This window comes from Erythranthe guttata, chromosome 11, assembly GCF_056151865.1.
Source record: "Erythranthe guttata isolate IM_541 chromosome 11, IM_541, whole genome shotgun sequence".
Lineage (NCBI taxonomy): Eukaryota > Viridiplantae > Streptophyta > Magnoliopsida > Lamiales > Phrymaceae > Erythranthe > Erythranthe guttata.
This window is the reverse complement of record NC_142543.1, coordinates 2186343-2245081: the sequence shown is the minus strand read 5'-3', so window position 1 is coordinate 2245081 and position 58739 is coordinate 2186343. Positions and strand designations below refer to the sequence as shown.

The following is a 58739-nucleotide window of genomic DNA, read 5'->3' as shown; positions in this document are numbered from 1 at the left end:
TTTCTCAGTGCAATACGACAAACATAAAAATTATAAAATAAATAGATAATGACATTAATACTCTTCATAAAATCAATACCACACAAATTTTGTGTGAGGTATTGATTTTCATTAAGGGTAATAATGTCATTACCTATTTATTATCTATTTATTTCTTTATCTTTTATGTGGTATTGAAGTGAGAAAGAAACGATATCGTACCCTTTCTAAAGCCCTACAATTATTACATTATTAATATTCCCTTTAACCTTGGAATTTGAGCCCTCCTAACACAGATTATTGTGAAAGGTTATGTACTTGCATTAAAAAATACACTATAATACTACACAAGTGGGAGTCATTATTAATCAAAAAGGGGTTGACTGTTGACTTTAACTTAATTAAATCCAAATGGGGTGTATTGTTAATTGTGGAGTAACTATGTGGGAATGTCTACTTAATTTTGTATTGATTTCGCAAGAATCATCCATGTGTAATCTCAAACTGTCAAAAAAATCATGGAGTTCAAAAAAATTAGCAGAAATCATCCTATGAAAATTAGTTAAAGACAATAAAACCCCTGACACCAAGCCCTTGTACAAACTAACCATTTATATGGGAAAATGTATATAAATCGATATAAAATATGTAAGAAATAGACAATCAAGTATAACCAAAGAGAAACTTATATTCGAAATAAAAAATAAAAAATGTAAGAAATAGAAAGAACGAACAAATTAACCAAGTGGCAATGGGCCGGGCCATCCAATGCAGCCCAAATCCACTAATTGAATATGGAATCTTGACTCGGCCCAAAATATATAAAGGCTTTAAATGGGCTTTTTAATTTTCAAGACCTCAATGTGTAACCCAATAGGGCTAGCTCACAAATTTATTTATTTATTTTTATTATTTATTATTAGTATTTTTCTTTTTGTGATGCACGGGTCGACATTCCAAAAGTGAGGAAAATAGTGATTTAAAAATACGACATCGAAAATTGATATATGTTAAGAAAATAGTGATATAGTCGGGCTTGAGCCTTCCAAAACAGCCGAACTCGACTCGTTCGCAACCCTAGTTGTGATATTAGTCGACGCACGATTCCGAATGAGAAAAATGCTCTAGTGGTAGGAGAAACTTCGCTTTCAACGGAGAAGGATTAAAGAAATTGGCAGCTTTAAGTACATGTTAATTAGTGATAATTGTTGGGAACCAACCAACCATTATACACTTTGACAGCTCTATAAAAAGTACTTTGTGGTCCCTAATTACACTTAACTTTTGCACTAATCATGTCATTTTCAACCAGATTTTTTATGATTTCAAAAAAAAAAAGGCAGATTTTTTTTTTAAGTTTTTGCACTATTAAACTTATTTTTAATTTAATACATATTTATATTTATATTTAATTTTGAAATAAAAATTATATTTAATTTGGGTTGAATTGATTTTTTATGCATTTTTTTTTATTTCTCATATTAATTTATTTGTTTGACATTTTTGCTTTTTTAAATCATGGTTTTTTTTGTTATTTTAGTTAAGTTTATAAATCATGTAATTAATATTGTTCTCGGTGTTATTATTATTATTATTATTATTATTATTATTATTATTATTGAAAGGATAATTGCTACTATTTGTATTGTACCTATTGATTTATTTGGTGTCAAATCGTATGAAATTTGTGGTGTTAAATAGGCCTGACCCTGAAATGACGGATCTGCCCTCATTCCAGAAGAATGTACGACAAGACAAACCATCCTTTATTTGGTCTTTTCATGCACGAATCGAGTTCTTTGTCGCCCTTAAGATCACGTCTGTCTAATTTTTAGTTACCAATGAATAAATTATTAAATAATTAAATAAATAAAATACTTGTAAATTGAATTGCTGGGTTTTTTAGATGAAGTATTTAAAAGGGCGGCGGCGAGGGGTAAATAGGTAAATAGTAGACGCAGCGGTGCACGTGAAATGCGGTGGTCACGAATATCCTGAACTGTGTTTTTCAGTTACAAAAGCTACCCATCAAAGCCGGCATGTCACGTGACCTTTTTTAACGCCGTTTAACTCATTAACGGTAATATGACAGCAACATGGATGGGAAGTGGAACGTCCGTCTATTTCAATTTGAATATTTTTGTGTTCAAATGATCGTATTTTTCATTTTGAATTCTAAAAGTTCCGATTTTTCTGATTTTATTTTTGAAATTAAATTGGGATACATATTAAATTTTGATTTTTTTTAAATCATTCTTTTTTTTATGAAAATTACACTTATAATACCAATATTATTACTATTTGTCGATTTAACTCGAACAAACGTGGACTAGTTGATATGTTTTATTATTTAATTTAATTAGAATTAGTCAAATTATATGTTAGTGGGTAGTTTTTTATTAGTGGGCATGAATTAAATTAGTGGGTTAGTGTGGTTAAGGGATTAGTGGGGTGGTAGTTTAATTATTATTTATGAGTATTATAAATAGGGTAATTAGAATGTTACGTATTATAAAGTTTAAGAATCAATTAATCTTCTTCTCTTAATTCCGTCTCTAATTCTTCTTCTAATTCTCCTCCTAATTCATATCTCTCAATTTCTTCCTAATTCTTGAAACTATGTTTTCTTGCTCAAATTACCACGTAACAATGGTATCAGAGCCGTTACGTTCCATGGAGGCACGTAACCAATCAGATGATGAGTTTCGTGTTGAGGTTATTGAAACCCTAGCTCGGCACGAATCAAATTTCGACAAAATACACAATACCCTCCAAGTTGTTCTCACCGAACTTCGAGCTCTAAGAGCCTCCTCCAAACCCAAAAATGATGTCAACCCCTTTGTTGTGGGAGAAACACCACTACCGGTCAAGCAAAAAATAAATATCCCTACAACACACTCAACTCCAAACCCTCCAAACCCTGCCCCAAATACGAACCTCAAACAACAAATCCCAAAAGTCGCCGCATATAACGCAACGGAATGGATTTTCCAAGCCAAGCAATATTTTGAATTTCAAAGTATTGCCCAAAATCAGCAGGTGCACCTCGATTCATTTCGTTTGGAAGGACTCACTTTGGAACGGAATCGCCGGTTAATTGGGTTCAAGGGCTCGTCGGCCGGGGAATATTTTACTAAGGCGTTGCTCTACCGTTTTAGCCCTACCGAATTTGACGATTCTTCCGAAGCCCTCACTCGTTTCATGAAACAAACACTCATTGATGCCATTTACCATGAAGAGTTTGAACAACTCTCTCAAATATGTGATGGGTCACCCGATCAACTGAATTCGCAAAATGATCCCATACACGTATCAAGACTATATCCTTGAGGACAAGGATATTTTGAGTGGGCGGGAATGATATGTTTTATTATTTAATTTAATTAGAATTAGTCAAATTATATGTTAGTGGGTAGTTTTTTATTAGTGGGCATGAATTAAATTAGTGGGTTAGTGTGGTTAAGGGATTAGTGGGGTGGTAGTTTAATTATTATTTATGAGTATTATAAATAGGGTAATTAGAATGTTACGTATTATAAAGTTTAAGAATCAATTAATCTCCTTCTGTCTTCTCTTAATTCCGTCTCTAATTCTTCTTCTAATTCTCCTCCTAATTCATATCTCTCAATTTCTTCCTAATTCTTGAAACTATGTTTTCTTGCTCAAATTACCACGTAACACTAGTATACCGTGTGCATGTGGCGGTTTTTAGTACATAATTTTGGCAGTGAATCACTCCTAGGAATTATAAGTTAAGAACAAAAAACACACACATACACACATGTTTGTGTGTGTGTGTGTATATATATGTATATAATGAGTATTGTTTACGTAATTGGTCTCTCTTTGTACAGCAATTTTCTGATATTCCGACCTATGTAGTTGACTTGTCTATCTTTTAACTCCGTGATTGAGAAGTAATCCCAATTTCCCATTTGCTAAGTTTAATTAGATCACTACTATTTTTTTTTTTTTTGAACTCATAACAAACAAATAATTGAGATATAATATATATATAGATGTATGTCTACACAGTCAAGAAACCCTACTTCAATGACATATTCTCTGTTTCACATCCCCACGCACGTGTAGTAACAGATTTCAAATAATTCAGAAAGATATATATATATATATATATATATATAAATATTTTTTTTTAAATATATTTATACACATATACATATTGACAGATAATTCTAGAAAAAAGATAATATAAATATTAAAATAAAATATATAGTTTGTGGTGATGCAGAAAAAAACACTAAAATTGGGGATCCATAAATCAACCCCATACTTGAAATTGGTGGTAGATCATCCCCACATGGTATTATAGATCATGCCCACATGGTTTTTCATTTTTCCTTTCATTTTTTTTAAACTTTTCTTTTAATTACTTCTAAATTTTATTTTATATATATATATATACACACACACACACACACATTTAGATATGTAAATATTGATTATTATTATGGCTTAAACAACCAAATTTTAAACATTAAGTTGATATTCTTAGCAATCAATATAAAATACTAATTTGTCAACAATAATGTATAATAATTGGTAACGATAAAAAATAAATTGTTTTATTAATTATTATGGATATTTAAAAAAAATGAAAAATTAATTAAGATATGGTAAAACATATCTAATCTTGATTATGTTAAAATGGTTACCCCACACAGCACTTGCAAGTAAAGCAGAAAACATGTGGGCAAAATTGGCTTTGTTTCAGAATTGTGAACCCTACTCTCTCTCTCTCTCTCTCTCTCTCTCTCTCTCTCTCTCTCTCTCTCTCTCTCTCTCTCTCTCTCTCTCTCTCTCTCTCTCTCTCTATAAAGCTGCTTTCTTCACACACACTAGAACACACACACACACACACACACACTAAAACACACACATAGTGTGAGAGTGGTCCATCAGCACTTTGTATGGGCATGCAAAATTCATCAATGTTCATTCCCCCTCCTCTTTATTTTTCACTAGTCTCAAAATACAAACCTTTGCAACAACTTATAAGTCATTTCCATGCTTTTCCACAGCTTTCTTGAACTTCAGCTTCTCCCCTTTTTTCGATCGATCCCATTTTCATATATATCGAACAATGCGGAATTTCAAGTTCAAGAAAGCTGTGGGAAACCATGGTAATTCTCGACTTTTCGCTGCAATTTAAAAACCCGAATATATATATCTATCTTCACGAGGGATCTCCATTCAACGGTAAATTCTTGAATCTTTTCTAATTAATTACTTTTGAGACCCCAAATGTTTGGCTTCATGTATAATTCAACCCTTGGAACCCTTGTTTTGTTATTAAAATTACTGTACTGCTTATATTTCAAGATTCAATTTTTATTATTTTTTATTTATTTATTTGATATATATATTAATTCAAAGAATTTTTAGGTCTGCAGAGCGGTGAAAACTAAGAGGTTTTTTTTTTTTGCAGAAGATTCCCTGCATTTTGTTTTTCCTCTTTGTCATCAATAATTGATAGTAGTTCATCTCCTTTGCCTTTTTTTTTTCTTTTTACCTATCTCATACATTTCTGTGAAAAATAAACAAGCTTAAATTGTCACCTACTTCCAACTTCCAAATATTACAACAATTAAATAAATATATAAAATAATAATAATACTGGTTTATTTTCACTGAAACTTGTGTGTAGGTATGACAAAGCTGTTAATGCATATATATATATATATATATATATATATATATATATATATATATATATATATATATATATATATATATATATATATATATATATATATATATATATATTGCCTTCTTAACTGTGCAACTACATTGCAACTACCTATAATTTATGACCCCCTGTTTCTCCAAATTTAAACTTACTAATTCCCAAATTTCAAAAAATCAAGAAAATTTGTTATCAAGATTCAAGAAATGTTGTCACCGATTTTTTTTTAAAATTTAATAATTACAAACTCTAATGTTTATATAATTACATTAATATTGTATATACTAATTTTGGGTTCATTTCATCTTAGCCATTGTTGTACATCACTAGCAGAAATAAGGTGTGTTTTTTTTTTCAAAATTTAATTAGAGTTGCATATTTTTGTGAATTTATTTTGTGCTTGGTGAGCATTAAATAGTATTGATATGAAGTCATTAAGAGCTATATAAGTTCTTGTCTGTTGGTCCTTGATGAATATCCAGTTGCAAAGAGCAACACACACACACACACACACACATATATATTGGCAAATTACGGTCACCCTCTGAGGTATGGTAAATTTACGAAAAAACTCATGTTGTTATGGTAATTACAACCATCCCTTCCTTTTAATTTTTTTACAAAAAAATTATGTAATTCGGTTATTTACCGAACCAAATCTTATATTCAATTTGGTAAACTGTGTAAAATATTGGCGTACTAAACTTTCGGTTCAATTTTACCTATTTAACATTCTTAAATTTACCTCTTGAGGAATTTTTTCGTAAGGTAGTACATAGTTGAGGGGTTGACTGTAAATACCTAATCAAAAGGGAGGTTTCGTAATATGACCATAAATTAGGGGTGGCCGAAGTTTCCTGATTTTCATGACGAGTAAAAAAATCTAAAGAAAATTAGATAATGCCCTAAAAAGGATCAATTGATTGTTATCATTCGACCAGAAATAAGTTGACCAGGCAATAAAGGTCAACTACATTTACAAGTCCCAAAAATATTATAGAAACTAATGATGCATAAAATTAATCTTCAATTTTCAATATCACCAATAGTTATGTTATGTACATCTAAAATTAACATCTTAGCTTATTATAGTGGACTATCACAATAGTTGAATAATATTTTTTTTTTTTCAAACAAACAATATTATGAAAAAGGTGAAATCTAATAATCTGTTTGTAATATTTTTGATCTTCTAACATCGTAACAAAAGAAATGAACATAATTAAGGATGTGTTGCGTCTAAAGCTAAAAGTCGGATAGATCGGATCGAAATCAACACTTTCAAACAAATTTAAAAAAAAAAAATGGTCTGTGAATGGATGAAAATATTCCATAAAAATCCAAAATTTGAAATTTCAGATCAAAATTGACGAAAATTGGGAAATTTGATAAAATGTATTATTGTAATTTTGGGAGACAAAATGTAACTTGAAAGATATTTTGGAAATTTTGGAGCTTTTGTATTTTGATTATTCACATCTTGGGACGTAAAATTCACCTCGGGAAAAGAAACATCAAATGTGAGTTGCAAATTTAACCACATCAATATCGACATTGATAACGGCGTGTAGCAATTAAAGATATAACAACTAGTTGATATCAACGGTTGGAGCAAACAAATTTATAATATAAGTATTAAAAAAAACACAATATTAAGCATCAAATTAAAATTTGATGAAATTTAAAAATTGAAATTGGTTAATAATGCCATTTTAAGGGCACACCATCCCCGTAGTAGTGAAAAATGCCAATTGAAAGGGAATAATTCCGTCCCAACGTGTTTGGAACGGTACGTGCAGTCATCATCAAACACCCTCTCTCTCTCTCTCTCTCTCTCTCTCTCTCTCTCTCTCTCTCTCTCTCTCTCTCTCTCTCTCTCTCTCTCTCTCTCTCTCTCTAAATATGTATGTAAAAAAACTTGTAATGAAGAAATAAATGATGAAAATTTAGAAGGGGGAATCTTTAACAGATATTTGATGGTGATGGGAGTGGACCATTAGTGGTTGTTTGTTGCTATGAAATTTTTTGAACATGCAAATGAATGGACATTAATAATTTTATTAATAATTCAGCCTCCATTGTCCAAAATTAATTAATTATATTATTACACCAATTATTTCCATACCAGAAAAATCAAATTTTAAAAAAAAAAAAACCTAATTTAACCTAAAAGACAGCCAAATCAAGATCAATCAAAACTCCATTGATGTTTCTTGCTTTCTGCTTTCAATGGGGCCTTTTGATATACATATATACATACATATATATAAAATTCAATAATTGCATTTTGACACAACAAAAGCAAGGTGATATAAACATTTATCACCTGAGAGTGGTATCTAATTAATTTCAGTATTTACATTTGAACACATTGAAATATTCATCTTTGCTTCGAAAAAAAATGGAGAAAAAATTCGAAGTACGAAATCGAATATATAACAAATTAAAGAAATATTAGTGGTCTAAGAAAAGAGCATAAATTATGCAAAAGTAAAACTTAAACTGTGCATGAGTGCTTCAATTCACCATTAAAGATGGTATTTTGAACTCAATAATGTGGTTAAGAAGTAATGGGGTGAAATAATTAATAATCAGATTTATGAGCTGAGTAAATGTCAAAAATAATAATTAAAATTCAAGATTTAATTCATTAATATAGACTCCCTCCACACTGGCTTAGATTTGAATATGAGCAGCCAATCAATTTGTTTATAATTTACATATTTTTAATTAAATTAAAAGCTACGTAGCACGAAAACTTCAATTTCTTAAAGTTCCTGCATTTCGGACATGTTTCATGTCGGTCGGGCACTCGAGGACACCTGCCGACCCCTTATAGGTCATTTTGCAATTTCTAAAAAGTTGCGAACATGTTTGGATAGCAAATTTTTAAATATTTTTGTTATTTTCCTGATGATTTAATTACACAATTTAATGATTCACTGCAAATTGACCGTATAATTTATTTTGAATATGATTGTATGAAAATATATAAAAATAATTTATATTATAAACAAAAACTTATGCATATTTTATAAATACGCCCCTACAATTTTGATATTTACACATTTCCCCAACCTCCGGTATCCCCAATTTTGGGATATGCCATTTCCCCATGTCCGATATATCATTTTCCCGTATCACCATTTCCGTGCTACACATATTAAAAGTTGATTATTTCTGATCCAAAAAATTGAAGAAACCCTAGTTTTCGTAAAATTTATTCGAATTTCCCCAGTAAAAAAATTGGATTTTTATTTTTTCTGAAGAAAATAAGTTGCTTTTAAGGCAATGCAATTTGTGTGGTCCAACAAACAAACATACATCTCTTGCCAGAAATTATTGAAAAATAAATAAATCACTGGACTACATATTAATATTATTGTACTCATCAGCATTATAATATAAACAGCTTGCAAGAACCAGCAATATTCATGCTCTAGATAAGAATACAGCCTGTACAAAATTAAAATGATAATTGTATGTAGTAACTATTCACCAATAAACTATTTACATTCTCAATTAATGATAATAAATAATGCCAATTAATTTAATTAAATAAAAACGGTTTTAAATTACCAAGAAATTGACACATTTTATATGTCACATGTAAATAAAATTAAGATCTGGAAATAAATAAAAATAAATAAATAAAATATATTCTCTTATCCCATCCTTTTATGTGTGGTTGAGGATTTTGCCATTCAAATTCAGGATTGAGAAAATTAAATATAAATATAAATCCAAATAAAAGAAATCTAACCAAAAAATAATAAATTAAAGTAATAATTATAGAAAATGAAACCAATTTAATTAAAGTTTTACCAGATCTACACCAGCAATTAATCATTTAATCAAATCTGATGCAGAAAAATAATAAGAGGAAGGAATTTGAGAGAGAGAGGGAGAATCGAACCGTAGAGAAAAAAGAGAGGCTGAATTCTGTTTGACCCTCACCGTATCTTCCCACAACTTTATTGAACCACAAAGAGATCACATGATCCCCTCCGGTTACAGAGCGTACAGTGATCTGCAGTTCGCAGTTCAAGAAAGCTGTGGAAGAATAAGAAGAGGGCCACTATTATTTCATAGCAATAGCTTCTTCATTTGCTGCAACCCTAAATAGGGTTTCTTTGCTATACATACAAACATACATATATGAATATATATATATTTATATATATATTTAGAGAGAGAAAGAGAGGGGTAGAGAGAGAGAATAGAAAGTGTAGGTTAAGAAGGAGAGGAGAGGGCAGTATTTATAGGAGAATTGGAAGTCTTTTCCGCCAATCCCGAGAAGAATATTGGCCTATTCAAAAGCTGACTACTTTTCATCCCATTATTGCATAAATAAATATTAATATTAATATATATTATTTATTATCTAAATATATTTTATTTTATTCATGAAAAAATGCTGGAGGTGAATATGGAAGGGATTAATTAATTATCGAAAAAAAATGAATATCGGATCGATTGGGTAAGTATTTGCACTTTCTGATAGAAAAATGTTCACCATGTGTGAAAATTTAATTTCATTTTTATTTTTTATTCTTAAAAAATGGAATATATCGATATATCGAAGTTTTGGAATTTCGAATGCAAGAATCTTATTATTATTAAAAAAAAAAATCGGATAGAAAATGTGTGAAATCGGCAATTTAATTTTTAGTTCACCTATAGTATAAATATTAATAGTATAAGAGTGATTTTTGAATAAGAAATGGAATATTAATAATTAATTATTTTTTAAACTGAAATTGGATTGAAAATCGAAAACTCATATGTATTTCAATTTTGTTACAAAATCGGGATGAACGGAATTCGAAAATATCTCTTCCAATTTTCACCATCGATTATGCCACATACATTCGGAGTAATTCTAGCATTCAAGCTCTCTTCATACTGAAAGAAGATGTTCTAGGCAGAGCCTTTTACATGCAAAGTAAGCCTAAAAATAACATCTATCTAAAATTAAAATGGTTATTTATAATTTAATTATTAGAATCATTATTAGAGGATTAGCTTAATTATTCGCAAATGATTTGTTTTTTGGACTTTATTTATCGATTTGATTGAAGAATAATTGACCAGCCTATTCGGCTGCCCAAATCGGTATATCAATGTGATTGATCCATTAACAAATTCACTTAAATGGTAAATTACAACCATCTCCCTAATGTAAATTATAGTTACAAACAAAACACCATTTTTTTAGAAATTACATCCAGCCACATATGGTTTGTAAAATTCTTACATTCACCCCTACAAAAGGGTGTTAATGTCAGAAATCTACAAATTATAAGGGGTGGATGTAATTATGGAAAAATAAGGGAATTTTCATAAATAGACTATGTAGTCTAAACTTTGTACACATGACCTCCTTGTATTTTCAATATAGCATATGACCCCTTGTATTTTATATAAACACATAACCTTATTGTACTTTCAAAAATTTCATCTTCCTAATGAGCATGATTATTTGCAAAGTGGAATATCATGGGGGCTTTATGTGCTTATATTAAAATTACAAGGGGCTTATATGCATAAAGTTCAAACAACAGGGGGTTAATGTGCACAAAGCTCAAACCACAGGGGGTTAAGTGCTATTTACCCATTCTGGTACACATGTCATGATTATACGTGTGGCCAGGATGCAGCGTTCCGGATCGAACGGCGGTGTATGCCCTAGTGGGGGTACATAGACGTGGGGCCCACACTAGGTCTGTCCATTCGTGGGGATGTACGTATAATTACAGAGTTTCATATCTATGTAGTATGTAGTATGTAGTATGTACCACCCTATAATTATTAATTATTTCCCCATTATGAATGAGGGCCACGTCACATTTTTTATTTATTTTGGAAATAAATACAATTTATGTATATGAATTATATTTGAATAATTAATAAATTTAATGTAAATGACAAATTAAATCAAATTTCTGAATTAACTTATTTTACCAATTGAAATAGTGTATACAATGTACATACAATTAAATATAATTAATAAATTTAGGACCAGCAACATTTTATTAATTCAGCGAAATATCAAATTATCGATAAATAAATAATTATTAATTTATGCAGTTATTATAACTTATTAGTACTTCATGAAATTATTATTCTGGTTTTTTTTTTAGTATTATTATTTTGATCTTATTTAAGGCTTGCGGGAAGTGGACTCAATAAAAATAAAATCAATAATGATAATAATAATAATTTAACAAAGTATGATTAAAGAAAAAAAAAAGTTAATTAATTAATTAAAAGAAAAAAGAAAAAATAGGTTGGATTTCCACATGGGTGGCATGTGATGTGGGCCCACAGAAAGAAAGATGACATGCAACCCGTATTTCCCGGACTAAGGTCTGTTTGTCGGGTATTGTTGTGGTGGTCGACATCTTCTATCTGTACGATGCACCTTCCTTCCTTTCCTACGTACATTCCAATACTTATATTTTTTGGTTTTTTCCTACGTTTTTTTTTTATTTACTAAAATAATTAGTTTATGTTATAACGGGGATCTGTGATATTTGATAATATTTAAATAATAATTATCGTAGTTGGTACCGTAACATTAATATTCATTTTGTAATTGTACACTTTGGTGGTGTTTGTCTAAAGTTATTCCATCCCTTTCTCGTTTATTTTTAAGTGTCGTCTTAGCCATTTTTTTTATTAAGTGTCACTTTAGAGTTTTAGTGCAGGAAATAAATAATTTTCTTCAACTTTACTCTTACATTAACGATCGATTACTGAAATAATCAAGAGAAGCTGAAAAATACATAAGGGTATTTTCGTCAAATTTCCTTCTAAAATTGAAAAATTATTTAGTAATTTCATTAATCAGTATGTATTAACCTTAAACGACATTTAAAAAGAAACGAAGGGAGTATAAATTAAACAATATTAGAAGTTAATTATAGGGGTGTAAATGAGCTGAGCCGGCTCATGAGCTCGATGAGTTGACTCGACATCGAGCTTTCCGACGAGCTCGAGCTTGAGGTCATCTTCAGTTGTTCTTGAGCTCATGAGTCGGCTCACGAGCTTTATACTCGACAAAAAGCTCGAGCTCGAGCTTGAGTTCATCTTCAGTTGTTCATGAGCTCATAAGCCGGCTCACGAGCTTTATATATAGAGTTGGTTGACCGATAAAATCGATCCATGTCCAACCCTAATATAGAGTTGGTACGAATCTACGATTATTCGTAATTTAGACTTTTTTTTTATAATATTGTAATTTCAGTTACTTATACTTTATAAGTTGGTCGTGTCCATATACAAACATGTATTTATATATATGTGCAAATTAAATGTGTGAGAGTAAAGGGACAGACGACAAAGATAGGTCATTTGATTTGGCATTGCACGTTAAGACATAATAAAAAAGCTAAAAAAAAACTTATTGTAATAAAGCTGTGGATGCTATTGTTTTAAGTTTAGCTGTCAAACACTAATTATTTTAGGTCATCTTTCATATTAATTAGAGAAAAGCTGTAAGCTTATTAAATAAATCACTTTTGATTTGATTACATTTCGCTGGACTATTCTCATACAGCACATTTCCATTACTCCTTAATTATTATAGCTTTTTTAATTTTTTTTAATTCTTTATTTTTTATTTCTTGGTCAAGAAATTAAAAGGGATTATAAATCAACTTAATTGTCATGATTATGTTTTAGTTGATAGTGAAATTTAGTGGGTACTAATTTTTGACCAAGTCACGATCAACATTTTTGCTTAGGAAATTCAATATGACAATGATCTTTGGTAGGGATGGAAGTTGAAACGGAATTTTTAATTACGGTCGGTTTCAATTCGAAAAGTTTCGAGTTTGGAACCACTGTTTTCATTATGGCATTCGAAATTTCTAATGTTCGAATTGGATTGGAATTGGATTTTCGAAATTCCGATTTAATTCCAATTGAATTTTGAATTGTACTTCCGAATTTTTATGAAAATTATCTGAAAATGCTAATTACGATCGTATCCATCCAACTTTCACCATAATCTTTGGTTTATAGTTTATACTATGCTACTTCTTACAGATCTTTGCCATTCATAAGGACAAACACACACGCGCGCGCGCACACACACACACACACATATTGGTGTGTGCAGATCAACGTTAAAATTTTACCTAGTGTAACATAGAAATAACCTTGATTTAATAACAAAAAGCCAAAAGGCTGATATGACTGAAGACGACATATTATAGATCGCCAGTTTGATAGTTTCCGATTGTTTTTTAATAATATTTTGAAGGGTAAATTACAAACACCCCCCTGAGGTATGGTCAAATTACAAAAACACCCCTCTTGTTTGGATAATTACAACCACCCCCTCAACTCATCAAATTTAGTGGAATCTTCGAGATTATATGGAATATTATCACTTTTGTACCCGTTTTATCCCATTCAAACTCTACATTATGAAGCAAGATGATCATAATATGTGATTTTTAGCTTGTATATATCAGTTTGTGGTGCATCGGAAACTGTATTTTTTACACAAAAAGAGTACAAACTAGAGCACATTTCACGGAATCTAGATGACTATGTTGAATTTGGCACCATAAAGGTGGAGGTCTTAGAAAAAATCATAGTGAGGGGGATAGATGTAATTATCCAAACAAGAGGGGGGTTTTTGTAATTTGACCATACCTCAGGGGGTGTTTGTAATTTACCCTATTTTGAAAAACGACCTTGAAACTATTTTTGTTAGATCTACAAATGCTCCATTTAATAAACGTTTGATCAGGTAAATCGAAAAACCAAAAAAAAAAAAAAAAAAAAAATTCAAAAGCCAAAAATTTGTAAAATATATAAATAAATAAATAAGATAAGATAAGATAATGGGTCGATGGTGCTCCTTTCTAGGCCCAATATGTCAAGATGCTTGTAAAGGCCCAAGTCCAAAAGTACTATATTTATTTCTTACGTTAAAAAATGCCTTAAATTCCAAGGCAAATGACCAAAATGCCCTGATGGTGTGTAAATGCGGCGAGTACACCCCTATTCGAAGAGCAAAGACTGCAAAGTGGTGTTGATCTTGTCATCTTGGGAATGTCTAAATTACCCCTAGACTAATATAAGACGGGAAATGAAACCGCCCAAGTTGGGCGTGGATCGTACTTGTGCACGTCCAATCTGAGCGTATAAACTGTTTGTGAGCGCCTGTTTGGTCGTGAGCCCCCGTTTCGAAACCAATGGAACGAAAGGAAACAAATTTTATCTCATTGTAATGTGTACCCCGAATCCCGATCTCTCATTTTCTTTTGTATGAGTTTCTGGACGATATATAATATAAAAATTTGAGAGATTTTTTTTCCTTAAAGAGATGGAGAATGGGTAGAGTGTAAATTATTACGAACCGTGTTTGTAAATATGGAACGATAATGATCAAGTCCCTTTCTTTATCGATACAACGTTGGCTGGACCGGGTACTTCACATAGGCAATAAACCCGAGCAAGTTGAATCAAAAATTCAAAATCGGGACTTATAAACTATTATACGAGTGTGTAAGTTTACCTAGTGCACCTACATTGTTGGCTGCGGATTCCTTCATTAAAAAAAAAAATCAGGACTTATGTTGAATCAAGTTTAATTATTTCAATTGCACCAAACGGTCAAAATAGTTACCATAGACTTCAACACGTTTTTTTTTTCAAGTACAACAAATAAATTCACAATAATTGAATTAGCTAAGATAAAATAATACAAAGACAACCAAATCAAAACACCCTATTCAACATAGGCCATGGACCAATTCATAAGATGTATGTTAAAAAAAAAAAAAAAATAGCATATTGTCCACATCATGTGGGCTAACAAAAAATTCAAAATTTTCTTTACCAAATACAAAATTGTAGGCCACCACTAAATAAATTTATTTATTTATTTTTTATTTTTTTCCTTTCTTTGCAGTGGGCTACACACACTAAAGGTGGGCTGCGTGGCCACGAAATTAAAACCCAAACCCAAATATTCGCTTGTGCGCGTGCGCGTGTGTGTGTGTGTGAGAGAAGAAGAAGTGGTAAAAAGGAAAACACGCAGTAACACACCGCGAAACACACGCACACTAAAACACCCACCCATAAATTGGACCTCAAAGTCCATTATCCAATTCGGTTTAATTTAATTTTGGTACGCCCCTCTTTTATTTCTTTTGTTTTTCTTAACCCCAACAATAATAATAAACCAAACCCCAAAACATAGGTCCAATTTCAAAAGCCCAATTCTATCTTTCTCTCTCCTCGCCTCCGAACCCTCTCTCTCTCTCTCTCTCCTCGAAACCCTAGATCTGGGAGCTGCAAATCGCCGGTGATCGCCGGGAATCGCCTGCGCCGCCTCGGATTCGAACGAAGAACCGGTTTTTATCATCTGTTTCTCTCCGGAACTGTCGCTTTTGCCGGTACGAAAATTTTGAGATTTGGTTACGAGTATTTTTTTTTTTGAATTTCTTCTCTTTGGTTCTTCTTATTTATCAATGATCTATTTCTCTTGCTGGTTAATTTATATTTGATTGAAATTTTCTACTTAGTTCGTGAATTCAGCGTGTAAATTTTGATTTGGTTATCCCTTGGTTTATCATAAGTATGGGGTCTGCAGATCTACGTCGGATCTCATGTTTTGGTTGATCAAGTTTGCTTCTTTTAAACTTTACAATACTCTGTGCTTGTTTTTGGTTTTATTTGGTAAATTAGAGTCCAATTATGATTTAAAATTAAAATTTTACTTTTTTATAGCTTATGCCTGTTCAATTTAGTAGATCTGCTTAATATTAATGTTCGTGGATCTTCGTTCTGTTCAAATTTCTGGAGGAGCGTTTGATTTAAAATATGGGCTGGGAATATATAATTTTTGAAGCCCATGGTTGGAAGAAAAAAGCTAAATCTGTGTTGACTCGTTTTTGTGGTGTCTTTCTTGTTTTTCGGTACCTGGTAGATTGAATATATGTCTAATATGGTCTTTTTACTCATTTGTGTATATGTGATAGTATGAGGGACTTATGTGTGTGTATTTGATGGTATGGTGGGGATTTTTATATGATGTGTCTATGTGATGGTGATATTTTATATTTTATAACATCGTGTTACTTTGGTTGGCTTAGTGACCTGTGAGCCCAGGTGGGACCGGGTTGTCTGAATTAATTATTGTAGTGAAAATTTGTTTTCTCAAAATCATAAATGGGTATACGAGTGCTGGGTAGAGATGAAGTCCAGATTTGATGGGTTGGACCCATATCTACTGGCCCATTATGTGGTTTAGGTTTAATTCATCGCCAACAGAACTTCAGTTCTGCTTTTACTTTGTCACTATAAATAGTTAAATACCATGAATGTGGAATGGAAAATATTGACTGCTGTTCCAGACGAGCAACTAGTTTGATTTTAGCTAAATCTGAAGGCTTTCTGAAAGTTTAATGCATGGAATTTTTGGTTACTGCTTGGGTTGTTCACTAGTTGCTAATATTTGTTTTCATAATGGAGCATCAGTTGGCCAAATTTGTTGAAAAGTTCATGATAAGACTATGATTAGTTATCCCATAATCATTCATCTTGCTGTATTCTCTTTTTCATTATAGTTTAATCTTTCGTTAAAAGAATTCATTGTGATTGATCCGTTGCATCTTTATTGAATTTCACATCCTTCTTTGTTGTGTTTTCATATTCGCAATCTCAGGTTACACATTGTCAAGGCATGTATATTTATCCTTTCGACCGCACTTGCTGCCAGTCTGCTTCTGATGGATTTTTTTTTCTTCCTTTATGTGATGCTGTTTTTTATTAGAAATGTGATGGTTAAGTAAAAAGAATCCTGATTCCGATTATCAGCAGTCAACATTGGTTCATGTTAAAGTAACTATATATATATATATATATATATATATATATATATATATATATATATATATATATATATATATATATATATATATATATAATTCTTTTGGACTTGTTGGTAAAGTCTGATGTGATGTGACTTTATTTTATTCCAGGCATGTTGAGCTTGGTGATATCTGTGTTCGTATCACTACCTTCCTTGTCGATGATTATTATTACTATCTATTGTTTTGATTTGATTGTTCGATCTCTGTAATTAAACTGTACCTGTTGATGTCTTGTATATTACAGAAACGATTAAACAAATCTAGTACCTATCTCTGGAGATGGAGTTGGAAAACCCTAATGAGATCATGAACAACGAACTTGTACCGATGGAGGAGACACAGCCGATCGAGTCAGACTTGCAACTCGACATTATAGACACTGAGCCCAACCACTACGAGATGGCCCCACCAGACATCACCGAGCAGCCGCCCACCAAGCGCCGCAAGAAGAAGTCCATCGTGTGGGAACACTTCACCATCGAAACAGTCGGTGCAGGGTGCAGGAGAGCCTGCTGCAAGCAATGCAAGCAGTCATTCGCCTACAGCACAGGTTCCAAAGTAGCTGGAACGAGCCATCTCAAGCGCCACATTGCGAAGGGTACTTGCCCGGTGGTCCTGCGCAACCAGGAAAAGAATCAACAGCTGGCCAACAGCCCTTATAGCGCACCCTCAAAGTTGAGCATCTTCTCCGAGACGCCAAAGAGGCGGTACAGAACAGCCAGCGTGCCTCTAGTCTCGTTCGATGCTGACCGCTGCAGGCGAGAGATTTCCAGGATGATTATCATGCACGATTACCCGCTCCACATGGTGGAGCACCCTGGCTTTCTGGCGTTTGTCCAGAATCTGCAGCCTCGTTTCGATATGGTGAGCTTCAACACTGTGCAGGGGGATATTGTGGCCACTTACCTCAGGGAGAAACAGAGCATCCTGAAGGTGGTTGAAGGGATGCCTGGGCGAATATGCCTTACGCTGGATTTATGGTCCTCGTCTCAGAGTACTGGCTATGTGTTTGTGAGTGGGCAGTTCATCGACAGTGACTGGAAAATGCACCGGAAGCTCCTGAACGTGATCAGGCAGCCTTATCCTGAATCCGACACTGCTTTTAGCCACTCTGTTTCTGCTTGCCTCTCCGATTGGGGTATGGACGGCAAGTTAATCTCTGTAACAATCAATCAACCGCTGAGCGAAGCTTCAGTTGACAATCTGAGGGCTTTGCTCTCTGTCAAGAACCCACTTTTGCTCGACGGGCAGTTGTTGGTTGGGGGTTGCCTTGCTCATTCTTTAAGCACCATTGTCCAAGACGGGTTGGCTTTTGCGCAGGGGGCAGTCAAGAAAGTCAGAGACAGCGTCAAGTATGTGAAAACTTCGGAATCGCTCGAGGAGAAGTTTAATGAGATCAAACAGACGCACCAAGTGCCTAGCTCTAAGAAGCTTGAAATTGATGACCAAACTCGGTGGAACACAACCTATGAAATGCTGTCGTCTGCATTGGAACTGAAGAAAGTCTTCACCAAATTGGGCGAGTCTGACCCAGATTACAAAGACCCCCCTTCAGAACAGGATTGGAGTCAGATACAGACTCTGTGTCAAACCTTGAAGCAACTCTTCGACATTGCCAATATTTTGACTGTACCACCTACAACGAAAACAATAGCGGTTTTCCACGAAGTGTGGAAGGTCCAGCTGGACCTTGCCCGTTCTGCGAATAATAAGGAAAATGATTTTCTCAGCGGGATGACAAAGTCCATGTACGAAAATTTCGACAAGTACTGGAAGAGCACGTGCTACATTCTTGCTATTGCTGTTGTAATGGACCCACGGTTCAAAATGAAGCTCGTTCAATTCACTTTCGTGAAAATCTACGGTGAAGAACGTGCAGCCTCGTTCATTAAAATAGTGGATGAAGGGATACATGAGCTTTTCCACGAGTATCTTTCTTTTCCGATGCATTCTACGCATGATTCTTCTTACGGTGAGGATGAGAATGGGCAGTCGGTCAAGATTGAAGATTCTGAAGGGATGGATAGCAATGGAGGTCTTTCGGATTTCGATGCTTATATAATGGAGACGACCAGCCAGCTGTCGAAGACTGAGCTGGACCAGTATTTGGAGGAGTCGCTCTTGCCACGCGTGCATGATTTCGATGTGGTGGGGTGGTGGAAGCTGAATAGGATCAAGTACCCTACTCTTTCGAAGATGGCTCGAGATGTTTTGTCTGTGCCGGTTTGTACCGTGCCTGGGAATATGGTGTTCGATACTGTACGGAGGGAGATGGATAGTTACAGGTCCTCTTTGAGGTCGGAGACCGTCGAGGCTCTTATATGTGCTAAGGACTGGCTTCAGCCGGAGAAGCTGGAAGGTCCGGCGCCCGTTATCAAAATGGAAATTCCGATTTAGTTTTTTTTTTTTTTTTTTTTTTTTTTAAATATGGTGTTTTGTTTAGAACTATTTGGTAGGATAGTAGAGATGTACTATTTTCTTTTTAGATTGGCTGGGACTGTGTTTGCATCATATGATTCTATCTCCGAGAACTCTATTGTACAATACTATTGAACATTTACTAGATTTAATTCACAATGAAATTTATATTCTTGGTATTTAAATTACCAAAAGAACCCCTTGTGTTAAGGTTAAATTACAAAAAGAACCCCTCATTTTCCCGTTATTACATCTACTCCCCTTTTATAATGGTGGATTTAATCAATTTACAAACTGCATGGGGGTTGGATGTAATTTCTCAAACATGAGGGTTTGTTAAGTAAATAGATTTTCCCTGAGGGAGGTGGTTGTAATTTACTCTAAATTAAACTATGACAAAATAATACGGCAAAAGTCCCTCCAATTTCAAAATATATCTTATACCTTCCCCTAAAGCCCAAAATCCTCTATCAAAAGCCCAATCGACTGCAAATTCTGTTTTCCCAATTGACTGCAGATTCTCTCCACCAATCTTCGTTGCTTTCCGATGAAGCCGGCGCAGTTTCTCCCCTCCGGCGCCGGTCCCATTGCCTAGGTAATTTACCCTTAAAGTTTATGTGTGAAGTGTTCGTTCTGATTCTATGCGCATATATGGAATAGTGTATTCAATCGAAGTTTTTGTATCAGATTTTTTTTCTTTTTAATTTGTTTTTGCTGTTATCCAATTCATAGTTACTTCGATTTTATCCAATTCATAATGAATTTTGGTTCGGTTAGGTTAGGTTAGGTTATACAGAATGTCGATTCTTAAATTCTTCCGCACTTTAACTTAGGGATGATGCTTTGGCAGCCTGATTGAGAAGAGAATTTATTTTTTTAGTTTACGTAGAAACGAAGAACTGTTAGAAGGTGATGGATCTCAAGGCGTTCAAGTTAGACATTGATGAGCTCATCATTCAGTTTGCTGAGGTATTATTATTCACATATAATTTTTTTTTTTTTTCTCTCTCTTTTTTTTTGAATTTTGATGTAGATTCTGGTAATCGTTTTCAGTCTTGGTAATTCATGTTTATTGCATGTAGTTTGATTCGACTGCTTTTGGTGAATTCAAGAGAGTGTGGCTATCGAGGAAGTTCTCGTATATTTTCGAGGCCAGCCCTTCCACTAACCAAGGTTTTTTTATGCAGTCATTGTATGCGCATTCCATTGGTAAGTTATGTAAGTCGTTAGTTCGTTAATCGTCGTTTATGTATTTTATAAGTCATGTGGTGATGTCTCCAAGCTTGTTGATGTATTTAATAGTGCAGTTTACATTCTTTTCGAGCACTTTTTTCACATTTAAATTTGAAGTTAATCTCAATTATATTTACCGTTGCGTGGATAATTTTGCACATTCGAAAAGACTTCCATTATTTCGATGTGTTAAGATGCACCGTAATCCTTTTTTTACAGTTTCATTTCCTCTTAGTTTTAACTTATATGAGGTATTTTTCTGATTGTAGGATACATGGTTTCAGCCGGTTCTCTCTCAAGTAGATTGGGTGGGCTGTATTGTTTGTACTCTCTGTACGAAACTCAATCCTTCAAGCCACCTTTCAAAATATATTTGTCTCTCGGTGAGTATTCCACTGATTTATTTTCTTGTATGCTCGATCTTGAATTTGATGTCAGGTCCTACTCGATCTAGTATCTATACTTGGTCTCTGCATTCACATGGTAGCTGTTAATGCTCAGATTTTATCATGCTTCTAGGGGGACTCAATTTGGCCTGTCCTAATTTTTTATCAAAGTAATAACTTCTCTATTTTGGCAGAACAATATCGAATATAATGGTATGGTTTGAAAGATGGGACTTCGCTTACTTCATTCAAGGTGGGTTTCCTGAAACTAAATAAAAAAATGTCAGGGAGATATACATGTACAGTTCTCTTTATAAGTGAAATGATCTATAAAAACAGTATACATTTTGCATATAACCTGTAATGGCTGACTTCCGGAGTTTCTTTACGGTCTAGACAAAAGTCAAAACAATTCACTAGTGCTAATGGCTATACTAACAGAGTAGGTAAACATATATATATATACACTTGACAAAATACTCTCTGCAATAAAAAATAAAATAAAAAAGAATTCAATACATTTGACTGAAAAATGATCATGATTTGACGAAATTAAATTAACTCATGGTATTGCTAGACTTCCTTAACACGAGACGACATGGTACATGAAGGCAACGTACTTAAAGCCTCTTACGAATCTGTTAGTAGATAACAATTCCAGCGTAATAATAGTGAAAAAAGATGACATTGGAAAAGATCGCTAGATTACCGCCATCTAACTTTGTTGTAAGTTTCTCAAATGTTGTCAATTTGTGTTTGTATGCTCTTTTCACTGCCATGCAACCAACTGTTTGTCAACCGTTTGCAAAGTAATGATTGGGTGTGAAATGTTTGTAATTGAGATACAGGAATCTTTTATTTATACGTCCAGTTCATCAGCACTTATATGATTGAAATCGGAGTTGCAACTTATATGTGGAAAATGAAATTATCGCTTTGTCTTCTAAAACACTTATGTTTCTTGTCCTTTTGCAGGAGAGCTGAGACAGCTTAAGAAGCTTGCAATTGATGCAAAGACAACGGGTGTGAAAGTAGTTTCTGCTTTACTGAAGACTATGCTTGAAAAGAACATGTTTCTTTTTGGTTGTGTGGGTGTAAACGAAGGCTCTGCAACTGAGAGAGTAAACGAACTCACAGATATACAGAATGCGCGAATCCATACAGCATATAATAAGTAAGTCCCAATCTCTTCAAACTTGTCCATTTTCATCACTTGGATGTATCTCACGATACCATTTTGACTCAACAGGTTGTTTGCTAATTCTCGGTTGGAGCACTTCATCCACATGGACATGGTGAGTTTCACGATTTTATCGATGAGGACCTTTTGCTGGAAGTTTCAATCGGCAATTTTGAATGAAAAAACTAATTTTTCTTTTCTTTTTTTCCTCTCTTCTGCCATAAGGGTGTGGAGCTTGGTGTTGATTTGGTCAAAAAAATGTCATCTGATTATGCAGCTGCCAAAGAGCTCGCCATCAAAGGTATCTTGATGAAAAACCTTCTGTTACTAACAAACTACTCGTACCGTTCTAATTGTTGACCTTCGGTAACTTTCACTAGTATCGTTGTTCGGTAAAAGATGCCAAGAGGATATAATGCATGCAGATAGATAAATGTTAATCCTGGATTCTTGTCCAGTTTTATCTTTACAATAACAACTTATCAAATTAATTGAATTTATATGTGTTCCCCAAAAACCTCCGATTCATTTCACTTAGTTAAAATGTTTACCGAATTCTCGTGCTATTGAAGATGCGGGACAAGTTATAGACGTCGAAAATATAAAGCATATAGCAGAAAATAGGAGACTGATTGGAGATACGATGGAGAAGACTGCTGCGGATTGGAATTCACAGAAGGAATTGTTCTACGAACAAACGGGATTTAGCCATCTTCGTGGTGTTGCACCTCCAAACCAGGAACCGAACGATTCTGAGCAACCGCAAACTGAGGAATCTGAAGAGCATGAAAACGATGACATCTTTGGTAAGGAGTTAGAATCTTTGCTATTTCAACGATAGATCAATTTGATTGATTAGAAGCTGCCTATCTTCGGGAAGAAGATGCATAGTTTAAAATCTTTTAGTTGTGAGAACACTTATTAAATTCACATATCTGCTGTTTGTTTGTTTCTTGCTAGGAATTCTTTTTCCCCTTTCAACCGAGCTTTTACATAGATATCATAATTGTCATAGGGAATTTCTTTTTGTTAAATTGCAATTTGCCCCCTTGACTATAGGGCCATGTCATGAGTAGCCCTGCTAAAGTGCTAACACCACCAACTATGTATTTTAGCCCCTAATATTAAGGGTCCGCAAGTAATTAGAAAAGTAGTCCAGATTATAGTTACACATGGTGAAATACACGGGTTAGATCTTTAGTCTTTACCATTCATATAGACACAAATACACACACACACAAACACACACATTGGTGTGTGTAAATAAATAGTAAAAATCTACCTGGTGTAACCTTACAGAAGGTGTACTAAGAAATAGCCGAGGGTGCTTCTTTATTACTTAAAACATAACATTAGCTAATTCAAACAACATAAAACGACACTCATAATTCCACAAATGTTGTGGTATACATCTAACATTATTTTTGTATTACACGAGGGTCCAAGCGATTTTGGGTTTTCGATTTCTGAGCACATATGGGACTAATAGTCTACCGTCTACAATGTCGAAACCCCCCGACCATAGGAGTATATTCTTTATCCTCTTCTAATATACCCTCGTCATATGCTCAAATCAAATCTTAGCCATTAAATGTGGTGATAACAATCTTCACAATTCAATCTCAATCTTGTGAACTCTCTGTTCCTCCGAAGGCATCTCGAGCAACTCCAGAGTCACCAAACCCGAAGCCGAATTGTATTCAAAGTCAACACTAGCGGACCCCACCGAACACTTGCTCGGCTTGGCGGACAAGTAAGCACCGAAACGGCCACACCCCTTTACCTCCAACCAAACGCCCCCCGATGGCGTGACATCGTCGTACTGGAGCCCTTCGATCGCTCCACCGCCGTTGATCATGTCAACAAGTCCAAATGGGGCGAATTTAATGAGCCCTTGGTTTAGTGCTTTGATTGGTGTGACTGTGAAGACCTCGTGCTCGAGGACCTTGAGAGAAATGGGCATGGCTACGTTGAGAGGCAGAACGGTAATTTCACGGTTGATGTGGGAGAATAGGGCGACTTCCCCGTTCCAGTTAGGGTCTTGGGCGGTGTCTGAAATGTTGTGGACGTCTTTGCCCCTGACGTGGCCTGTGATTGCTTCGGATTTAGTCTGGTGGAAAGTGTTCTTCCTCTCGACGCTGTTCCATGCTGCGCCTTGGCAGTTGTACACTCCGAGTACTCCGGTGTGCTTGTTCATGTTCCATATCTTCAACAGACTGATATACATAATCAATAACATGTATTAGACATGAAATCGAAAGCAATTGTGTAATAAATCAAGAAAATTTAATTAAAAAAGAAAAAAAGGGACCGAATTCTCACCTAACACCATCACGGGCAGGGTCGGAGAATAGGCAATCCTTAGTGGGGCGACCCGGCAAAAGAGCCCGGAGAATGGTACCGTCAGGAAGAACAAGCTTCCTCAGAAGTTCAAAGTTGTGCTTTCCAGGTTTATCACTGTTGCATACAAACTCCCCGTTAGTGATAAAATCCAAACATTAATCGAATCGAAAATGCATTATGTCCAAGAGACGCCAAATTACGTGAGATCATTACCTAACATAGACAGGTCCACCGCTAAGAGCCCTAGCGGATCCATGGTACTCAGCCGCCGGATGTAGAGAATGGAACATGTCCCAATCGGGCAACATGATCTCTCCAAGAAACACACTGTTGTACGCAACCGAAGCAATGTGGATCGTGTGCGACACTGGATCCCGCGGGTAGAAATCGTCGGACGCTCTCACGATAGCAGTCTGTTTCGAGCTGTTTCACCCAATCAAGAAACGTATAAGATAATCAAATTTAACCAACACCAGAGTGTTCATATATATCAATCTATTCTAACAAAATAGTTAATCGAAAAAAATTAGATTGAGATTAGTAAATCATCTTACCAATAAAGCGATTCGAGATTGTGGCTCATGCAAGCAATGCATCCATTGTCTGGGAAATTCCTCGCAACCGAAGCATCGAGCGCCTGATGGTACTGCCTAGTCAGCTCAACGCCGCCGCCAAGGCCCCCGCCGAGGGTCTCCAATATACACTGCACATCCACCTTCACCCCATCAATCCCGGCACTCGCCAAATAGCTATGCAGCTCGTTGTAGAACTTGTACACGTTCCTCGGGTTCACCAAACCCAAACCCTGGAGCGCGATCGCATCTGTTTTCCAACCCGGTTCGTTTTCGAGCACACCCTTGGACAGTTTCGGGTACTGCATAGCCGATTCATACTCCTCCATTTCCTTAACACCGGGTTTCACACCGCCCCAGTAGCCGGTAATCGCGTGCCACACGTACACGTATTTCAACCCGTGTTTCTCTTTAGCTATGGTGGCTATGTTCTTGATTCCAACAGACGGGTCTTCTTTTTTCTGGAATTTTTCGTTTTCCTTGATGCCCGTTAGCCTCAAAAGCTGCGGCTGCCCTGGTTCCTGATTTTCCTGATTTTCTTGCTCTTGTTGTTTCTTGTGTTCGTCGGAGCCGACAGATTGCCATCCGTCGTCGATGATGACGAACTTAGGCGGGGTGCCGCCGGATTGGAGGCTTTCTAATCCGGCCTCCACCCCCTCTTGGGTGACCTCTTGGTAGAATGCGTCCCACGTGCACCACCCGAAGTAGTCGACTATTCCAGGGAGTTTCTTCTCGTTGCGGAGGCGGAAGTTTCCGAGGTGGAGTTTCACGGCTTTGATGGCTTCGTAGATGGTGCCGAACGGGTCGGATCCGGCGCTGATGTAGACCGCGTGTGTGAAGGATGACCCGACCGTTTGCGGGTCGCCGCTCTCAAGGCAGAGCTGGAGCTCGTCGCGATCGTTGCCCTGGAGGCAGGCTTTGAACGGACCTTCGATTAAGGGGAGGAACACGGTGTAGATGATGCCGTTTTCTTCGTCGCCGGCGAGATCTGATTCGAGCTGGGAGCCTTCCTTAGATTCGACGAGGAGGAACTGTGTTTCGAGTGGGATGTCACGACCTTTGTCGCCCATTTTCTGAGCCATCCACCATAGCTTGAAGCGGAAGCATGAGAGGAAGCGGACGTCGCGGAGTGTGCCGAGGGAGACGACGTGGTTGCTGGCGTCGCCGTCGAAGACGGCGCCGAGGAACACCCCCTCGACGGGCCCCGCCGCCGCGCCGGAGGTGGCGATGACGTTGTCCGGGACGTTTGTGAGAATTGTCCGCTCCTTCACGATGAGCTTCTTCTCTGCGATCCGCACTGCTGGCTTGATCGTCATTGCTGCTGATTTACTCTCTGCTTCACTACTCTGTTGATTCAAATTACGAAACCTAATTATTCAAATTCAAAAAAAAAAAAAAAAAAAAATAGATCTGCCAAACTTCAAAATTGAAAAATTGAATCCGTACCTTATAAGCAACAATGTAATTAGGGCAAAAAGAAGAAGAAGAAGAAGAAGAAGGATTGGGAGAAATGAAATTGAACGGAAATTTGTTGTTCTTAATTAAAGGAAGAGAACGCAGTTGGAGAGAAGTGGATGAAAGAAATGAGTTGAGAAATGGGGTATTTATAGTTGCGAAAGCAAGTGGTAGTGTTCGTGAACTGTGAATTGAGAGAGAAGGTACCACCACCATGATTGATTAATGGTGGTGGTGTGCCTTTCTCTCTCTAGACTTTCTCTCTCCTCTGTATCTTGTTTGGGATTGGACGAAGAAATCAAAAATATAAAAAATGTTTAATCCAACGGTGGAAAATAGGGGTTGCCTCTTGATTTCGTCGACGCACCAACTACCGATCAAGCTGCCACGTCGGATCCACGCAATGCCAGCACCTTTTTCTAACTACCTCCTCCTTTGTTTTTTGTTTTCTTTTTCTTTTACTCATAAATTGCGTCACGAAATTGACAAATAAATGAATTAATTAATTAAATGGAAAATTCAATACTACTCTTTCTATTTTTGATGCATGCTTTCCATTTTTTTTATATTTTTATGTTTGCCACGAAACAAATTGTATAAATAAACAATATATATATATATACATATATATATTTTGGATGATTAAAATATATTATTAAATTAATATTTGGTTGTTGAAAAATACAAATTGACTGGGGCAATCAATGATGTCTATGCAATTTAAAGACAAATTAGACCAACCTAGGACACGTGTTTCACGCAGAGTGGACAGTGAATTAATGGGGTGTTATAAATTATTGATCTGCTGATGTGTTTCCACATCGGTTTTTTGGTATCGACAAAAAAAAAAATAGTCTATTTTTGTATTATACTACTAATTAAAATTCATGGTGTATAATTCAGCATGTAGTTTATTTCATTGTGGATAGAATTCCTTGCTCGATGACTCAATTGTTATGATGCACGGAAAGTTCTATACGCATGTGCTTCAGTGTTTCGGAAATTAAACCGCCATGACACTTGTCTGAAATATTACGTGGCCATCTAAGTAAATATTTAAAAGTTTTGGGTACGTTTTTAATATTAATCAAAAAATAAAAACGCGTTTTCCGTTCAAAAATATCTTAAATCTTACGTCTTTTTTTCACTTCTACTTATAGTTATGTTTTAATATGTTTTGTAGATGATAATTTCGTTCTAAAATAAATTTATATGCTCCGAATGTGATTTGTGGAATGATAATTCCGACTGGAAATTGTGAATTATATATAATTTGTAGATACGAATATGTAATTGACGATATGCACATAAGTTAAACGTTATAATATTTTTTGGAAATTATAAATGTACTCCTATATTTTTAATATTTACACATTTCCCTACATTCTTGTATCCTGCTTTTTGGAAAATGAGATTTCTCCGTGTCCCATTTTCCCGTCGCCGTGTCGGCGTTTTCGTATCCATGCTGCATAGGTCAATTGTCTTGTTAAGTTATGGGGAGTTGATAAATACATAAGATTTTTTTAGTAAAAATAGGACATTTTATATTTATATTAGCTATTAAAAAATAAAAAATAAAAAACCTAATCAAACCCATCCCCATCTTATTTTTTCCATTCTTTTATTTTTGTAAATAATCAGAAGATGTGGCATAGTGAGAGACACGTGGCAGATAGTAGGGTTGGTACACGTGGATCCAGCTAAGATTAAGGCCATCCGGCGGCTGGTATTTACTGATTTAGTTGTGATTAAGTAATTAATTAGGTCAATCATGGTTGATGGGCAATTTGATAATATAATCAAAGTTGAGGTGTATATAAAAAATAAAAATTGGTGCAATCAAGAATTTGTTGTGCACAAGTGGAGAATTCCCACCGCCGTTTGAATTACTTTTTATAATTCCAAATTATCATCTTTTGATTGTTAGGTCAATTAGGTATTTGTTTGCTCATAATTTATCCTAAATCCAATCCATAGTGAATAGTTTTATCAAGGTCCATTAATTTAGACAATTGAAATAAGCTAATTAAGAATGTGTTTGGTTAAACTTGTAAGCTCATAAAAAAACTTAAAAATTCTTTGAAAGTATTTCGTAATTTTTTTAGGGTAAATTACAAACACCCCCTGAGGTATGGTCAAATTACAAAAATCCCCTCTTGTTTGGATAATTACATCTACCCCCCTCCACTATGATTTTTTCTTACACACTCCACCCTTATGGTGCCAAATTCAACATAATCATCTAGATTCCGTGAAATTTGCTCTAGTTTGTACTCGTTTTGTGTAAAAATACAGTTTCCGATGCACCAAAAACTGATATATATACAAGCTAAAAATCACATATTATGATCATCTTGCTTCATAATATATAGTTTGAATGAGATAAAAAGGGTACAAAAGTGATAATATTCCATATAATCTCGAAGATTTCACTAAATTTGAGGAGTTGAGGGGGTGGTTGTAATTATCCAAAGAAGAGGGGTGTTTTTGTAATTTGACCATACCTCGGGGGGTGTTTGTAATTTACCCTTTTTTTATAAAAGATCTAAAAATTTTGAAAAATTAATTATGAAAATAAGACTTAACAATTTATCAATCCTTAAATCAGTTTATCAAATGTAAATGTTTATCAACTTTTTAAAATAAGCTTGAAACGGGCCCTAAGTTTATTATTATGAATCTGATATTTTGTTTTTTCTACTATTATAGATGATGATTTCGTGTACGAAATATTTATATATAAGCCAATGATTGGATTAGTAAAATGCAATCCAAATAGTGAAAAATAAATACTAGATTAAATAGTTTACTTAATTTATAATTTGACTTTGTTTGGTGTCTACTAATCCTTATTGTTGCCTATATTTCTTTCAACAATATTATTTATTGGACTTCCCACTCTTTAATAATATAATCGAGTTTTCATTAAATTATTTATCATTAATTTAACTAATTTTATTTTAGGAATCAAATGGTTCCTTTATTCGATTGGAATAAAAATACTTAATTTTGAATTTCAAATTACATTGCCTTGTATTTTTTTTAAATAATTAAGGTTCCGACATAGATTCGATTAAGAAGATAATCTCGAATAATACGAGGTAATTAATTAATTGTATCACATGACCCTTCGGCCATCCAAGATATAATTTCAAATAAATAATACTAATAATTAGTGTGGAAAAGGGACCACGTTAGTAGTAATCACAATCATTAAGAGCAGTAGACGTGGTACATTTTACTTTCAATCAACATTATTATTACTAGTCAAAAACAAGCAATTACTTTTGTGGAATATTTTAATGTAATTTTTATTATTGCACTTGCTTTTTTTCTTTCCCTTTATAAAGCTATTAAGACACTTGTTTGATTATAATTGGTTGGAATTAACTAAATAATTTGTCCTTATTTTGGTTAATTTTTTTTTGGAGTACATATAGAAAGTATGAGTCAAAGACGAGTTATTATCTACACAGGCAGGGATACAAAAACGACGACTCGAAAGTTTGGGAAAAATATGTAAATATTAAAAGTATAGGGTATATTTATAAATATGGTAAGTGAATATATTTATATATAACTTTTTATTTATATTAAATTTTTTATATGTATTTTCATACAAATATATTTAAAATAAATTTTACTTAACTATCAATTAATTTTACTAAATTAAATTTTCACCAATTATGACTGTATTTATTTTATGTAAAAAAAAAAAAGAAAAAGAATTAAATAGTAATCGGTGGCAGACAAGTTGGTCCATGTTCATCATGTATTCATGTTCTACGTTTCCTAAATTAATATAGGGACAATTGCATGTGGTGAGCTGTATCAAAATTGAACTGTCACTTTGTTGAATTAAGTAACCAATAGAAATACATTGTGTGATTTCCAATCATCGATCTACACATAATAATACACACTTATGTGTATGTGAATTTTAGTGAGTAGTTATTTATATAAATCAATGGTTCAAAACTACTCGATGTGTTACACCAAGTGTAGCATCTCATAGATCTGATTCATCGACTTATATATATATATATATATATATATATATATATATATATATATATATATATATATATATATATATATATATATACAAATTACGGCCACCCCTGAATTATGATCAAATTACGAAAACCCCCTTATATTTGAGTAATACAGCCACTCCCCCTCAACTATGTATTATCTTACGAAAAAACCCGCCCAGAGGTAAATTTAGAGATGTTAAATCGGTAAAACTGAACCAAAGTTTCGGTACACCAACATTTCATACAGTTAACCGAACTGAATATACGATTTGGTTCGATAAATAATCGAATTACATAAATTTTATGTAAAAATATTTAAAAGGGGAGGGGTGGCTGTAATTATCAAAACAAGAGGGGTTTTTTCGTAATTTGACCATATCTCAGAGGGTTGGCCGTAATTTGACCTATTTTTTTATTTTTTTATTTGATATATCATTGATTTAAACACATTTGGTAATTGTTGATATAAACATTGACTATATCCAACCAAAATTAATATATATATATATATAATTTTCACTTTTTAAGTATTATTTTATTAGAAGACATCCAAAAAACCAAACACGCGCCAATTTAATTGTTTAGTATTTTCTTTTTATGCAATCCAATTTGAAAAGGATTACATATAAGGACAATATATGTAAGTTGTAACACACTAAAAGCGTGTCGACGTAATAAAAGTGTTTATAGCCATCTTTAGGAGAGAAGAAAAGTTTGTTTAAAATCGCCATCACACTTAAAAACGTGCTTTTATACTTTCTTGTACGTCTCCATACAAGACTTTTTTTTCAACTCTTGGCTGTCTAAATTGGAATAATTTAGGAATATTATTATTTATTGTAGATATAATTGGTAAAATATTGACCTTGTTTTCAATGCCCTAGTTCTTTTTAAATAAGGTTTTCATAAATACTCGATTATTTATGAATTAATTGCCGTGTAAAATTACGACGAAAAGCCAATAAAATGCATACGTGTGTACACATTTGTCTGTGGGAATAATATTCGAGATAATTTAGATACAATAAATGTAAAACCGAAAAAATAAATTTAGTAGTTAATCGAAACTTCGAGAATATGACTAGTGTAAAACAATTAAAATTAAATCTAATCTTTAAGGAAAAAAAGATAGCTATATTTTTCATTAAACTAATGGCATTGGGCTTTTTAAATTTTGTTAGTTTAATTTGGATTGGCAATTAAGCCCGATATTAAATGAAAGTCCGAAAAAAATACATGAGACGAATATGAGCCTATAACAGTAAAGTCTGATTGAATATGAATTTGAACCTATAATAATGAGGCCCGATAATACATGAGCTTGAGTCAACCTAAATCAGACTCACATGGCCGATTGTCAGCCCTATTCGGAATTAACATTTTGAACGAATTTTTTTTTTTTTGGAAATAAAGTTAGGAATTTGAATTTGAAAGGAAAAAAAAAGGGATCGAAATTTCTTTAATTGTTATGCATATAATTGTAAAAAGAAATATAATATGTTATCATATTTATAGGTGTAAACACATTATGGTATATAATCTATACAAGACAAACGAATGAGATCGTGATTGATGATTCACACAAGAACTTAATGTTAAATTGTTGATCACTTGATCTATCATGTGACCTTATTCAGAAAAAAAAAATCAGAAATAATCAAATTAATAAATATTAGCCAACCACGTATGTACTAATTTGTGGTATTTCAAGAAAAAATCCAAAAAATGGTGGTGCCATCTGTAGAACTTACGTATAATTTCAAATCATAAATTGCGACTTTTTTCATGAAATATCGTACGTGTGTGATGGGATGTGATAATATCGTTTCGTTTATAATAATACCGTTTTTACTTCAAATATAATTTGACCACCTTTGATACTGTCTGTAATTGACAAAATTCAAAGTACGGAGTTTATAGTTCTTTGAGTTAATTTTCTAATCAAACTTGAATCGTCGAAGTTGGATGCTGGGTTAGAAATATATGAATGAATCAGTAAACATTGCCAAGATTATGATAATTTGAGTTATCTAATATTCAGAACGTAACTCATTCATGCATAACCTTGTCAATCTGACATCCAATTTACATGATTTAAGTTGGATTAAAATATTCGAAATCGCGTTCAAAATCAAAATTGTATTAGTGAATTTGAAAAAAAAAAAAAAGAGAAAACATTTACAATAATAATAATTAAAAAAAATGCAATTGGTCAGGCTGATAAAACGACAGCGGATCGAATATAATTCAGAATATACAGCTGCGGACAATGGGATATGGACACGTATGCGGTATTCCCAACACTTGAGGGAAAGTATCCACTGCTGCGGATCTCCACACGTGATATGCTTTTGTCTCATTATATTCAGACATGTGCCCCCGTGCTTTAGGACATTGTACTTTTCACTCTTTTTTCACATTCTGACAAAATGTCACGTCTTTTCCCAACTCACGAGGTACCACCATTACCAAAAAAAGAAAAAAAAAAACAGTTTCCAATTTTTTTTTATTTTTTAAATTAAATTGAAAATTGAAAATTAGTATATGGTATTGATGGGCCAATTTAAATAAATCAATTGGATACAATTTTTAAACGCTAGGTCCAAATAAGTATCGGAATAATGGGCCAAGGCCCGTTTTTAGAGAGAGAAAATAAGTAGAGTGAGAAACTCACAAACTCAGAAACCCCTTTGTTTCCCTCTCGATTTTTGGCGCGAACAGGACTCACAGAAATTAGGGCTTTGAATCGGTAGCCAGAAATTATTATCGTTGGTCAGAAATGGCGGATTTCGGAGAGCGGATTGAGGAAATTAAAGTGATTATATCGTCGAAGGACAAAGCATTGGCTTACGCCGAGCTTCTGCAGTTGCAGGAAATCTCAGCCGTTGAATCTTCTGCCTTGGGTACACTCGCCGATTCATCTCATGCTATCCTTTCGTTTGTTGTTGCGGATATCCATGATAACGAAGAAGAAATGTGTGTATTTCTTTCCCTTTACTTCTTACATATTTTTTGGTTTCCGTTTCCAGCTTAATCGATGAAAATGTTACTTAGTTTCTGAAAAGAAAATGGATGGGTTGTAATTTATATCTGTTATCAGAGCTTCTCAGGCGTTGAAGTGCTTGGGTTTCATGATTTACCACCCTACCGTCGTGGCTTCCATCAGAGGTAGTGTTGCAATCACTGTGTGTGTTTTGTGTGTGTGTCTGTGTGTTAGTGTTTGTGTGCGTGTGTTTTTGTGTGCGCGAGTGTGTGTGTGTGTGTGTGTGTGTGTGTGTGTGTGTTGTGTGTGTGTGTGTGTGTGTGTGTGTGTGTGTGTGTGTATGTGTGTGTGTGAGAACTTCACACAAATTCCTTGGTTGGCTTTTATGTAGGGGCATCTACCTGTCTTGCCTCTTTTTTGTGTACCTCACTTTATTTATTGTGTTTGTCACTATATTTGATTCTAATTTAGTATCTGCAGATATCCCATGATATTTGTACGAATAATGGGATAAAGTGTCAATTTAAACAAAATGAACTCCACCGTGACCTTTCTAGGTATACGAGCTTTTCCTGGTAGATACTTAGGAGGTCTTGGTTGTCACTTTTATACGAGTCGAGGGATATATATGGAGACAATAACATGTGTTGGTGTGTGCATTTAGTTCTTTAGAAGCTAATTCCTTCCCCTGAACTAAGTTACCATATCTCGTATGACACGTGTGTGTGTGTGCACAACAAACACGTGCATAGGTATTGTTGTTTGCATGCTTGGATACAAAATACGGAACATAAAGCAACCTTGAAAGATGCTTATACACTAGGTTCTATTACGAGGTTGATGTTTTTTTTATGCTACATAGGTGATTGTGCTGATGCAATAATTGAATCACTGGAGAAGGTCATTACGACAACTAAAATCAAGGTTGGCGATACTTTCCCAAAATATATTGGGGTTATGGTATTTCGTTAAGAGGTTATTTACGAGCTTTTGCTTTGTTGTTGCAGTCTGTTTGTAATTTAGGTGTGTGGTGTATATCGATCCAACAATTCAGTTCATCGTTTCTGGCTCCACATTTACAGTCTTTGCTGAGGGCAGTTACCCATGCCCTTGATAACCCAATCGGGTCGCTTTCAATAACATTCGAGGCAATGCAGGTGCTTGTTCATTTCATCTAACGTCACAAGATTATGTTGTAATTCGCAATTTTGCAAAATTCACGTGTTAACCTGCTTGAACACATAAAGTTTGACAAGTAAAGAATATAGTAAAAACTCCACTGGCTTGGATCTTCATTTAATCACTTACTTGAATAATGCCTGTCTTATTTTCTATTGCTCTCGTGGAGGTATTATGCATGCTTTCAAGGCCGTTTGTCCCCTAATTATAATCTCTGTTTTCTGCCATGACAGGCTGTCGAAAAGTTGGCTTGTACATTAACTGAACATATGAGAAGCATGGCAAGTTTGTGGACTCCGCCGATTTACAGAAGGCTTGTCAGTCTTGATAAAAGGGACAGAGATATATCTGAGAGATGTTTGCTGAAGATTATGCCCATAATTCGTCCTCCGCCAATTACTCTCGCCAAGGTGAAACACGTTATAATTTTCCTTCAGTTCATCCATTGGTTTAGTTTGCTTTTTTTTTTTTTTCCCTTTATGTTTAAAGTCTTTTAAACAAAGGAGAATACGTCCACTTTTGATATAAATATATGTACAATGTTCTCTTATTGCAATAACCGGTAATACAAAGTAGAAGGCTGCTTAAACATATTCCCTCAGAATGTTGGGCTTTTCTTAATTGAGATTTCCCTTCAATTTAAAAGTGCTTTCCTGCTGTGTCTTGGATTTTTACATCAATATATTTCCCCTCTTCATATAAATTCTTCTTTTGAATTTGCAACTTTGCCTCGTTGTGTTTATTTATTTAATTTCTTGAGATATTGGACGGAGTTCACTGTGGTGACCCACATGATGTAAAAACATGCCATATTTGATGTGTCTTAATCAGGCACTTGCTGAAGATATGAAGAAAAAATTGCTCGTGGCTATGAAGGAGCTACTGGACAAAGGGATGAAGATTCCCTGTTTGCAAGCATGGGGGTGGTTCATTCGCCTTCTTGGACCATACGCAATTAAGAATAAGCATTTGGTTAATGAGATGTTAAAAGTTCTCGAACAGACGTTCTCAGACTTTGACTCACAAGTTCAGATTGCATCGCTGGTATTCTATTCAATTATATTGAGCTATTAGATGTTTAGTTTAAGGTTGCCTTTTAAATAAACAAACGAGAGTAATGATTAGAGGAAGTTATTGGTATTCGTATTATTTGCAGGTCGCATGGCAAGGTCTGATTGATGTTTTAATCGAGCCCGAAGTTGAAGGGAGCCTCAACAATTTCGCTAAGCGACACGATGTTCAAGTGTTGAGCACATCCGAGTCGAACAACACTCAGTGCGAAACTGACAGACACACAAAAAGAATTAAGCTTATTATGGAACCCATCATAGGAATCATGTCAAGTAAATGTGATGTTTCCGTCCGTGCGTCCTGCTTGAGTGTATGGTCTTATTTATTACATAAACTCGGAGCTTCTGTCAGCTCTCAGACAGTAATTAAAAATGTCTGGGAGCCCATTATTGAAGGTGTCTTCCGAACTGGGCCAGACAAACAGAGCATCTGGTTATGGAATTTCTGTCAGGACCTTTTTGATATTCTGATTTTGGGAAGAAATAATACCATAGGTGGTGATGTGGCATTTGGGAAGTGCTCAGTGAAGCACTATCCAATAAACTGTTCTCCTTGGAGCCTATGCCAGCTGGACTTCTTCATCAAAATGATATCCGTACTCGTTAATCATGAGTCGAATAATTCCACCGCGACACCTGAATTCAGAAGGCTGGCAAGTGATGCTGCTCTAAGGTTATTTGGATCTCTTCTGGAAACAGTGCAAAGAGCTCTACGATGTGTGTCCACTACTTACGACGATGTTATTCGTTGTTTGAATACTATATTCAGGTTTCTTACGAACATGTGTGAAAATAGCAAGCGTTATTGTCTTCACACATGCCTCGAATTTCTAAAGGTGGCGACGGAGAGATTAGAACCCTCCGTTCTGGAATCTCCTCTTTACAAGGTGGCCTTAGAGAATACGTTCATTAAAAATTTAGAAAGTGGTAATGAGATTAGATGTGTGACATTGCCCGGTATCTGCTTAGTGGATTTTGAGGAAACCGTTCTTCCAGTAGTGTATTTGAGTAATCTCTATTTCTACGTTGTCGTAAATTCATCTTTGAAGGCACACGAATCTGAGTCCGTATTGCAGCACATGCAAGGATATTTGAAGTATTTGTTATCTTCATATAATCCTGGGGAAGTTCTTCATGCATTTACTCATTTGCTGTATAAAAACACCGTGTTTAGTAGCTTACAGATTTGGGTTGTTTTAGTAAACTCTCTTAAAGAATGCATAGAAGGTAAACAAGATCAATCAATACAGAAAATGGTGAAAGACGACATTGGTTATTCTGTTGTATTGCATCTCCTATCGTATCCCTTTGCTTCATGGTCGTTCTGTCAGATGAACGTTGAGCTACAGATTATTGTCGAAGTATGGAAGTCGCTTTATGTATCTGTTGACCAAGCTTCACAATCTGCTCATTTGCCCGACAAGAGTTTCTCCGAAGATTTCTCCGCGATTCTGAATGGATGCATTGATCAATTTTCATCGGAAGTTGATACGGGAACTGAGCTTCAGCTGAAAGAAAGGAAATGCAGTGGTGGGTTTGTTCTACTTTCTGGAAAAATTGCCATGTGTGTCCTAAAGCAATTGGCTTTGAGAATAAAGTCTGACGGGCGGCATAATATAAATTGCGATGGCCGAAAATCCAATATCTTGAATAGCATGGCGTTAGCAGCTCGGTAAGCATGAACAATGTTAACATTTTATAATACGAAATTGCGTAATACTATAAGTTGCCTGAAAAGAAGTTTTGGATTCTGAAAGTAAAGGCGCTATATGTGTAGTCGTAGATTGAGAGACTAAATATTGTTGTGGCGTATCTTTTCTTGTCGTAGATTGATAAATCGATGCTATCAATTACAATATGTGCGATACTTTGCCAAGATTTTCTTATCGCATGAAGATCTTTGCAGGTTTTTGAAGCTGTTTTGGGCGAATAAAGAAAAAACCGACCCATCCCATCTCTCTGTGGCATCAAGGTATTCGTCACTGTCGACTTATTGTTTATCCCTTTTGAGAAATGTAGCATTAAAATTTGGCAACTCTTGATTTCAGATTTTTGTCGGAATTAGTCGACTTTGTTGGATGCCTTCGCCAGAAGGAAGACACTCTTATATTAATCGAGGTAAACTTTTTGTTCGCTGTATATTTTTTATGTTCTGTAAATCCAGAGTTGCTCATGTGAAAGCTAATATCCGATTTCTTGTTTCGCCAGACTATATCGAGTCCATTGCTCGAGTGGCTATCGGAAATGCATATTCTTGACAAGAACACAAGCTATCAACTTCAACTACTATGGACCGAAATGCTTAAAGCTCTGCAGAAAAATCGACCACCGACCGATTTCAACTCTTCGTTGCTCAAATTCCAACAGCCCCCTCTCGAGATAGCTCTAGACCACCCAAATCCAGCTATCTCTAATGCTACTATCAATTTCTGGAACTCAACTTACGGTGCACAAAACAAGTTAGACTTCCCCAAAACCCTAGCTCCTGTACTACACAAGCTGTCTATATGTGGGAAGATTAACATTTGCAGTGGCGATCGCTGTATAGAAGATATCGCGCAGACGTTTAAGGTGACGAATACGTTGAAGAGATGCTCGAAAAGAGTCGAAATTACGGGGGGTGCCGTAAATGTATTTGAAAAGATTGATTCGGGTTCGAAGAGGAAACGGCTGCATGAGCTGACGGAGCATCAGAAAGAAGTGAGACGAGCACAGCAAGGGCGGAATAGGGATTGCAGTGGGCATGGACCTGGTGTAAAGACATACACTGCCCTTGATTTTTCTCAAGGAAATGAAGAATCACAAGACAGCCCCAGATGTTAGAGATTCTGAGTCAATCTTGGAGATGATAAGAAAAGTTTGTAGATAGCTTAGAATCTTTTGCATATGTAAATAAATTTGTAACATCTGTTGTAGAGTACTTGCTGCATTATTCTGATATTTCGTAATATTATTTTCTACATACATATACATACAATCCGACACACTTTTCACATACGCGCGCAGCGGTAGGCCCGTTCCTGAGAATTCGGGGGCCCTAGGCGAGGTTTAAAGAACAACTGAAAACAGGGGCCCCTATTTGATAATTTTTTATTTTATTTTTTTATCAATGGTTTTCGAAATTGAATGTATTAAAAAAATATAAATAATATTTTCTAAAAATGATGAAATAAAAGATTATGGGGGTTTCGGGGATGCCCTCGAAATATTTTTTGAAATGTATGAATATTAAGTTGTTAAAAATGTGGAATAAATTTCAAAATTAACAATATAATTTGCTGGTTCACTTCCTCCCGTGACGTATAATCTTTATAGCAAATAGACTTTATAAATATTTATAAACTTGAATACACTAATGAATATTGATTCTTATTTACCAACCTTCATTAGGAGAGTTGGTACCTAGCCTTTACCAATAGGGTAAATGTCTAGGGTTCGAGTTCCCCCTTCCCCTACTTTCCCTTGTAATGGACTTGAATTTATTCAAAAAAAAATAAAAATATTGATTCTTATTTTAGAATAAAAATAAGTAATTACGATATTATAAATTTAATATTTAGGGGCCCCAAAGTTAGGAAAATTGCAAAAATATCTATTGATCATTTAGCTTAAATTTATTTTAGAACCGATGTTCCAAAATATTATCTATAATAAATTTTTAAAAATAAGTACTAATATATAAAGTGTAAATATAATAATTTGGGGGCCCCAAATTTTCGTAAAAATTCGGGGGCCCTAGGCGACCGCCTACTTCGCCTCCCCTCAGAACCGGCCCTCCGCAGCGCACACACATATACACATACTCCGACACCCTTTTTACACACATACATGCACATGAACACATATTTCTTCCATTTTGTTTTTACTTTTTGAATTTAGAATATATATATATATATATATATATATATATATATATATATATATATATATATATATATATATATATATATATATATATATATATATATATATATATATTATATGAATTTTTGATTTTTCGATTTGATTTTAGTTTTCGAAAATAATTCCAAAAATCCATCCTTTTTTTTTTCGAAAAAATATATTTATAGTATAAACACTCGTGTATTATCTTATGCTGCTAGCGAAAAGGAAATAAATTTTCGATGTCCATCGATTCTGAACCGAAAAATTCGATTTCGGAACAAGATTTTTCTTTCAAATTTAAAAAATTCCAGATTTCCGTTTTTTCTATATTTTTTTTTGGAATATAATTAAAATTAAATTTACACTTGAGAAATAGAAAACTATTTTTTTCCTTTTTCCAAAAGTACTAGTTTATTTAGGGTAAATTACGAAAACCACCCTGAATTATGAAAAACGCTCCCACCTATTCGTAATTATAAAAAAACCCCTGAGGTTTGTTTCCATCTTACACCAACCCTTCACGGATTTTTTTTTAATTCCAGGGAATAGACTTTACACAATTTCGTTATGACCTATTTAACACACATTTTCTGTTAAAAAACTAGATCAACACTTAATTGGAGGGGGATTTTGGTTATTATGGATAAGTGGGGGTATTTTTCATTATTTAGCCTAAGTTCAGGGGTTTTTTTTGTAATTTACCCAAATTTTTTTTTTGAACAGAAAAAAACATTTAAATCATAATCTGCAATCCAAAATGGTTGAGAAATCAGCGGTCCTTACTCATTCAAAGCTACACCCCATAGCACCGTATCCCTGCCCAAGGCCATCTCGTCTAAAGCGTCTCTCTTCTTTCTCTATATTCGCTCTTTCTTCGCCATTTTACTTTTCTCTCTCCTCTCTCTCTCTCTAGAAATTGACGCATCGCAATCGAAGCCAACACTCACAAAGGCGCATATATACATACATTTTTGCATACATATTTATTGCTCCATTTTTATTTATTTATTTAGTTAGGGTTTAAGAAATTCACAACCCTTAATAGCAAATTCGGGGCTCCATTTTGAATGCGTTCGAGATTCGAATGTGAACTTTGAAGTTGACAGTGACTGAGGGTTTTTTGCGAAGCTAGAGGTTTTCTTCCTTTTCGTATCTTCCTGCAAATCGTCGATCTGTGAACGAATGGATTCAGCATCTTCGTCATTGCTATTTCCCCCGGCGGATGGGTCGCCGGCAGCGGCGGCGAAGGTGGAGGACGACGGTGCTATGACGGTTGCGGCTGGGCTGGCTAAGGAGGCTGCGCTGCTTTTTCAGGCTGGGAAATTTCTTGACTGTTTGGCAATTTTGGGTCAGATAATGCAGAAGAAAGGGGACGATCCGAAGGTAACTAATTCTTTTTATTACTTTTTCTTTTAGGTCGATTCATGGTTATCTTCGTTTTGCTGCCTGGGTTTTGAGATAAAGATTTAAACTTTTGAACTTTTATTCCTCAGAATTCAAGTTGATTGTTTGGATAAAGCGCATACTGCATAAACTTGGAGTGAATTGAACATTATAAATGAAGATGGCTCTGTTTATACCCGTGTTTTTGCTGTTGTCAGATTTATGAAAAAAAAATCACTTGATGCAATAGGCATGAAACTTTAATTTTTTGAAGCGGTGAAATTCCTTCAGCTAGAATTGTTAGTAGGCGTTGGATTGATTATAGGGTGTTGGCTTTTATTGTTTCATATTTGATAAGGTCTTTCCATAAGCTTTACTTTCTACCTTTATGATATTCCTCGAGGTGCTTTTCATGGTTTGATATCTTCTTCTTACAACAATCTTGTTAACTCTTTTCGCTAGACTTTTTTTTGAATCTCATACGGAGTGCTGTCTGCACGGATTACTCTGTTTACAAGTTACACAAGCACCAAGATTGAACGATCCTGTTTGCTATTGTCAAAGTGTGTTTAACTTGTTGATAAGTAAACCATAAATTCAAAGAAGAGAGGAACCTAAAAAACAAATCACTTGAATGTCCAACATGACCTGACTCAGATAAGCCTTTACTGACTAGGATAATGACTAAGGTTTTCTTGAAATCCCATTGATACAATTGATTTTCTGTTATCTTCAAGTCTAATATCCAAAGATGATTGAATTTTGTCTTTATAAACATGGATGTGAGGTAAAAGTATTGCAATTGCAGTTTCAACCAAACTGATGTATGATTTATCATCTTTTTTATTCTTGTTTACATTTTAGGTTCGTCATAATATGGCCATTGCTGCTAACAATTGATTTTCTGTTATCTTCAAGTCTAATATCCAAAGATGATTGAATTTTGTCTTTATAAACATGGATGTGAGGTAAAAGTATTGCAATTGCAGTTTCAACCAAACTGATGTATGATTTATCATCTTTTTTATTCTTGTTTACATTTTAGGTTCGTCATAATATGGCCATTGCTGCAAACTTTCAAGACGGCTACTCAGATCCTCAAAGGCTTATTGAAGTATTTGAAAATGTCCAGGTTTGTACTTTTATTGTAGTCCAATCACATCTGAATTGGATGTGATCGTTTCTTGTTCATATGCACACCTGTATCGGGATGTTATCCGTATCATTTGTGAACTCTACTTGACAAATGAGTAGTATTTTAGCTTTCTTATTAGGTCGAAGGCCAAATTGAGATTGATGCTTCAATTAGATGAGAAAAATGGTTGTGTTTGCACTACCCCTGGCAACTTCTGTCAGTAACCGATAGATGAAGGAAATTAGGAGCATATTCTACCCATTTAGTATGAAATGGCGATGGAAAGATTGGCAATTATGACAAGTTCAAGTCATTTTCTTGTTCCTTTTTTTTTGAACTATTTCATCCCATTTTATTTGTGGATCTTAGAAGGACTAATTAATTGGAATTATTTGTTGTGGATGCTCTTAAAGAGAACATATGGGCTTGAAAGATTTGTGTTCCTTGAGTTTTCTGTTATGGTGTTTAAAATAGACAGAGCATGTTAGAAATTAGAATGTGCTGATGACTCTAGAGTATGATGGTCTTTTGGAGTTGCTTTATATGTTATGGATGGTTTTGAGTGTCTCAATTTGTAGCAAATAGCATACTATAATGCTTTGAATTGTTATGCCTTTGACGTTCTTACTGGTCCTGGTATGTCTTTGTAATATCCCTCATGGTTGTGGGTGAAAATTGGAATGGTTTATTAGTTGTTATGTTGAATCCTCTAGTAACTTCATTTAATAATTTTCGCCTAAGTGAGTACAATTGCAAAATAATTGCTAGTGAAGTCTGTTGAGATAGTCACTTTGACGAGGCCTAACCTTTCGGGCCCAATCACTACTTTGTCCAATTTTGGGTTATTATAACATCCCACGTTGACAATGAAGAATAAATTGCAATAATTCTAAAGTATAGAAAAATACTCTTCTAGCAACTTAATCATTTTTGCAAAGCGAGGATCAATGCAAAGTATTTTCTTATGGACTGGTTGCATATTTTCTTAGGATCAGGCTGAAATGATAAGCGCTGCTGAACCTAGTATGGGTGGCAAACATAATTGTCTTTACCATTGCATGGAACTGGAAAATTGCTGACGCTCTTCTTCTTAGAAACTTAACATTTCATTTATTAACTCGTGTCAAGATTTTCTACCGGAGTCTTCTTTCCCCCTGATGTGGTGTTATATTGTGGATACAGAAGCTTTGATTTAAATGGATTTCCACTGTTATTATATTTATGTTTCTTTTGTTTCTTTTTCCAACTTTATTTAGAAACAAAGTGAGGAGCTTGCCCATACATCTGGAGAGCATTTAGAAGTTGTTAGCAATGATGGAAGAAAACCTATGACTGGCATGCTGGAAAATAATAATGCAGCGGACAATTTTTCTACTTCATCAGTTGCTTACAGTGGCGAGTTTGACACCTCGGTGGCAGTTTTCAACATAGTATGTCATACTTCTATTGGTTTGGCTGGTTCTTGATTAGACGGTGACACTTTATCTTTGTTTTAATGTCCCATGATTAATTTGGTTGCAGGCTCTTATCTGGTTCCATCTTCATGAATACACAAAATCATTCTCATATTTGGACACATTGTATCAGAATATCGGACCAATTGATGAGGTGAAAATTGCACATTAATCACAAATCACATTTAGTGATACTTGTGATGGGATTTATTGGTTAATTTTTACGAGGTAACATGCAGGGAACAGCCCTTCGTATATGCCTCTTGTTGCTGGATGTTTCGTTGCTTTCTCACAATGCATCAAGATCTGCTGTAAGTCCCCTTTGCTTCCTTTAGATTTATTTGATCACTTTGTTTGATGCTAGACAGTCGCAATATTTGAATGGGAGAAAAAAATATTGTTTATTATATGTAATGATAACACCACCACTGACATTGTATTAACTGAAAGATCTTTGATGTTTTGATGTCGAAGAGAAGTAATTTGTCTTATCTCGAAAAAATTTACACACACACACAAAAAAAACATTTGGTTGGTCTACTTCAACTAAATAGAGGCAACCCAAAATACATTCTATTCTTGCTACTTAAGCAACCCATTGTTTTTCATCTCGCCCTGTGAACGGAGGCATGGAATGTCCAATATGCTGCTACAATTTGGCAATATGCTATATTGACCTGTGGGAAACTAATCCATAGCTTACATTGGTGCTGTTTGTGGCCAGATTGATTACAAGTCCCTAATAGATGATATGTGCTTGAATAAACATTTAGATTATTGGAAAAATGAAAGATACGATAGAAACCTTCTAAACCTGTAGAAATAAGTTTATTGTTTCATTTGAACAACAATACTGTCGTAATGCAGTGAGAGGATCTTAGTTTTGATTTTCCAGTCTGGACTTAAGAAAGACATTGTAATCAGAGGTGTAGCTTTTATATTATGCTATCTTTCTTTTCCACATTAGGAAGAAAAAAGTTTATAGTATGTCAATTGGGAAACATATCTTTCAATTGCTGTGGTTAAGCTGTTTGCAGCTAATCAAAAAGCTCATTATCCGTCATATCTCTTATCTGTTCTTGTTTCGGAACTTTTGAAATCTATTACTAAGTTGCAATGTGAATCTGGCTGTCTGACATGCTTTTGCCAGTCTGAAGAATGCAGCTATTCATTTGGTTTTCGGTAATGCTGCTTAGTTTGTAGTTCTGGAGAAGATATTCCAAATGTATAGAGCATGGTGATTTAAGTTGAAGTCGATACCTCCTATTAAGTTCATGGTTTCTATTGCTTTTGAACCAGATAACCTTATCTGACATGGAAAGATGCTGAAGATTTTTCTGACCATGATTTTATTTTTACAGCATCTGACAAGATCCCTCTATGACTTGTATTTCTTATTATCCTTTACATTTTCTCGTTTTATGATCAAATAAATTTCCCACTATTATGTCTTGAACCCTTATAATCCTACTAAAGTTGAACGGGGTTGATGTGTCTATTAACTTCATGTCTGTTAATTGTCTGAATTGTCGAGTCCTCTGTGTATAGTTTTTTGGTTTGATCTGGTTTGGTATATGGCTTCTCTCTGATGGGCTACTCTTCTGTATAAACTTGAAATATGTATAATACTAAATAGGATCTTGCTATAATTAGAAGGCAGCAAATTTACTCCGCCGTTTATGCTTCTCGTGTGAATATTAACTTCTTTTTGCTGATGTCACTTGAGTTAAAGCCGCTTTTAGATTTAATTTCACTCTTTCTTTTCACGGAAACTGAGTCAGTTAAATTTCATTCTTCAGGATGTGATAAGCTACATGGAGAAGATCAGCGTGACTAATCAAGTAGAGAATGGTACCTCAGCACTACACCAATCTTTACTAGTGTCAAAATCCACTCTACTTCCGAGTAATTCATCCATTCTTGATTCTTCTCACCCCGATTCAGTAGTTATTGCAAATTCATTGGAAAATTCTTTAACTAGAACTTTATCCGAGGAAGCACTCGAAGATGATCCGTTGCATTTGCTATCTTCTCTGAACATCACTGGACAGAATCTTCAAAGACTTTCCGGTATTGCATCTTCCAATGACCATCCAAGGAGCCAATCAGAGGAGCCCTTATCAGTCGTTGACTTAAGGCTCAAACTGCATCTTTACAAGGTTCGCTTTTTGCTTCTTACGAGGAATCTCAAAGCAGCCAAGCGTGAACTTAAGATGGCTATGAACTTAGCTCGTGGCCAAGATTACCCCATGGCTCTTTACTTGAAGTCGCAACTCGAATATGCTCGAAGGAACCACGGCAAAGCAATCAAGCTTTTGATGGCATCGAGCAATCGCACCGAAATGGGAATCTCTAGCATATACTACAACAACCTCGGGTGCATCTATTACCAACTAGGGAAGCACCACACGTCGGGTGTGTTCTTCTCCAAAGCCCTAAAGAACAGCTCGCTTGTGCTGAAGGAAAAGCCTCCGAAACTTCTAATTGCATCCTGGGATAAATCCCTTCTGATATTATATAACTGCGGCGTGTATTCATTGGCTTGTGGGAGACCCTTCCACGCAGCTCGTTGTTTTAAAAAAGCCAGTCTTGTTTTTTACAACAGACCTCTTCTGTGGCTAAGGATTGCCGAATGCTGTCTAATGGCCCAAGAAAAGGGACTGATAAAATCGAATTCCTCTGCTTCAGACAAATCTTGTGTTAGAGTTAATGTTACTGGAAGAGGGAAATGGAGGCAGCTTGCTCTGAGGTATGGGTCTTCTTCGCCAAATGGTGATGATTTATTTCCAGCTGATGAAGAACAGCTTGATCTCTCAATGACTTTTGCATGGCAGTGTCTTGTCAATGCTTTGTATTTATTGAACTCGTTTGAGGCAAAATATTCTAGAACTGGTTCGCCCCTCAGTATGGAGGAAAGTGAACATACGAATCACAAAAGTGTAAGTGGTGATTTGAATCAAGTTAATTCGAACGGTGAAGTGAAAGAACAAAAGGGTGGAACCAACCAGAATGCATCTTTGCAGAAATGTGTTGCCGATTACGAGTATATCTGTACGAAGGAAATCCACATGTTAAAGCAAGCCACTCTTGCTGATTTGGCTTACGTAGAGCTTGCACTAGGAAATCCTTCGAAAGCCCTAACGACAGCAAAGACGCTACTGAAACTTCCGGAATGTTCAAGAATGTATGTTTTCTTGGGAACCGTGTACGCAGCCGAGGCTTTATGCCTGCTTAATCGGCCAAACGAAGCCTCCGAATATTTGCTGTTGTATGGTTCTGTTGGAAACAATTTTGAGCTCCCGTATAGCAGAGAGGACTGTGAAAAGTGGACAACCGAAAAACTGGTTGACAGTGAAGACTCGAATAGTGTGACCACTGGTAAATCGCAGGTGCCTGTGTTTTCCAGTCCCGAAGAGGCACGTGGGATCTTTTGTGCTAATTACGCTGCCAATTTCGCTTTGCTGGGAGACTTTGAGCTGGCTCAACGATTTGTGACGAAGGCATTATCTGACATACCAAACAGCCCCCAAGCTATACTCACTGCAACTTATTTGGATCTAAAGCGAGGTAAGATAAACGAAGCTCTTGCCAAGTTGAAACGGCACAGTGCCGTTAGATTTGTTCCGAGCGGTTTAAAGGTGCAAAACGGTGGTTCTTGATCGTTATGTTTTATTTATTTATTTAATTGGCACATCATTCTGAGTTAGATGCTAGATTGACAATCTCCTTTGGAAAAAGGGATTTGTAACATATATATAGTTCAGTCCAGGGAATAAGTTTTTTTACATTTTCTTTTTCTTAATTTTTTTTTTTAAATTATTATTAAGAAGTTTTTGCATTTAGCTTTAGTAATTGGTGGTGGTGGTGTGGCTTTATTTTAGTGAATTGCAGCAGATTCATCCCCATCTCTACAATTACAAGAGATGTAGTTTTGATTCAATGTCATATAGAGGGGCATGAGATGGAAAAACTAAGTACTAGATCAATTTTCTTATTACATGTTTCTTTTGTGGCATTTGATTTATTTATTTTGGTTAAATAGCAGTTAGCCCCTTGTGGTTTGAACTTCGTGCAAATGACTCCCTTGTGCTTTCAATATAGCACATGACCCCCTTCTATTGTAATATAAGCAAACAACCCCCTTGTACTTTCAAAAATGTCATCTTTGTAACTAGCATGATTATTTAACAGATGGGGGTTATGTGCTTATATTAAAAGTACAAGGGAGTCACATGTACAAAGTCCAAACTACAGGGGTTTATGTGCTTATATTGAAAGTATAAGGGGATCAAATGCTATTTACCCCCCTTTTTTTGGAAGTTACTATGTCTTAAATAAAATTGAATGATTGCAACTTTTAATTTTTTATATTATATTAGTTCGTGTGTAAATAAATACGAGTTTGATCAATTCAGAGTTACGTGTAATAACATATTTTTTCTTCTAATCGAGCTCGATTTAGATCCGAAATTCATATCGTATGTAACACATATATGTATTTATGTAAACAATTTGTATTGTTATGTTTAATAAATTGAATTAAAACGAATTTTTGACTGACAATATAAAATTGAGTGTCAGAATAATTTAGTTCCATTTTCAGCCATTTACTTCATAAAACCATTAAAAAAAAAAGGGATGATATACAATTTTTCTTTTTATTTAAAAAAAATAAAAAAAATCAGAAAACGTGATGCGCACGTGGGGAGCAAGGTGCTTTTTCAAGAAAAAAAGAAAGGGCTCCTTTTCTTCCTCTCTAGGCAAGTAATTTTTCCCAAAGTTCTCTGTAAAGGCAAAATTGACAACTCCACGCGCCACCGGGAAATTATCTCTCCTTCGACAATCCGTTTTCAGCCCATCGGCGCCTTCTCGGGTTAAGGTACACCAATGATTGCTGTTGTACCGTAGGGTTTACCACGAAATGTGTGTAAATGGTCGATCTTGTCGTTTTTTGTGTTTGTTCTAATTGGTCCGGATTTCGTTGATTTTTGTGGAATTGAAACCGTACAGTTTTACATGTTTGGTCGATCTAGGTTTTCGATTTTGTTGTTGATTGGAACTGTTGATGTTTTAGATATCGATTCCATTTTTTGAGTTTGTTTCGTTTCGGATTTGGAATTTGTGCTGTAATGTTTTTGATTTCTTTCTTCCTTTCCGATCCATGGACGATCTCCGGTTCTTACGCATTAAGTTTTAGCCCTGGTTGGTACGAAAACTATGCCATTCAGCCAGTGTAAGGGATTTGCACGCAGCTTAATCTCATGAGTTGTAATGCTTAATCTTTGGTGGAATTTTTTCTTTGATTCTTCCCTTCAAACCGGTCCGATTGGAAGCTTGGCTAAGTTGAATTCAGCCCGATTTTGAGCTCGAGCTCGAACTAAAAAAAATATTGCTAATGCTTTCCTTAGAAACACAGTCAGAAACTGATTTGTTTGAGGACTCAGAAAACCACAAAAATTAGCGTTAACTATATATTAACTTGAAGCAATCCTCTTTCCAACTTGACATGTAATATGTAGGTAATTTGCTAACTTGGTGTAATATGCAGAAAATGGCTGGAGAATCTAAGAATGACGCCGTGGAGTCTGTCACGTCTAAAGATCCTGAGATTAAGAAGACACAGAAGAAGAAGAAAGGAGTGCTATCAAGATTATGGAGTGCACTATTTAGAGTAAAAGGGGATGATTTCGAAAAGAGATTGCAATATATATCCAAGGAAGAGGATACCATTCGATCCAGAATGAAAAGGCGTTCTAACAGTTTTCGAAGAATGACTAGGAATCTCATTATATTTTCTGTTCTTTCTGAGGTAAACTACCTCCTTCATTATAGTTTTTTGATCGCCTATAAAGTATCAAGTTACATTAATCTCATCATTCAACTATCAGTATGTTGTGAAAGTATTTTGGATTGCTGCTACATTCATAACCTAGCTGAGTTGATGCAAAAAAACCATTTTCTCCAAGCATACTTATAGCGATTGTTGTTACTTAATCCTGGTCGATACATTTGGCAAGTAACGTACTATGTTTTCTTTTCTTTGCAAAAATTGTATAGTGGTACTGTGTTTTCTAAATGTAACTCTCAGGCCTCATTCCATATGATTTGTTCTAAAGTTTTGCTATCTAGTCCCTGTGGTGGTTTTTCTCCATGTTCAAATCCTTATGATTTGAAAGATCTTTACGTACTTTGACTGTTTCAATAATTACTGCATGTATCTACATGGTTTCTGGGGAGACCATAAATTTTCATTATGCTTATCCATAATCTTCGGTGCTAGAGCGCTCTCTGCCAGGAAATTGGAACGGTAGGGGAAATGTTTTCGGCTGAAGATGTGTGGAAATCACGTGATTTTATTGTGTATGCACCAAATGTTTATGGTCTTTGTCTTTTATTGCAGCAAGACATTATAAACTTTTAATAATTAGAGTTAAGAGAATATTTATATGGTGCATACTAATAAATTGGGATCTCTAATTCTATGTTAGAAATACTGAAAATAGAGTAGTAATCATTTTTAGGGCAGGGGAGGGATGTGTTGATGTGCGAAGGTTGATGGGGTTGAGTGTGGTGTGGGGAATGAGATTGGGGAATATATATAATAAATTATACATATATGATGTTATGTTTTTGTATATGCGCGCATGTATTTGAATAGATAGATAGAACATGTAAATCATACTTCACAGTTTATATTGATAACTACCGGGGCTCTATTGTTTCCAGTTGCTTGTTGATTTGGTGAACCCAAGCATTGCATTTTACTTATTATTTTTTTTATTTCTTCAGATAATCGCAGTGGGTTATGCTATAATGACCACAAGATCCGTAGAGTTGAATTGGAAAATGAGGGCATTACGAGTCTTACCTATGTTTCTGCTGCCAGTATTTTCTGTTGTTACATTTTCAGCTCTTAGAAGTTACACAAGGATCCGTAAGTATATCATTGCTATTTGTAATCTAACTTTTATCCTTTTTTGTTTCGTTCATATTTTCCACTATATGGAAATATTATCCTTTTATTTTTCCAATTTTCATCCATTCATTTATATGGTGCTAAAAGTAGTTAAGTCCTTGTAGCATGTCCCCGAGTGTTTTTATAGCTTAAGTAGTTGTGAGTTTGTTTTCATTCATTGTGACACTTTTGCTGAGTAGGCTGCTTACAAAATCCAAAGTCAGGAATCCTTATATTTTATTCATCTAGGTTGGGTATGTCAAGGCCATGTGGGAAAGCTAAACTATAGAAACATATGAAGGTGCGTGGAAATCATTTTGACGTCCCTATGCATGCGATGACCCTTGTTGCATAGGGACGTCAAAATGATTGTAATAAATTCCGTGTCGCTGCTTATAGCTTCTGTTCTGTATTTGATTCACTGGAATCAGTTTTGGGCCATTAATTTTTCATGTGGAAACATTCTGAGGCGCAACCTTGAAGATCAGTATCTCTATTGATGGTGTTACATATTGAAAAATATTATTCACAGGTGACCGGATGGACGAGAAGACATTGAAAAGGCTTGAGGCTGAAGCACTAGAAAAGATGGATGAACTGAAAGAGAAATCAAATTATTACCACACTCAACAGCTGATACAGGTAATGAACGAAAGCTGGCTATTGTCTTCTGCTTGTATTGATGAACCTACACCTTGTATGAATTCGCTCTACTATGCCGTTTTTGCATTCTTTTGGGAGTTCCCTGTCTCCTATTTTTGAAAGCTAGAACGAGAAGTGATAGTTAAAAGATGCAGGCTATAAATAGTTACCTATGTAGGTGTTCGTATTAGGTTTGTCTATATATTCAATTCCTGTCTAGCTAATTCAAACATTAAGGTCTGTTATAGATACCTCCCCTGAGCTTTTGTCTAAATACGGGTGCACCTCCCCCAGCTTTCCAAAATTATATGCACCTCTCGTACCACGAGCTGAGTGTCTATCAGAGAAACCTTCAACATTGTCCTAAAATAACTCTGTTGCCCTTCGATAAAAGAAACGCAAACCTTTTTTGAGGTTTTTTTCTGAATCACAGCAACCACTCTTGAGGTTTGTCTCATTACAGTTACATCCCTTTTTGTTTAACATTTAGACCCCAGGTGGTTTTATCCTGATAAAATAATAAGACGTCTGCTACATTTAAGGCACTCTTAACATGATCAAGCCAAAAGTTAATCCAAACTTAAGTTCATGATACTAAGATCTAGACATAGTTTTAGTGCCATTATATTCGTCTTCCGCCAGCATCATCTTCCATAATCATAATGCTTGTCGTTGAAGGAAACTCTTGAGTAAACTTTCGACATAATATTTGATGATATCAACTATATTGCGCCTTCATTGAAATATAAAATATAGAAGACAAGGAAAATTAAATGCAAGAAATTTTATGTAATAAATTTTCTATACACTACTCGGTTAATTATAATTATAATTTAAATGAATTTATTTACTTAGTAGCATTGTATAATGCTATTTCAAAGTACATACATCATATTTCACAAAATAACGAAAGCAAGGGTATGCAGACCATTTTGAGAGGGCAAAATTGTATGTTCAACTTTTTCCCTCGTCATTTCGACTTAAAACCATTAGTAACAAGGTCTAGTTGTTAGATTGCAACAAAAGACACGGGTGTTTAAAGTAATTCTCTGTAATTAATTATCTCTGAAAAATTATTAGATTCTTAACGTGGTTTCTTCAGTGCAGAAGTATGACCGTGATCCAGCAGCCAAGGCAGCAGCAGCCACCTTTCTGGCACACAAGCTGGGTTCAGATTCTGGTCTCAGAATACATTTGTCAGACGAAGGTAACCTCAACAATGCTCCCACTACTGGAAAGAGCAGCGACGTTCAACTTGCAACAACAAGTAGTGGACTTCGCCACAGGACACACTCCAACTCTAAAACCAGTAGCATCGATAGTGGGTCCCCACGTAACCGCCATGAAGATTTAATGACTGGCCGTGCTGGACTTGATGAGATTGCTGACATGTCACAGCAGCGGCAGCTGATTGTCGAGCATCACCCTCAAACAAGTTCGAGCTCAAACGATGGTGGATGGATTGCTCGACTTGCTGCCTTGCTTGTGGGAGAGGATCCTACCCAATCGTACGCACTTATTTGCGGAAACTGCTATATGCACAACGGTAAATACAAAAGTCTTCGGTGCAATATTTCTATATATATAATTTTTTTGAATTTAATTACTGTTATAGATGAGAAAGTAAGGGAAATGGCAGAATTCGAACCTTGTACCATGATCTAATATGGAGTAGTTAATACTTGGGTCTCGTTTGGTTGGGTAGATTAGCCATGATTAACTAATAACTGGACTTTGTTTGATGTTTGACCCAATAATATTTCCGGGTCGACCCGGAAATATTATTTTTATCTTGGCTCTTAGGGAGATTATTTATTGGACAGTACATGGTTGAATAATGCAATTGGGGCTTCTTACTTAATCTTATCTTGACTAACTCTATCTCCGCAACCAGACGAGGCCTTAATATGCTATTTGGTAATGTTTGTAGGGCTTGCAAGGAAAGAGGACTATCCATACATCACTTATTACTGCCCACATTGCCATGCATTGAATAAGCCAAAGCAAAGTGATGATCGCGCTTCTGCTTCTGCTTCTGCTTCTGATTCTCCTACTACGACCTCATTGCCAGCTGTAATGCCAGCTGTCTTGCCAGCTGTAGAGGAAGTGGATGCTGCAGATGTGGTTCCGAGTGCGGGTAGCTCGACCGAGGAGGAGAAGGTTTCTCCGAGCGGCAGCTCTGTAGCTGCAGATGAGGAGATCTCTGAAATGTAGAAGAATCTGGTTGGGTGAGTTTGTGTGTGTGTCGATTGATTTCGAGAAAAGGTACACAAGGTTTCCCCTTCTTATTTTTATTTTTTTTCACGCGAAAAGTAGTGTTGTTGTAAACATTACTTTGATGAAAGAGTTGTATATTGTTTTGCAACAAATTATAGTAGACTGACTTTTTTTTGTTTTGTTTTCATCATTTTCTCTTACATCATTGTTCGTTCCAATGTATGGTACCGATTGATGTGTCGTATTTCCAATGATTTTTATTTTTCTTTTTATTTTTATTTTTTAGAAAAAAATTATAGAGAACACACTTTGTGAGATTGGAATGCCAACAGCCAAAATTCCTACTTGCAGCAAACTGCATAATTTACCTTTATTTTTGTTTTAATAAAAAAAATATCTGCAGGGAGATGATGTCATTATTCAATATTAATAAATATTTTATTTTTTATTTTTTGTCATGCTGACTGGGCCATACATGTCTGTCTGCAAGATTCCCTAAAAGCACCATCGTGTCAGCTCCTCATTGGATAATCACATACATCCCCATCATCCAATGAAAGATGGAATATAGTAGCAGTTTAATGTATATTACAGTGTTCAAATCTAATATTTTATAAAAGTAATTGTATGTTAAATATAAAGTATATATTATTAATAGATATTTAACTAACACTACAGTTAAAAACCGTGTCATAAAAGAACAAAAAAACAGAATGGTGGGAATTCTGCATACTTGACAGTCTTGTAATAGAAAAATGTTAATTATCTTAAACAAACTTAAACATGTAACCCTCCTTGAAAAGATAACAATGACCTAATAATTTGTATATATATATATATATATTTTTTTTTTTGATAATTGTAATAATTTGTATTTAAGACTTAGATGGTAACGCAAACACTTTTTCAAAGTGATTATGAGCTTTTTAATTAATGATTAAAAAAACTGATTTTGAACCAAAAAAACTCATAATCACTTTGAAAAAGTGTTTGCAAACGTCACCTTAAGTGTTTAATTCCCTTCTTTAGCTTGTAGTACTTACTACATTCAAACATAAACAAAAGTTTAATTAAGGATATATATATATATATATATATATGAAAAACTTCAATGTTTGATTGCTTAATTCATTGTCAACCCACAAACATTACATTATATTGAAACAATCCCCATAACAATACAAAATGTGTACGTTGAACAATAATAATATTAATATTGGAGAAAAAGTTAGCTAATTAATAATCCCAATCAAGAAAGGAAATTAATCCAGCTTTTAAGCTAGAGGTTTACATAAAAATTAAACACCAACAGCAACAACATTAAAATCAAACTCGACCGATCGACATCCTCTCATGTCGATTCGACGATACCACGCAAACAACTCTTTACCTCCAAACCTGCACACACAAAAAAAAAAAAATTCATAAGCCAACTTTCCATATATATATATATATATATATATATATATATATATATATTTAGCAACACCTAATTTTAGAAACTTAACTAACTTAACCTATTAATCATGCAAGATCTTAAACCCTACGTACGTACGTTAATCTAATTATTAAGAAAAAAAGACTTTTTTGCCCCTTAATTTTTTAGAAAGAAAAACACACACTAAAACACACACACACACACACACACACACACACACTACTGAACCTGAATATGAAGATCTAGATAGAACAAGTGTATCCAGGCGGCGGCGCTTTTCCACAGGTGAGAAGAAGCTGAAGAGCAAGTGGCAAATATATGTTCAGATTCAGCGCTTTTATCTTCAAAGTTGTGCACAGACAAACCGCCGCCTCAATCTCAACCAACCCCGAAATTATCGGGCAGCACTCGTTCGCCGCCGGGTCACCCAGCCCAATGTGGACCAGCCCGCCAAGAAGATCCACGCACGCACCCAGCTTCAGCGAGTCAATCGGGCAGCTCGCCGTCGGCGGCGGCTTCACCGTCGCCGGAGGCGGCGGGCACGGCACCTTCGGGTCCGTCACCGGCGGAGGGACAACTGTGACCGGCGGAAGTGGGACGGGCAGTTTGGGCACCACCGGGACAACTGGCGGGAGTACAATAGGAACTTTAGGGACTGTAACCGGAGGGAGTTTGGGTACTTTGGGTACGGTGACGGGTGGGACGATGGGTACTTTGGGAACTGTGACGGGTGGGAGTTTGGGGATTTTGGGAACGGTTACAGGTGGAACTGTAGGAACTTTAGGGACGGGAACTGCAGGGGTAGTGGGCTTCTTGGGTTTCTTGGGGTGGGGTTTGGAGCAGTAGCCGCATTCTGGTTCGAGGGTGGGATCTTCTTGAGTTGTTGATGCAAAGGAGATTGAGAAAATGGAGATGATGCAAACAAGGGCTAGGATCTTCTTGGGGGAAGAGGGTTTCATGATGGACGGCTGTGATTTTCTTGACTTATTGGATGGGGATTGGTTGTGATTTGTGGTGAGGCCAATGGGATGTGTTATATAGAGAGAGAATGACAAGAGTTTTGCAGATTTTAGAGTGAGAGTGTGCATGCAAAAATTATTAAAAAAATAATTAAAAAAAATAAATAAAAATTAAAATAGAAACCCTAGAAAAACCAAGACACGTGAACTGAGAAAGAGGGAACGTCCAAAATTTGCTAGTTGTCATGCAAGTTCATGAATTCATATATATTTCTTTTAGGATTTTCTTTTTCTTTTTCTTTTATTATTATTATTATTATTATTATTATTATTATGATTATTATTATTATTATTATTATTATTATTATTATTATTATTATTATTATTATTATTATTATTATTATTATTATTATTATTATTATTATTATTATTATTATTATTATTATTATTATTATTAATTTTTTTTTTCACGTGTATATATATCTTTGTTCGACTTCGACCCCAATCTTGATGTTACTATCATTAGTTGAACATGTGATATATATCAAACTAGGGGTCTATGATCTTTTTTATTTTATATGTGGAAATTTCTAGAGGAAACTAATAAGTTGGGTTTTACTTGATTGAAATGCGCGCGCGCGTGTGTGTGTATATATATATATATATATATATATATATATATATATATATATATATATATATATATATATATATATATGTTAATATTATTATGCGTGTTGTAAAATGGCCTATTTATCTAGCTCTTTGGTTTGTGTTTGTGGAAATACATAAGAACATAATAACGATAATGGAGAGCGAATGAGAGAATGCAAAGAACAAGAATCCGTAGAGAGAAAATTGTGGGTATCCATGGGGAGGGAGTTTTTCTCATTAATATAGGTGTAAGCCACCGGAAGTTACAAGGAGGAGTTACAAATGGAAGTTCCATGGAAGTTATTTCCTGCACACATCATGGGACTAAGGTGTGGGAAGTTTACACTAGTGGGAGGTTGAAAACCATCAAGTGGTTATGTTAGGAAACCACACATTCCATACTATTTACAACACTCCCCCTTGGGTTCCTATCAAACCACTATTGTGCTTTTTGTGTTGCCTCGTTAAAACCTTCCGAGTCATAAAACCCATTGGGAAAAAAACAATCTCGGTTAGGGAAAAGAGTACAACGCACAATCTTTTCAATCAACAAATGTTGCCTCATTAAAACCTTGTCGAGTAACTAAAACCCTGTGGGAAAAATAAACCTCGCACGAAGGAAAAAGAGTACAACAGGGCACTCGGGTATCTTCTGGATACTGAGTACCTACAGGGTACTCCCCCTCAAGTTAACTCCCCCTGATGTCTACAAGGGAGCGAGCTTGTATAATCTACGCAAGTCAAAAGCCTTAACATGAATTTTCATAGTGACTTTAGGCGAAGACTTAGTAAATAAGTTTGCGTAGTTAACTTAAATCATGATCTGCTGGATCATTTCAGCTCTTATTGTTGTTGATTGAAGAAAACTTCAAAGCTATGTACATGGAGTTATCACTTTAATGAAGCCCGTCTTCATTTGCTCAATGCATACTGTATTACAGTAAAATAAAATATCGTAGGATCTTTTGTGTAATTAGTCGATTCACAGGAATCTCGAACATGCATAATCATGGCTTCAGGCCAAGTGCATTCACTCACTATCTTGTGAAACAAACATCATGCATGATTTGATCTAGTGACAACCGATGTACATTTCATAGGATCCCAAGACATAGCTATTTTCCCAATACTTAACCATGGATTGGGAACGAGCCTTTTGTGGATATGACTTCTAGTCAATGCCAATATAAACCACAAGTTTCGCCTCATTCATTGATGCATAGAGTAAGGTGAGATAAGTCTATCATATAAATTTACCGAAAGATCTTAATCATATCGAGTACATGGAGTTAAGCATAATAATGCATATATTGCATTTACATATGGCACTTCTGGTGCTAACACTTCCTCGTCCTTCTCCATGGGACGAAATGAATCATTGGACCTATTCCACTTTCCAACTCCTATAGGTGTTACTCGATAATTTATCTTTATCCATAACATCTTCTGGATGTAATTCGATTGATGGACAAAAATTCAATTGACATGATAAATTTGAAGTCAGTAGGGACAAGAAATTAGTCTTCTTTAGATCTTTGATCTTGAACTCAAATTTTCAACAATTGAGTTTTTCTTACT

The 58739-nt window shown here is 35.1% G+C and overlaps 6 protein-coding genes, 1 long non-coding RNA gene and 1 other non-coding gene across 11 annotated transcripts; 5 read left to right on the top strand and 3 right to left on the bottom strand.

Annotated features, from left to right (window-relative positions):
• Positions 1-8924: 8924 nt before the first annotated feature.
• Positions 8925-10010, bottom strand: LOC148766769 (uncharacterized). The gene is made up of 2 exons (XR_016034426.1): positions 9603-10010; positions 8925-9142 (listed from the first exon to the last, which is right to left on the bottom strand). It is a non-coding gene; the product is annotated as an uncharacterized LOC148766769 (long non-coding RNA).
• A 5649-nt stretch (positions 10011-15659) lies between these two features.
• Positions 15660-20186, top strand: DAYSLEEPER (BED zinc finger and hAT dimerization domain-containing protein DAYSLEEPER). Its single transcript, XM_012984880.2, has 2 exons — positions 15660-16104; positions 17828-20186. The coding sequence occupies exon 2, from the start codon at positions 17863-17865 to the stop codon at positions 19978-19980; it is 2118 nt and encodes a 705-aa protein (XP_012840334.2). The 5' UTR covers positions 15660-16104; positions 17828-17862; the 3' UTR covers positions 19981-20186.
• Positions 20187-20198: 12 nt separating this feature from the next.
• On the top strand, positions 20199-25106 carry LOC105960681 (Small nuclear RNA activating complex (SNAPc), subunit SNAP43 protein). 2 transcript variants are annotated; one of them, XM_012984878.2, is made up of 8 exons: positions 20199-20596; positions 20882-20970; positions 21084-21210; positions 21504-21617; positions 22596-22794; positions 22870-22915; positions 23026-23101; positions 23373-25106. In XM_012984878.2, exons 2-8 carry the CDS (start codon positions 20914-20916, stop codon positions 23639-23641), a joined length of 888 nt encoding a protein of 295 aa, XP_012840332.2. In that variant the 5' UTR covers positions 20199-20596; positions 20882-20913; the 3' UTR covers positions 23642-25106. The 2 variants fall into 2 exon arrangements, with proteins under 2 accessions (XP_012840332.2, XP_088681261.1); XM_088825135.1 differs by having other exon boundaries at positions 20457-20596; positions 20835-20970.
• Positions 24106-27764, bottom strand: DIN10 (Raffinose synthase family protein). 2 transcript variants are annotated; one of them, XM_012984876.2, is made up of 5 exons: positions 27162-27764; positions 25698-27061; positions 25357-25566; positions 25123-25257; positions 24106-25016 (listed from the first exon to the last, which is right to left on the bottom strand). In XM_012984876.2, exons 1-5 carry the CDS (start codon positions 27384-27386, stop codon positions 24410-24412), a joined length of 2541 nt encoding a protein of 846 aa, XP_012840330.2. In that variant the 5' UTR covers positions 27387-27764; the 3' UTR covers positions 24106-24409. The 2 variants fall into 2 exon arrangements, with proteins under 2 accessions (XP_012840330.2, XP_088681260.1); XM_088825134.1 differs by having other exon boundaries at positions 25698-27083; positions 27162-27442.
• A 6013-nt stretch (positions 27765-33777) lies between these two features.
• Positions 33778-39407, top strand: LOC105960679 (uncharacterized). The gene is made up of 10 exons (XR_016034235.1): positions 33778-34183; positions 34308-34375; positions 35053-35114; positions 35198-35347; positions 35603-35779; positions 36201-36413; positions 36526-38111; positions 38346-38411; positions 38488-38557; positions 38648-39407. It is a non-coding gene; the product is annotated as an uncharacterized LOC105960679 (transcript).
• A 1676-nt stretch (positions 39408-41083) lies between these two features.
• LOC105960678 (uncharacterized) lies at positions 41084-48080 on the top strand. Its single transcript, XM_088825050.1, has 6 exons — positions 41084-41707; positions 42753-42839; positions 44099-44272; positions 44364-44450; positions 44536-44607; positions 46096-48080. Exons 1-6 carry the CDS (start codon positions 41507-41509, stop codon positions 47953-47955), a joined length of 2481 nt encoding a protein of 826 aa, XP_088681176.1. The 5' UTR covers positions 41084-41506; the 3' UTR covers positions 47956-48080.
• Positions 48081-48918: 838 nt separating this feature from the next.
• LOC105960677 (uncharacterized protein At2g24330) lies at positions 48919-54382 on the top strand. 2 transcript variants are annotated; one of them, XM_012984873.2, is made up of 6 exons: positions 48919-49175; positions 49845-50105; positions 51086-51230; positions 51784-51893; positions 53001-53439; positions 53824-54382. In XM_012984873.2, exons 2-6 carry the CDS (start codon positions 49848-49850, stop codon positions 54105-54107), a joined length of 1236 nt encoding a protein of 411 aa, XP_012840327.2. In that variant the 5' UTR covers positions 48919-49175; positions 49845-49847; the 3' UTR covers positions 54108-54382. The 2 variants fall into 2 exon arrangements, with proteins under 2 accessions (XP_012840327.2, XP_088681253.1); XM_088825127.1 differs by lacking the exon at positions 48919-49175 and having other exon boundaries at positions 49839-50105.
• Positions 54383-55224: 842 nt separating this feature from the next.
• Positions 55225-56627, bottom strand: LOC105971594 (uncharacterized). The gene is made up of 2 exons (XM_088825143.1): positions 55777-56627; positions 55225-55508 (listed from the first exon to the last, which is right to left on the bottom strand). The coding sequence occupies exon 1, from the start codon at positions 56505-56507 to the stop codon at positions 55791-55793; it is 717 nt and encodes a 238-aa protein (XP_088681269.1). The 5' UTR covers positions 56508-56627; the 3' UTR covers positions 55225-55508; positions 55777-55790.
• Between the last annotated feature and the right edge of the window lie 2112 nt (positions 56628-58739).

Bases quoted from the DNA above. Each gene is read 5' to 3' on its own strand.
- DAYSLEEPER (XM_012984880.2), top strand. From the start codon at position 17,863: ATGGAGTTGGAAAACCCTAATGAGATCATGAACAACGAACTTGTACCG.
- LOC105960681 (XM_012984878.2), top strand. From the start codon at position 20,914: ATGGATCTCAAGGCGTTCAAGTTAGACATTGATGAGCTCATCATTCAG. The intron at 21,618-22,595 runs GTGAGTATTCCA...GTCCTTTTGCAG, and splicing joins CAAAATATATTTGTCTCTCG to GAGAGCTGAGACAGCTTAAG. The intron at 23,102-23,372 runs GTATCTTGATGA...GTGCTATTGAAG, and splicing joins CAAAGAGCTCGCCATCAAAG to ATGCGGGACAAGTTATAGAC.
- DIN10 (XM_012984876.2), bottom strand. From the start codon at position 27,386: ATGGTGGTGGTACCTTCTCTCTCAATTCACAGTTCACGAACACTACCA. The intron at 27,062-27,161 runs GTACGGATTCAA...TTGAATCAACAG, and splicing joins ATTACATTGTTGCTTATAAG to AGTAGTGAAGCAGAGAGTAA. The intron at 25,017-25,122 runs GTGAGAATTCGG...TATGTATATCAG, and splicing joins CCTGCCCGTGATGGTGTTAG to TCTGTTGAAGATATGGAACA.
- LOC105960678 (XM_088825050.1), top strand. From the start codon at position 41,507: ATGGATTCAGCATCTTCGTCATTGCTATTTCCCCCGGCGGATGGGTCG. The intron at 41,708-42,752 runs GTAACTAATTCT...TTTACATTTTAG, and splicing joins AGAAAGGGGACGATCCGAAG to GTTCGTCATAATATGGCCAT. The intron at 44,608-46,095 runs GTAAGTCCCCTT...TTCATTCTTCAG, and splicing joins ACAATGCATCAAGATCTGCT to GATGTGATAAGCTACATGGA.
- LOC105960677 (XM_088825127.1), top strand. From the start codon at position 49,839: ATGCAGAAAATGGCTGGAGAATCTAAGAATGACGCCGTGGAGTCTGTC. The intron at 50,106-51,085 runs GTAAACTACCTC...TTATTTCTTCAG, and splicing joins TATTTTCTGTTCTTTCTGAG to ATAATCGCAGTGGGTTATGC. The intron at 53,440-53,823 runs GTAAATACAAAA...TAATGTTTGTAG, and splicing joins AAACTGCTATATGCACAACG to GGCTTGCAAGGAAAGAGGAC.
- LOC105971594 (XM_088825143.1), bottom strand. From the start codon at position 56,507: ATGAAACCCTCTTCCCCCAAGAAGATCCTAGCCCTTGTTTGCATCATC.